Below are 71,524 nucleotides of genomic sequence, written 5' to 3' on the forward strand. Positions count from 1 at the left end.
AAGACATAATTTTGCTAAGGTGACCAAAACCGGCGAGTTCAACATAAGGTTGAATCATCGGGTCCATTGGGACAAATTCGTGGACTCGAGTGCGAAACCTTGAGACATCCTATAATAGAAATAATGTAACACTTGACTAAGTCGGTATTTCAAAATAAAATGGGGTTGGTGGAGATGAAACATAAAAAAGAAGTATAAGAAAAAACTTACGTATGTCGCGATGTTTGCAACTGTTCCTCTGTGTGCTTCGCCCATTGTGAGTAAAGACATATTGTTGGGGAGTTGGTGTAGATGAAAATGGAAGATTTTGTTGAAGATGAAATTGTAAAAGAAGTAATATAGATGAAGTAGTGAGAAATGTAGATGAGGTAGCGAGAATGTTGGTGTGGAAGAATTGTTGAAGGAGTGGATCAATTTATAGGCAAATGGAGGAGTGCATGGAAAATTGTGTTTGCATGGTGTCTCCACCTCATTTGGCGACCATGTACAACATTAAGGAGGGGGCGCCATTCAAATTGGCGACACCATAGGGTACATGCATGCAAGGCTAGTTCTGAATGCTTGGTTTCGAGGACTGACTACATGGGGGCGCCATTCAAATTGGCGACCATGTACAACCCTTAAAGGTAGGCGCCAAACCAATTGGCGCCACCTTCTGCATGTCTGACACGTGGCATTGTTGTCTCCTGCATGCTGAACAAAACACTTATGGATGGCTTGCATGATTGACACATCATCTCTGACCATCTTAGGTGTCCGACACGTGTCTGTCTTGTCTCCTGTATGCTGATGACTACCTTCTTGATAGCTTGCCTGACTGACACATCAACTCACACTGTCTTGCAGGATTGACACATCATCTCAGAGACGTGGCTCTCTAGTATCCTGCATGCTGAATACTCACTTCTGTCTTGCATGACAGACACATCAAGTCTTGACTAGCTAGCATGCTTAGGTGTCCGACACGTGTCTGTCTTGTCTCCTGTATGCTGATGACTACCTTTTTGATAGCTTGCCTGGCTGACACATCAACTCACACTGTCTTGCAGGATTGACACATCATCTCAGAGACGTGGCTCTCTAGTATCCTGCATGCTGAATACTCACTTCTATCTTGCATGACAGACACATCAAGTCTTGACTAGCTAGCATGCTTAGGTGTCCGACACGTGTCTGTCTTGTCTCCTGTATGCTGGTGACTACCTTCTTGATAGCTTGCCTGGCTGACACATCAACTCACACTGTCTTGCAGGATTGACACATCATCTCAGAGACGTGGCTCTCTAGTATCCTGCATGCTGAATACTCACTTCTGTCTTGCATGACAGACACATCAAGTCTTGACTAGCTAGCATGCTTAGGTGTCCGACACGTGTCTGTCTTGTCTCCTGTATGCTGATGACTACCTTCTTGATAGCTTGCCTGGCTGACACATCAACTCACACTGTCTTGCAGGATTGACATATCATCTCAGAGACGTGGCTCTCTAGTATCCTGCATGCTGAATACTCACTTCTGTCTTGCATGATAGACACATCAAGTCTTGACTAGCTAGCATGCTTGACACATCAACTCACACTGTCTTGCATGACAGACACATCAACTCTTGACTAGCTAGCATGCTTGACACATCAGGTCACACTGTCTTGCATGACAGACACCTCATCTCTGAAATTACTTGCATGCTTGACACGGTATCTCAGACTAGCTTCAATGTGAGACACTGATACCATCTATTTAAGTGTCTTACTATCACATTCATCTGCACTTGCAAAATCCTTTTCATCTTCACTCACATTCATCTTCACTCACATTAATACTTATCATCTGCAAAATACTTAGCATCTTCACTCACATTCATCTGCACTTGCAAAATAGTTTTCATCTCCAAAATGTCATCTTCAGCATTATACAATATCAACGTTCACTGCAACGGTGAAACTTTTGAGTCTGAGATTCATGGTTTTTGTTTTAAAAACACTGATACCATTAGAGTCACGATGAAGAGAAATGCAACCCTTTTGCATTTCAAAAAAAGAATACAATCCTTCATAGCATCAGGTAATGTGTCAAAGATGACATATCAGAATCCTATATTTTTTGAGAATGGTCAATGCAAGTTTTTCCCCCTAAAGATACGAGACGATGAAGATGTTGAAAGCATGTTTCTTAGTCATGAACATTCAGGCATGGATTGTATCGAGTTGTACATTACTCTACAGCCATGTATACCATCTCAACAGTCTCAACTAACAGATCAGGATCCAGCTGGTGGAGATGCTGCAGATGATGCACAATGGTCAGATGAACTCAACCCAGAAGCAGAAGTAGAGGTCGACGTTATTGATGAAGAAGAAGAGGAGACTGAGATACAGGTTGATCACATCCTGAATAACGACGATGAAGATGAGGCTCAACCACCACCAATACCTCCTACTCATGCCTATATTCCTCCTCAACATATGACAAATATGGCTCTTAACGACGATGAAATGTCCGACAGTGTCTTCTATAATCCGTATCCGAGACCAGTAGGCGAATTAAAGGTGGGAGACATGTTTCGTACCAAAGAGGAATGTGTCTTGGCAATCAAAAAATACCACATGAACAACTTTGCTGACTTTACGGTGAAACGCACTGATTCTAGAAGGTATGTTATCGAATGTCGTAACATGCTTTGTAAATTTCGTTTGGCTGCATCTTACAAGAAGAAAAATGACTCTTGGGAGATCGCTTCAATAGACCCACCACACAGTTGCGTCGCAACAACCGTTGAACAAGATCACCGTAAACTGAGCACAACTTTGATATGTCGAGACATTCTGCCATTGGTAAATAAAGACCCATCAGTGAAGGTGAGTATAATTATATCCCATATCCGAACAACATATAATTATACTCCATCTTACAAGAAAGCATGGATTGCGAGGACAAAGGTTGTTGAGCAGGTTTTCGGAAACTGGGAGGACTCATTCAAGGAATTACCACGGTTTTTATGGGCACTAAAAACTTATGTCCCAGGAACTGTGGCAATTCTGGAGACAGTGCCAGCAATGATGCCAGACGGAACCTGTGCTATAGGTAATAGAATATTTCACCGTCTCTTTTGGGCATTTGACCCGTGCATCAGAGGTTTCGCTTTCTGCAAACCTCTCCTACAAATTGATGGCACTTGGTTATACGGAAAATACAAGGGTACGTTGCTCATGGCAGTTGCACAAGACGGTAACAACAATGTATTTCCCATTGCCTTTGCTCTTGTTGAAGGTGAAACGGCTGGTGGATGGGGTTTCTTTCTTCGACATCTCAGAACGCATGTCGCTCCACAAGCCAATCTATGTTTGATTTCTGATAGACATGCTGCAATCGAAAGTGCCTACAACAACCATGACAACGGATGGCATGATCCTCCTTCTACACATGTCTACTGTATCAGACACATTGCACAAAACTTCATGCGTGCTATAAAAGATAAGAATCTTCGCAAGAAGGTGGTGAATGCTGGGTATGCTTTAACTCAACCGTCTTTTCAATATTATCGTGATGAGATTCGTCTGTCTAATGAAGACGCGGGGAGATGGATAAATAACATCCCAGTAGAGCAGTGGACAAGAGCATTTGACGGTGGTCGTCGATGGGGCCACATGACAACAAACATTGTGGAATGCATGAACGGGGTTTTCAAAGGAATTCGAAACCTGCCGATAACCGCCTTGGTAAGATCAACCTATTATAGGTTGGCTTCTATGTTCGCAACCAGAGGTAAAATATGGAGTGCAGTGTTAATGTCTGGACAAGTATTCAGTGAGTGTTGCATGAAGGTCATGAAAGAGGAGAGCATCAAAGCTACGACACACGCTGTAACAGTGTTTGACCGTCAAAGACAAAATTTCAGCGTCCAGGAAACAATGGGCAACAGCGACGGGAGACCAAACTTAGCCTACGCGGTTAAACTACACAGAAGTTGGTGCGATTGTGGAAAATTTCAGGCCTTCCGCATACCTTGCTCCCATGTCATTGCAGCATGCGCTTATACTCGTCAAGACGCTTACACCCATTTATCTGATGTGTACAAGGCAAACACCATCATGAATGTATATAGTCAAAGCTTTTCAGTACTACCAATGGAGGATTACTGGCCTCCATATGAAGGAGATATTGTTTGGCACAATGAAGAGATGCGTAGAAAGAAGAAAGGAAGGCCAAACAGCACACGTATCAGAACAGAGATGGATTCCACAGATAAAATGATAAGATTATGTAGTATCTGTCGTCAACCAGGACACAACAAAAACAACTGTCCCAATCAAGGAGCATCATTTAGATCTTAAGATTTTTGTAACATTTTATCTAGACCTTAAGCTTTTTGTAACATTTTATCTTGATCTTATGCTTTTTGTAACATTGTATTTCTGTAACAATCAATCAATATATATCATTAAGTTCTTGTTACAACGAGTTTCATAACCAACATCAGTACAAAACATCTGAAAACATAAATAATTCTAACTGATTACAACAATCAAATTAATGTCGTCTCGACCAAACATCATTTCCCTAGCATCCTTATCAGTCTTCATTCGCACCCAACCAAAGATACTGTCAAGTCTCTCAATACTTCTGATTTTTCCCCTTCTGGTATTTTCCCGTCTAACCATCGAACCAGCTCCCTCTTCAGTTGATCTAACGTGGTGATGTTCCAAAACAGCATCAGCAATTGAGGTTTGTCTCTCGCATAAATCACCTTACCGTATCGGCGACGAACACCAAACATGATAGCCAAATGATTATATGAGTTGTGGAACAATAGGTCACACAACGCATCTATTTATAAGACAAAAAAGGCATTTTATGAGGGACTCGCCAATTGAGTTGGCGCCTCCTTTTAAAACATACACATAGGCGCCAATTGGATTGGCTAGGGCACCTACCCTAGCCTAGGGCACCTGCCCTAGTCTAGGGCACCTGCCCTAGCCAATCCAATTGGCGCCTCCATTCAAGTTTTAACAACAGTCGCCATATGAACAACTTTCATGTTCATCAAAAATCCATTTGAAACTTGGAAGCTCATCATTCATTTCAAAACATTATAGATCATTTTGACAGAAACCCTAATTTTAGGTCAACTTCGCAGGGACCTAACTCACTCATTTTTAATTATTTTGAGGTGGGACCAAGTGCATTAGAAAATTTAAGATGTCTACTTCAAATGTTATGTTGGACAAAATTTCATAACTCTAAAAGAAACACATGAAATAATGCAAGACATTATAGGTCAGATTACAGTTGAAACCCTAATTTTAGGTCAACTTCGCAGGAACCTAACTCACTCATTTTTAATTATTTTGAGGTGGGACCAAGTGCATTGGAAAATTTAATATGTCTACTTCAAATGTTATGTTGGACAAAATTTCATAACTCTAAAAGAAACACATGAAATAATGCAAGACATTATAGGTCAGATTATAGTTGAAAAACTCAGAAGTCCAACTTCAACTGCCCATAACTTTCTCATAAAAAATCCAAATGATGCAAAATTTATATCCAAATTTATTGTCTTGAAAAAATCTACAACTTTCATGTTGAAGGTTTTTTTATTTGAGGCTTTTTTAAGGGAGTCGCCAATTGGATTGGCGACCCCTCTTAAAAAATACACATAGGCGCCAATTGGATTGGCTAGGGCAGGTGCCCTAGCCAATCCAATTGGCGCCTCCTTATAATTTTTAAGAGGGGTCGCCAATCCAATTGACGCCTCCTCCTAAAAGTGGGGTAGATTGAGAAATTTTTTGAAAACTGGGTTATTTTGGGAATTTCTTCGAAAAAGTGGGTTATCTCGGTAAATTTGCCACAATCTTTAACTAAAAATCCACCGTTTTTTCAAAAATTATTTTAAAGTTGGTTTGTTGATAGTTGCACCTCCACCGCATACACCCTTGTTTTGTTTCTATTTGTATGGTCACGCCTATTTAACACGGGCGAAAATGGATTATCTTCGAAAACTACAATAATACCCTTGATCATTTGGTTACATGACCAACGCATCCCTTACGGTGAAACGTGCCATCCTCTAATTGGATCCCTGTCGGTGCAGTGAAAAGGGACAAACCACCCAAAAATAGAGCACATCGTCATCTCCTCTCGCACTCCTTCTCCTTCTTCAAAGCTCAAGGCTAACTCCGTCTTTTCTCTCCCTCGACGCACTGGATCTGTAACTCCGAATAAACCGACGCAACCCGATTCAGCTCCACAGAGCAACGAATTGCAACAAGGGAATTCAAATCAAGGTTCTTAGTTCTGCCATTTTCTTATTACTATCATTGCTTTCTTTTAACTTCCATTCGTGGCACATTTTTTTCGCTTCAATTTTCATTGTTAATTTGAATGGATCATTAAAATTCGGGATTGCGATTAGGTATTTATGTAGTTTTAACATGCAGAAATAGCTGATATGGCCGTATAAATGGTATGGAATTTGAATATGCATATATAAATTGGATTATTGGATGTTTATTTGGGATAATTGGAGATCTTGATGATTTATGATTCTAAATAATGTCTATTTTGATGTTGTAATTCAAGTGGAATGAACCGTGTAAAATATGTTAATCTTATACTCAATGCCTTTAAATTTGTGTTGAGTTTTGTTGTTAAAATCTTTTGGTGGTCCTTGTTTATACATGCTGTTGCTCCGGGCTCTCTCAGAAACCAGGACTCCTTGTTATGATTTTGTCAATTGAATAAATGTGAGTGAAATGTAAGCTTGTGTGTAAAAGATGAGGGACAAATATTATTGATAATCACTATTGACTTGATACAAAAAGACTCGCTCAATCTTAAATTTGAGAACAAATAATGATAATATACTAATAACTAGTATCAAATCTGATACTAGGAGATATTCTAAGATACTCTAAATTAATATAAAAGATATTATAAAATATTTTATAATATTCTAACCAATGCATTCCGCATCACAATAGAATTTTGTTCTAATGGGAATTTTGGACCCAGCTCAATAAGCAACTGTTTGTTTGCTGCTTAAGATTAAGATTAATTTGCACGACAGAGGTGTGTGTCTGTGATTGTTATTTTTAAGATGAATGTGTTTGTGGAAGATTATATGTGATTTTAAGCTTTAAAATAAAATATTATATATAAGGGGTTTTGGCACACATTGGCCTCGAGTTAGTACATCAATTTAACATGGCTGTGCATATTAATGTTGGCATGAATGGCCAGGCGTGTAGATTTCTTTTCCAGGAGACTCGAGTCCTGCTCGATAAGTTTCAGTGTCTTATTTTTATTTTGCATTTATTTATTTGTGTTTGATCGCTTCATTCTTACAGCTGCACAGATAAAGCCTCAACAATAAGAAGAATTGCCGATGATGTTTTTTGATGGATTTGTCTTGAATGTATAGACAAGTGAAGGATCTGTATTTGCTGTAATGTGTAAGCACAGATGAAAGGAGGAAATATTTATAGCTTCAAAGGCAGGCCTGTTTCTGCAGCATTAGCCCTAGTTGTTCTTGTTCTTTTTAGCACATTACTGTGGACTTGGGAAACAAATCCAATTGCCACCACTTTTAGATCAGCTCAAGAATGGTACCACTTACCTTCAGGTTTGTACTCCAGTCAAAAATATGTTAATGACATTAATCACTTACCACCACCCCTTCTCTACACCTCAGTGCAAATGGCTTGTAGGTTTAGAAACAATGTAGGCTCTATTTTAACTATTTCTCCTAAACCTTTAATTAAAGCTGCTTCCATAGTAGATAATTTTTTTTATAGAAAAGGAAGATCTCATTTGGAATATGGGGAACATAGGACATGGGTGAGTAATCTTTAATAAAAGAAATATCTTGCTTCAACACTCAAATATCTCTTTTGATATCAGTTTTTGGAATTCCTTTAGTCAATGTGGATTTTGATAATTTGGTATGCAGACTTTGGGATATATTGATATTAATACCTTAAACTATTATGGAATTTGATATGGCCATCTTGTCATATGTGCTTTTTTTTTTTTTAATTTGGACTACTGCGATAGGCATCTAGATATCCACATAATAAAACTTGAATTTTCAAAATAATAATTGCTTTTGGCCTTGTATCACTCAACAATGCTTATAGAATTTCTGTTGTGTACAATAAACACCAACTACATTTTTTATCTCAATAAATGCCCCTATGCAACCTCTTGTGTAGGATTTGATTTTTGCAAATCAATTGGCTTAATTTTGATTGATTCTTACTTCTGGTTGGTTTTGAAACCTTTTTATGCTTGTATTTATCTGACTACTTTTTCACTAACCTGACATTTTTATTGTCACCGAAACTATGCCATGGATTTTTAATTTTTCTGTAAATGCATCTGCTTAGACTTTCATTTGGAACTCCCAATTGATTCAGTGGGAACTGCAAAGCCGAAAAAAGTCGTGGAAAAATCCTTAACCCCCTCCCGACAAAATAAAACAAAATTGCAACTTGGTATCAAGGGTGCAGCAGCTGTAGATTCTATACGTCCCCAATCTTCGGATTTTTTACACAAAAAAGATTTGAAGTCTTCTTCCAGAAATGAAGGTAGAATTTTTTCTCCTTAATTTCATCACAACTATTTTTTGTTAATCTATAAATGCACCTCTATCAAATCAACTTTTCTGCAACTAGTTTTTTGGGCATACACATCCATCTTAGACTTAATAAGCACGCTGATTGATTTCAGTTCACATTTGTCTAGCTATTTCTGGTTAAATAGTGTTTTCTTTAGCACTTTCATTATTATTGTCTGTTACATAGATACGGATACGATACCAACAATTGGGTACAATAGAAAAAGTATCAACTATATGTTATTGGGCCGCGGGCACATACTCAAAAAGTACACAAATGTAGCCCAATGGATTACCCCTTTTTTTAATTATAAATATTAGCTTTGTAACGTACTCGATACCTATGTGCGAGTAACGGATACGACTTTGATTTTGGAGTACACATGGGGCCAAGCTTCAAGGCTATTATTACTTGCTTACATATCATTCAATTTGCAGATATTAATGCTCAGAGCTAAAGAAGAAGAAAAATGAATTAACCAAAGAATCTTAATATTTTATGATTGAATGGAACAAGGTTGTAAAACAACTTTCAATGGTTGTCCCATACAGCCAGTTTTCTGAGTCACACTCACGCAGATATAACCATACTTGCCCTTTAACCTCCCATCAGCCCTTTAAAAAACTGATAACCAACCTTTAGCTCTCTACTACTTGTTTCTCCTGGTATAACCCTCCGATCCGGGCTCTGGCTCTGGCTCTGGCTCTGGCTCTGGCTCGTGCCTAGCAACTAAAAACGTAAGATGATTTCTCTTCAATCATTCTGACGTCTTGACGATGTATTCTCTTTGAGTATACTCTTTTGAGTTTAATTGTTTCCTCGTGAATCAAAAGTCAGCTTACTAAAGCAAATTGTTTCTCTTCTTTCCCTTGCTCAAACTATGTAAGAATCAAGAGGTACTATTTCCACTATCATGTGCACTCCTTGCAACTACACAGTTGACCTTCATGAGTTCATGCAACCTTAGCCTAGAAGTAAAAGTTTGCTCTCTAATGTTCAACTTATTGATAGAAATTTATGTAAATTCAGTATTTGGAGGTGTTAATCAGCATGTCCATCAGTGCAATCTAGAATCTAGACTATCTAACAAGTGACCCCTGTGCATGGAAAATGGCCACATGGCTCTAACTACTACTGTACCAGAAAATTAGCAAATGCTCTGCACGTTATATGTTTTTTCCCTGCTTGCATTTGCTTAAGGCTCGTTTCTTCATTTTTCAATTAAGTTTGCTGGGCAGGTTTAACATTGATTGGATTTATGCTTTGCAGCTTGTAATTATGCCAATGGTAAGTGGGTTGCAGATAGCAGGAGACCACTCTATTCTGGTTTCAACTGTAAGCAATGGTTATCATCAATGTGGTCTTGTAGAATGACACAACGGCCAGATTTCTCATTTGAGGGATTTCGCTGGCAGCCAAAAAATTGTGATATGCAAGAGTTTGACCGGTCTATGTTCTTGAGAAAGTAGGTATAATTCTTTCTTTTTCTTTGATCTGGTTTTTATTAACATATCTCAACAAGATTATTTTCTGGCTGTATATTTATTCGATTTTTGTCTGGTACCATGCCATGAAGTCTTCTGATTTGAAGTTGTTGATTATTGGAAAATAAAAACCACAGTTCCAATCTGCTTTGGAACCTTTATTTCTTGTAAATAAGAAGAATGTACTTATTTCTCAAAGTGTATATACTCTTATCTAATCATGCTAGTCCTTTCCTTTTTTTTCTTTTCGAAAAGCATGCTAGTCCTTACCTGACTCGAGCAATTCATCCAAAATTTTGTTTTCTACAATTCATAAGTGTTGACATAAATAAATTATGCCACATCGCTTTAATTTTTAAATCTATTTTTTTACATGTGTAATTCTAATTACTAAACCTGGAATTTTATAATTGGTACATTTGTATTTATCTTCATATTCTTCTGCTTTACTTTTAATTAAAAAAAGATTATAATTACATATGTAAGCAGTATTTAATGCCTAATGTGGAATGTAGGATGAAGGACAAAACAATTGCATTTATAGGTGATTCATTGGGCCGTCAACAATTTCAATCTCTGATGTGTATGGCCACTGGTGGAGAAGAGAGTCCAGAAGTTGAAAACGTGGGGTGGGAGTATGGTCTTGTAAAACACCGTGGAGCAATTCGTCCTGATGGATGGGCTTACAGATTTCCAAGGACAAATACGACCATCCTATATTATTGGTCAGCTAGCTTATGTGATCTTGTGCCCCTAAACATCAGCGACAAACATACAAACATTGCCATGCATTTAGACCGTCCACCCGCATTTATGAGACAGTTCCTCCATCGCTTTAATGTTTTGGTTCTCAATACAGGACACCATTGGAACCGTGGGAAGCTCAACGGAAACAGGTGGATAATGCATGTTAATGGAATGCCAAATGAAAACAAAAAGATTGAAGAAATTGCAAATGCCAAAAAGTTAGCAATCAAGAGCGTAGTCAGATGGCTTGATTTGCAACTTGTTTTGCATCCCCAGCTCAAAGTTTTCTTCAGGACTTTATCACCTAGGCATTTCATCAACGGAGATTGGAATACCGGTGGGAGCTGTGATAACACTATCCCATTATCAAATGGCAATGAGGCCTCACAGGTAGGATCCAGTGATCCAGTTATTGAGGGTGCACTAAAGGGTACAAAGATTAAGATATTGGATATAACCCCTCTTTCGCAATTGAGGGACGAGGCTCACATGTCCCGCTACACTCTTAGAGGAATTGTTAATGCTAGTGATTGTTTGCATTGGTGCTTGCCTGGAATTCCAGATACATGGAATGAACTCCTAGTTACTCAGCTATAGTGTGTGTCACAGTTTAGTCAACCCCTTCCTTTTTCTGATAGTGTTTTTTGGGGAATCGGAATCTGTCTATTCTTTTAGGTCTAGGAATACCTGACCAAGTATTCTTGAGGCAAATGTATTTCACAAAATTTACTCTCACTGAGTAGTGAATATGATTATAGGGAGATAATATTGTTTCACTCATTTTCAGTCCGAACATAGGTCAAGTTTGATGTCGTAGGACATAATTTGGAGGCACGAGCTAAATACCTTATGTGTTTGCCGGAGAGATGGCATGGCCTATATTATATCGATCAATTTGAAATAGTTTTTTTTTTTTTGTAATAAGTTGTATCAGTGTATATGTGTGATAATTGGTTTCAATAAGAAATGGTCTACACAAATTCTGTTTGCTAGTGATCCAATTTGAGTATCAGAATTGTCTCCCCAGGAGTTCATACACTGCATCTGTTTAACAAATTTCCATTCTAACTATGAGTGACGACGTAGTCCGTTGATTTTGAATAAGTTCACACACTTCAAATGCCACATACTACCATTTAAAATGACATGAATTTAGGAAAAAGCATAAGGGAGAGGAGATCATGAAAACAATCGAACTTGGATTATCTCCTTTTCTTTTTCTCTCCTTCCTCTCTATTACTCCCTTAATCTTTCTCTCTCTCTTCTATATAAAATCTTCGTTATAAAACCATTTTTGTTTAAGAGAGTGAATGACATTAAGAGATTGAGAGAAAATAGAGGAATGGAGAGAAAAAGAAGAGAAGAGGATAAAAAAAACTATCAATTATTTATCAATTAATTGATTAATTATAGCTTGGAGTGAGTTAGACTAAAAATGTTAAGTTTGATCTATTCTAAAAAATAATGTTCAAGTATAAGTATAGCCTATTATATGTCTTATGATACTAACTAGTGGAGTTACTCCAATAAGTTAGAGTCTCTATTTGATAAAACACTCTCCTTTAAAAATACTCTAAATAATTATTTATTTTATGAACACATCTTCATGTAGGGATAGCAAACAGATATCCATTTCATTTAGCTTTGTTATGCAAAAGTTCATATATAAAATAAAGTTCAAGTTTGATCTATTATATGTTTTATGATACTAACAAGTTGAGTTGCTCTAATAAGTTAAACTCTCACATAAAATACTATCTTTTAAAAATACTCTAAATAATTATTTTAGCTTTGTCTAGCAAAAGTCCATATAAAAGTTAAAGTGTGACCAGTGGAGTTACTCTAATAAGTTAGAGTCTCAGGTAAAACACTATCTTTTAAAAATACTCTAAATAATTATTTATTTTATGATCATATATTTATATAGGGGTAACAAACATATCCATTACATTTAGTCTCCTCTCACAAAAATTCATATATAAATTTTACAAAGTATTTGTTTTTTAAGTGCGACATATTATATGTTTTATTATGATATCAACGAGAGTGTTCCACCTTAAAAAATCGTTGCATGTTTTATTCAGTTGTCAAATAATAAATTAAATAATTTATTGTTACTTTTTTTTAACAATTCATTTGCCAAATAAATGAATGTGTTATTATTACTTCAATTTTAATAACTTTTTTTTTGTTTCTTAATTATTATTATAAAAAATTAAGTTTAATTTTATTTTATATTAATTTTAATTCAAATTATTTAAATTAATATTTTAAATTAAAATAAAGTTTTATGTGAGCAAAAGTTATGAGATCCAATCATATTTTTTTAAAGTTGCATCGTTAGAATAAAAATTAGATGAGTTATTTTAAAATGACATATATATATATATATATATATATATATATATATATATATATATATATATATATATATATATATATATATATATATATATATATATATATATATATATATATATATATATATATATATATATAAAATAGATTTTGCAAAATAATCAAAAATAAGTTGCACTATTGGACATGCTTTTAGTTACTTGAAAGAAAACAAAATGAATGTATATTAATTATTAACATTTACAATTACTCTCTCAATTGATAAATGAAACATATAACTAAATTGACTAATATCACACATATGGAGTCTAATAAAGGAAGAATGCCCAACACTTGGGAAGAGAGAGTCCAAGAAGCCTCTATGGATGCAAGACTATGAATGTGACATAAGGAGGAATTCTAAGAATAATAATTAGATGATTACGAAATTTTATTTCTCATTATTATGTTATTCCACTTTCACTTTTTAGACAAGTTTGTTATGATTTGCATTTTATATGATGTACTTGAGAATAATTTGTGGTTATGTTGAATGATAAATAAGGTTCTATTTTCCCTTAAAACCTCTCTAGGAGTTTATACTCACCCGAAAAATGCTTTCTACTTGTATACAATTTGAAGTTGTGCAGATTGAATTATTGGTGTTTTTGTTGTACTCATGGATACTGCAGAAATCATGAACGTCCTTCAATCCAAATTGGAAGTTCAATGCGTAATCTTACGCAACATGCTACAATCGTCCCTTGAATCCTATTTAGATTTAATTCATTCCATTCTTCACCAACATCTTTTCGGAGTGGATTTTAAAGTGGCGTCTCCGTGTCGAAGTTCTGGCATCACGGAAGAGTTCTTCTCATCATATGTCGTGAACCCTTAAAGATAAGTGTTTCTCGCTTTTGTAGTTGCATGTCCCTAATTCATTTAGGATGAACATCTGCATTCAGTTATTTTATTGTTTGTATTATTGTTTTCATCTTAATTTAATTTTGATTTGATGAGTCCTTTATGATGGTATTTCTTGGAATCAAGTTTGAAAAAAATTCATTTTTAACATGTATAAAGCTTTGGTTAGGTTTGCTTTTGTTCATTGTTTTTTGATCAATTGTAGGAGTAATTGGAATGAATACCTTTTATGTTTTTTATTTGAGTCTGATTCAAAGTAAAATTTCAAAGAGCTTTTAAAACTATTAAAATTTGAGATTTCATGTGTTTGATTCGAATCACGAAAATCAAACACACTTTATGATTCAAATCAAATTGGACAAAAGCAAAACTGAAGCATTTGATTCAAATCATTTTTTGTACATGATTCAAATCAATTTTCGGATGTCCACTTCTGTTGGATTTAATTCAAATCAAATTTAAAACATAATTCGAATCACACACTTTTTAAACATTTTTTAGTCAGGACTGTTGCCATATTTTCAAAATTTTGTTTTCTTTTATTCCATTTCACTTGTCCATTTGATTCAAATTATAAATTGCTCTTGATTCAAATCTAACTGATTTTTTCAACCACTTTTTGTGCTTAATCTCAAGCACATATAAAACTTTTTTTGTCATTATTTCTCAAATATCATCTACCATTCTGATCATAATTTTCATTGATTTTAGTGAAAAATCAATTTCCTCTATTTTTAGTATTCAAAGTCTTGCAACAAAATTCAGGTATCTTCAACTTCAATTTGGTTCAGATCTTGATAACGAGAGATTTGTAATTGATTGAAGGAGGCACGTCCTTGAAACTAATTATTTTTAGAGATCTTGTTAAGTTTTTCAGGTAACTTGCAAGATTGAGGTGATTGTTAGAGGCGGTGACAAATTCCATTGAAAAGAAGTAGGTTCTTCTCTCCCGGATTGCCTTAGTAGTGACTACAAATAAGGCGGAGTTCTTCTCAGATATTCTGGAATCAATAAATTCAAGGGGACACACAAAGACTTAAGCAGATTGATGATATTGGAAGATTCAAGAAACCTAATTCGAGTAAAAATACGTAGAAGAGTTTGACAATTGTGATGTATACAAGTCAAGATCTAAATATGGGATTTTATTTTTTCGGTTGTATTATGGATTCATGATTGCATGAACTCTTGAAAATATTTGTTAAATAATAATGAACTATACAGGTTCCAATAGCAAATCATTGAAGAATGTACGTAGGTAAACCGAAAATGAATGTTGAAACATTATAATTCTCAATGTCATCTCTTTCTCTTTCTCTTTCTCTTACTCTTACATTTAATTTCATAGTATTTGTATACTTATTTTTCAATTCCATTGTAGTTATCGTATATTCATTGATAACGATTTATCACTATAAATAAATATATGTTGATCACGTACTTATTATAAAAAATCATTATGACGTTCTTATAATACTAAGAGTTAAATATGTCTGAGATCTCAATAAATAACTCACATTTCAATTTTAATCTCTATAAAAAAATTCATTTGAAAAAAAAATAATTTCTCTACGATTCAGTTATCTATTTTTTCTAACAGAAGCAAATGTGACGCATCACATGAAAAATTAGTTCAAAAAGTAATCTTCATAAACAATTTTGTCCATAATTAGTGAATACACGGAAGATTTGGTCAACATCACTAAAAAAAACATATTACAAAACTCTTTAAAATTGTTATTCAAAATAATTTATTATAAAAGTCAAAATTGAATTATTAGTTATTTATAACAACTCGATACTAATCACAAAATTAGTGAATACACATATTTTGCGTAAAATAAATAATAAATAACTAAAAGTTAAATTTTAGTTGGTAATGTTAGGTTAATAAGAAAATTATGTCTTTCAATAACATTACTTTTTCTTTAATCCCCTCCATTAGATGTGCATTGCTTTTTAAGCCCTGTTAATATCCAGAGATTAATTCATAGGGGTTTAGGATCTCTCACTCCAATGTTCTCCGTTTGATAAACGCTACTACCATACACATCTCCTTCTCAAAACTCCCAACTCTCCGCCGCCTCCATCTTTTCAACACCCGCCGTCTCTCCCTTCCGCCCTAACCAACCTAGGGTTCTCTCTCCGTTCTATTCCACCACGCTTTAGCAATGAGTTTTGGAGCTTCCACTGAAATTTCCCACTATCTTGCACTAGCATCGGTTAAACCTAATTCTCGCAGCTGTCAATGCGCCGCCGGAATCAGCTACAGTTTGCACAATGCAATTGGCGCTTACAACGGCGTATTATCGAAGCTGAAGTCGAGGAGGAACGATAACAGAGTTGTTTCTGTTAGGGCTGACGGTAGTGGTAAAGGACTTACGTATAAAGATGCCGGTGTTGACATTGATGCCGGTTCTGAACTTGTTCGGAGAATAGCTAAGATGGCGCCTGGTATTGGAGGCTTCGGTGGTTTATTCCCCCTCGGTAACCTTTTTTCGTGTTCACTTTTTTAGATTCGTTTTTGGTTGAGACAAAAGTGATTGAATAGACACAAGTATAGAATTGATTTTTTATTTTTTAAATTGTTTAGTTTGTTGAGTAAGTAAAAATTGATTTTGTCTCTAGAGATAATTATTGCCTCAAAGCTAAAATTTGGAAGTTTTTCCTATATAATTGATTAAGCTTCAACGTGAATGCATTTAGGATCTGTTTGGATTGATTTTATTCGAGTTTATTCGGTGACATAGATCCTTGCAAGACTTTTTGGAGTTTATAGAAACAAATTATGACAACATATTCATAAGTATTTTTCAGTTTATTTACATAAACCTTGGCTAGTTTATGAAAACAACTTACAACTTATGCAAATATATTTTGACTTTTTAGTATAGAAATGGCTTATAAATAAACATTAATATGATAAGCACTCAATCATTTTTATTTGTTTACTTTCGCCACCTTGGGAAGTAACCAAACTCTCAATCACTTTTATTTGTTTAGTTTCTTTTTATTGGATATTGATTTGGCTTGTTTTGATTTTGAGTAGGTGATTCATATCTCGTTGCTGGTACTGATGGTGTGGGGACGAAGTTGATGCTTGCTTTTGAAACCGGCATTCATGACACTATTGGGATTGATCTGGTAAACTTTCTGGAATACTGATTTATTTATAAACTAGAACTACCATTGTATTTCTGTTGCTTAGGGCACAAGTTTAACTGTTGTTTTCTGTTTAGGTTGCAATGAGCGTCAATGACATTGTTACTTCAGGGGCAAAGCCTTTGTTTTTCCTTGATTACTTTGCTACCGGCCACCTTGATGTAGATGTTGCTGAGCAGGTAATTGGTGTGCTTCTAGCTGGTTTGGTTTGGTTTGGTTCGAAGTTTCATTGTGCCATAAAAATGCTTATTCTTTATTTAATTTCCACATTTTCAGGTTATAAAAGGAATTGTCAATGGTTGTAAGCAATCTGATTGTGCTCTTCTAGGTGGAGAGGTATTGAAATATTTGTGCTTTTTTTATTATCAGTATATAATTGGATGTCCTGTAGTGTAGTTTTGCCGATCCACAGTCTCTAACCATTCAAGGTTCTTTTTTTTTGTAAGCAAACTAGTTAGGTGCTTCTTGATTGCACATTACTTATAAGACCTGTTCAATTGCTTCTTGTTGTTTTATATGCTGCTTCTGGAATCTAGATTTATTCTACTTGACATTTTATTCAATCCACTTTAGATTATTGCAATCTTACATTGTCATAAAATATATAAGCTCACAAACATATTAGATACACAATCTCTTATCTCACATCCTCAGCTGCGTGTCAGTATTAATACGGACGAAGATAGAATGTGCTTTTTACATATCTCCTCTCGACTTTCATTAATTCCGTACACTTCCCAGACTGCAGAGATGCCTGGTCTATATAAAGAAGGTGAGTATGATCTCAGTGGTTGTGCTGTTGGCATTGTAAAAAAGGAGGATGTAATCAATGGGAAGAACATTGCTGTTGGTGACATTATTATTGGTTTACCATCCAGTGGAGTTCATTCCAATGGCTTCTCACTTGTAAGAAGGTTGGTTTTCTAGTATGGAATCTATCAAATTTTATAAAATTATTAGATTTTGAATTGTACTAATATTAATATCTTTTACAGAGTGCTTGCTCAAAGCGGGCTTCAATTGAAAGATAAACTTCCCGGCGGTGACATTACAATTGCTGAAGCTTTGATGTCTCCAACTACTATCTATGTCAAACAGGTCATTTATCGTTCTCTTGGCATTCTTTACTTTTTTTTTAAACTCCCTTCCCTTTTGATCTGTGTAAGACAACTTTTATTCTTGAAATAGGTGCTTGACATAATCAGCAAGGGAGGGGTAAAGGGAATTGCCCACATCACTGGTGGTGGTTTTACCGATAATATACCTCGAGTTTTTCCTGAAGGCCTCGGGGCTCTTATATATGAAAACTCATGGGATATGCCTGCAGTGTTCAAATGGCTTCAGGAGGTAATTCATATTTCTGACTTTGCCCAAAAATAACAAGTTAGGAGCAAAGACTTTGTTTTTAATTTTTTTAGCAACAGTAACATATTTTAAATTGATCTTCAAATATGCTGGAGAAAATAATGCACATTACTAATAACCTCTCACATTAGGCTGGGAAGATTGAAGGTTCTGAGATGATGCGAACTTTTAATATGGGCATCGGGATGGTCCTTGTAGTTAGTCCAGAGGCGGCGAATGAAATTCTTGAAAATAGAGTTGAAACCGGTAAAGCCTACCGCATCGGTGAAGTTATAAGTGGAAATGGTGTAACCTACAGTTAATTCAGTATAAGATTTAGTTATGTTGTACTTTCTAATACTTTTGAGGAAAATTTCTGGTTGAGATATGAGAATTTTATAATTCGTGTTGGTTTATCCGGACCTTAATAGCTTTCCGTACATAAATGTTAGTTATGGAACTAGCAGCAATTTTGTGGAATCGCATGTAGTCGAGTTGTTAGTAAAACATTTTTGTTTTGCTTAAGTGAAATTCATTCAGGTTTAATGATCATATTATGTGTATGTAAACCTTAATTGTTGGTTTTTTCCTTCTTTTTTTTTGGGGGTTACAGTCCTCTTCCATTTCTAGTTAGTATTCTTATTAATAATTAGAAAACTGCCACTATGTTTTCACACTGTTTTCTGTTTTTAATAATATGTAATTTTCTTGATTCCAATTTGTCCCAATGAGAACAATGATAATAACCTCACATTTTGTATTATATATACTATCTCCTACTCCCTCGTCTCCTTTTCAGAAGAGATGTTTGTTGTCTATAAAATTTTATGTGTTTGGTTCAATTTGTGGATTTAATCCATAAACTTTTGTTAATTTAAATGTCTCTTCTAAAAAAAGGACTTGGAGGAGCACTTAATTTCAATTTATAAACACGGTGTCTCTCTCTATAATGACTAGTCCTATTTTGTATAAATGATCCATCCCAAAGCTCCTGGTTCACTCATACATCACTAAGATGACTAGCTCATTTTTAATAACATCTCAGATGAGGCTGTTATTTATCATTTTGTAATAAGATAAATGTGTATTTTATTTCTCTTTCTATTGAAGGAATTTGATGCCGCAATTGGGTTTCATTGAATTATTGAAATTTTAATTAAATGAAGTACACAATTAATCAATTCCCTATCAATATATAAAAAGAAGAATGATAATTTATAACAAAGAAAAGGTCGAAATATTGAATCCAGATTGAAAAAAATAGAAAAATACACAAGAAAATATTGAAAACAAATGGATAAAATATGTTAAATACTCTTACCAGAATGAATCGAGTATTTTTTATGTTCTCTAATGCGAAAATACAAGTTACTCTTTTAAGTAAGTATGGTCTGAAGGTTGTTTTGAGAGTTGTTTCATAAACTAAAAATGATTATCAAAGTAAAGGGAAGTTTAGCCGTATTAGAGAGATGTTAGAGTTAAATAGCAACTATTAAAACCACATGTGTATAAATCATGAGTTATACATATTTAAATAATCAATTCATATTATCATTTATCCGTATCACTCGAAAACATTATCTATAATTGAAACAATATTGGGATATTATTTTATTTTTTATTCGAAGATCTCTCAATTTAATAAATATTACGATCACAATAAAATTTATTTGAGCGTAGATGTGAATATCAAATTTAAATCTATCATTAAAGTTTACTTTAACTTCTAATAGATTATTGTTTATATATGAACTTAAAAAGTGATTCTTATAAACAGTTTTAAGCTCACAGATCATCACGTTATAAATGATATTTTTTCAATGATACATTTTCTTTTAAAAATTAAATACTAAAATTATATGATTTTTTAATATTTATGTAAAACAAATATGTTAATTGAGTTGGTATTTTTTTTAGAATTTAAAAATTATATTTAATTGATGATCACATATTCAACTCAATCCAAGAAAATGTATTTTATTTTAATGCTTGATGTTGTCTTTAGGGGTGGAAATAGGTTATACCGAGTTAGGATTTGTGAAGTCTAAATTTGACCGGTAAAAAAATACGAAGTCTAAGTCTGACCTATAGCCTATCATAGATTATTTTTTAGGCTTGAATCTGACCTTTTCGAATGCTTGATTAACTTGTTAGCCTACATAAAAGTCTATTTATTTTTGGAAAATATAAATAAGCAATTCAAATAATGTTTAAATAGACTAACAAATTAAAAGACCAATGAGACTAAAAATTTGTTTCCATTGACTTATTTTAACTTACTTATTAGCATAAGTTTTGTTACACTATTATTTATTTAAGAGAACTATGAAAACAACTTATGACATTGTTCATAAGTTGTTTTCATCTTATTTTCATGTAATTCAAAGTACAAAACATAACATAATGTTAGTAAAGAAATTCATATTTATTTAATAAGGTCGGTTTGATAGGTTTAAAGGGTTTTTTTTATGGTCTGAGCATAACATTTTTAACTAAATAAGCTTATAAAAAGCCTAGGTCTTTTCTACTTAAAAAAAGTCTAACCTGTCCTAAGCCTGTGTAGGCTAGACCGTAGGCCTCTGTTAGTCAGTCTGACATATTTCCATCCCTAGTTGTCTTCAAGAAAATGTGTGTTAGAACAAGATTTTGATTATGCAATTTATCCTTAAGTTTTGATGATAACAAAGGATGAAATATTTTGGTACCCTGACAAAATTCTCTAAGTGTGCAGTGTTCTAACGATTAATGCATCTGAAGAAACAAAGTCTAAGCGTTAAGCAAATCCAGAACAGCTGAACTAACAGCTGAATACGTCGCTCCGATGACTCAAGGCTCTGATCTTCTAAATCTGAAAGATCTCTCATCTGAAGTCTCTAAGGTTCACTACATCTGAGGAACGTAAAGTCAAAGATTAATCAAGAGCTTCTAATGAAAACATCAGGCAACCATCTGAAGAATACGAGATCTGAGTAAAGTATCTGAACTTCGCGCACTCTGACTCTCACCTATCAAATCCGATCAAGACTTAACAACGAAGTATTCCAAAATGGTATAAGTCTATATATGGAGAAAAATAAGTACTCTCCTGAACTGCTATGGAAAGGACAACAAACTTAATGACAATTAAGTTCTATTATTGGCAAAGATATCAGCATCAATGCATCATCCAATGGTATCATCTTCAAGCACTATATAAAGGTCTAACCTTCATCATATCAAGACACGAAATTATTCAACAAGAATTCTGCTCATCACAAATTCAAATACTCACTAATTTTTGCTTCACTTTTTCACATGAGTTTTTGCTCATCAGTGTGAGATTCAATTGTTCTTACTGTGTTCATTCTGCTTACCTAAAAGCATTAAACACCTCTTCTAATTCTATAATATTTGTTGTAATATTTCCTCAAGTGACTTGTGAAGTCTGTAAACTTGAGAGGGCTAAGAGATCTTTGGACTCTTAGGCGTTGTTGTAATCTTTCAAGATTAGTGGATTAAGTCCTTTTTGAAGGCGAAATCACCTTGGTAGGGCGAACATGAGTAGTTTTGAATTTCAAGCGAACCAGGATAACTTCTGTGTTAATTGTCTTTAAAGTGTGTGTGCAGAAACTCCAAAAAAATTTATTGTCTGTGAAAACAATTCAACCCCCTTCCCCTTTCTTGTTTTTATCTACCTTCAATGTGTTTCTTTCTCCATTTATCTACCTTTAGAAAAGAAGTCCTTTGTTATCGAGTGGTCGCCCCCTCGCAATTGCACCATATTTGTTGGACTTTTATTAGATATTTTCAATTAATTTGTTAATATCAGGGACAAAAAGCCTCCCCGAGAGTTTTCTTCAGTATTTTGTTTGTTTATTGGGAAGGTTCAACATCCTCATATATCCCAATATGCTTCAAGCAATAACGTAAGATATTTGAATTCTTTACTAAGTGTTTGTAGTTTTTTAAGTTTTGCCATGTTGTTGTGAAGCCTCTTACTGTCGAGAATCAATTGATTATGTGTGACTTCAAGAAAGAGTTTGTCCGCATCGTTTGTGAATCCTAGTTTCTTAGATGCTAGAATCAAAGTATTTTGGGTAATGTGAAATGAACTTTTCTTTTAAGATGTCATACCTCTCTAAGGTGGACAAGGAATGTCTCCTCGACATCCGAGGTTTTATTGGAGGCTTCAGCCAAATATCTTTCTTTGATTTCAAGTATAAAATGGGCAAATGAAATATGGCATATGGACACACAATCTCGAGTTTTAGCCAACAATTGAGATGACGTGAAGGGTTTGTTGGGTGTCTTTGGCGATCTTGTTTGCTTTGTGATTTGACTTTTCTCTGTGGATTATTAACTTATTTATTTTTCTGTAGATAACATGATTATTAAGGAAAAACTTAAAGCCTATAAGAAGTCTCGACTCCAAGCTCTCAAAAGGTTGCCTTTATAAAAACTTCCTAGGGTGCCCCAGTGGTTGAGAAAACGGTTAATATTGTTAGATTTGAGAATTCACATACAAAAGGGGAGGTGAATTATGTGGTTTGAAAAAAAAATGATTTTAAAAAACTTTTGGGAAATAAAATCAGAGTTAAAATGTATTTTGAAAACTTAGCAGCGGAAAAAATAAAATGCGAAAAATAAATTGCGAAAATAAAATGAGTTAAGGGGAAAGAGAAACACTAAGAGTTATAGAGGTTCGATCAAAACAAAATGACCTACTCTTCTTCCCAATAATTGATCTTGAGAGATTCCATTAAACATTTAGAGCTTTTAGTAGGAAAGACACATGAGATCCCTTATATAAGGAAATGGTGATTGATCTTCAATCACAATATATAAGATAATGAATGTGTGCGCTTGCGTCTTTTCTTCATAGTCAGCTTGAGAGTGAAGAGGCCAACCTTCCTTCCCAAACGGTGTATTAAAGCAGTTAGGCTTCTTTCCACAAACACAGACCTTGGAGAGGTTAGTCTTCAAGTTTCACAACCTTTGAGATTAATGCTTTAGTTTTAACCAAACTAACCAAAAACCTATGATATTTTAACATCAGGCTGATCTCGAACTTGTGAAACTTTTAAGTATCAGGCCAAGATTCAACCTATCTTGGTTTTAACATCGGACTGACCAAGAACCTAGGAGATTTTAACACATGCCAATATCCAACTTAAGCTAGGAATGAAATACTCAATCCCAAACAAAAGGTTTTTACGGGTTTAGCTTTAACCCAAACAAATCCCTAATTAGGCATTATTCAACCAAGGTATACACAAAAGGTTCCCTTGGTGAATTTTAAAGTTCTACCCATTCCATAATTACAAAATGATCTCACTAACAAGTGGACTTTTCTTACAAAAGCACTTAGGCTAAAAACATAATGAGAGAAAGTTTAAAGAAATGTTTAGAGAGAGAGAGAGATGAGAGTGTCAAAACACGATTCTGGATGCTTTGAAAAGAAAAATGAAACCTATATTTATAGGCCCATGGTTGGCTCAAAAATGAATTAAAAATAAATGCATTTTACTGTTATATAATCGATTAGATAATATTGTTAATCAATTAGATCTTTAAAATAGAATTGATTGTAAGTTTCAGAATGGAAATAAAATATATCTAGTCATTGCACATCATTAAGACACTGTCTGAATTGCTTGAGGCGTAAGCTCGAACTAATCTAATAAATTAGACAAAGCACCTAATTGATTAGATAAGCTAAAATTTCCCATATGGCTATTTTAACAACTCCTAAGTCATTTGGTACAACTTCAAGACATTTTTGAAGATGTTTTCTTTTGATAAAATAGTTTGAAAGATGTTTTAGTGTGTGTGTGCTTTTAGTCATATACTTTTACGATAAAGTCCTTTTTCCTTACAATAGTTCATTCATTATTAAATTAGGAGATCACCAAATATTACTTCAAGTATTTGTCGAATATTACTCTTTATGTTGTCACATTCTTGAGTGACTTGAGTTTAGTCTTTAGTTGTATTTTTTGTTTGGCATCATCGTACCATCAAGTTTATCAAACCCTACAGATAGGTTTGCATATTTATGTGTTTCATCGTTCATGCTTGACTTATCACAATACTTTAGTTGTCGTCATCAAAAGTTAATGTACTTGTCAAAAGCATATCACCTGTAAAACAAGGTTCCACAAATATGACGTCGTCTCTTCCACCGATTGTTTCCCCTAATGTTTCCATTACCTGAGTCGCAAAAAAAATCAGCCTCATAAGGATACGAAGAATGTAAGTTTATGTCGATTTTGACTAGCCTACTCCCCATATATCCAAAAAAAGGTGTTGAGTTGATCCTTGATGTGTATCTTCACTTGTTGGCCGTCATGGAACCCTTAGTTCGTCAAAAACCCTTTGCCAAGTATGTTCCTTATTTGTCCAGGGAAATGACCCTGACTAGCTCCATGGTCATCGTAGTCGAAGAGTTTTGGATCACATAAGAGAATCTTCGGCCTATAGTTTAAGCTTTAGAAATAAAGCTAGAGGCGACCAATTAGTTCAATAATGCATATTGAATACGACCTAATTATCTTTGGAGAGAGAAAAGAAAAAAAGATTTCTTGTTCAAGGAGAGCCAATAGTTTATGAAGAATAAGTTGGATGAAGTCAAGAAGGAGGTAGAGACTTTCACATACCAAAAAACAACTTTAAAGGGAACCTTTGTTGAGGAGAATGTTCCTCTTATTGATGATGTGATGATCAATATCTAAGAATCTTTTGAAAAAAATTATTTAGGAAGTTGTTTTTCTTAACCTTAAGGTTCTTTTGAACATTGAAGAAGCTAACCTTGAGTAGTCTATCATTATTTAGAAACTGGTCGTTACTCTTGTTGATCCTCTCCAATTTACTTAGATTTCTTTATGAGCTGTGAATTATATCTGAACCTTTAGTTGTAACTTAAGTACTGGTCGTTACTCTTGTTTTATATATAATCATAATGTTTGTATCAATTTACAAGTGTATTCTCAATGGTGTTTATGCTCTATCCTTTCTTGATTTTATAACTCACGAAAATGTGGATCATTGAGAGAGGTTATTTGTCTTGATGATGGCTAACTGATTCGAGTGAGACTCTCATGCTTTCCATCTTAGTGGTTTTCTTTATGGCCTTCGTACTTGTTTCTTTGGGAAACAAGTTTATTCGTTTTGTTCCTTGTGACGATAAGGTAAAATAAAGAAAAAAAGATATATTTGAATAATGAAATTCAATTAATCGAATTCATCTCTTACAAGTTTTAAGTTGTAAACTAGATGTAAAACATCTTAAGCTTCGTTGTGTTCTATGTTGGTGGAATTGCTTTTCCAGGGAGGATTCAGGATATAATCCCTTTTTCTTGAAGTAATGATGACTTTACATGGTATGCCCTAATTAGGTGCAAGCTTTCCACTTGACACGCTCTTGCAGTTGAAATTCATTATTCTTAGAACAAGTTATCTTGAGACAAAGGCCATAAGGATAACATTTTTGTTACATTTTGCCTCTATCTTTTGTTTCATGATGGTCTCGCCTATGATTGTCTATTTCCTATATTATTCTAAGAGATCCATCTCTTATATGCATTCTTAGTTATTAACTTATCATAGTATTTGGTCTAAGGTCCTCTAGCTTAGTTCTCATATTTCTATTGGATTCACCACTTTTGTTTCATGTGTGAGTCGAAAAAAGGTTTCTTTGTGGACAAGTATGGTGTGATGTAATATGCTCAAATCATGTGTGGAAGTTCTTCTTCCTAATTCCACTTAGCATCATATAACCTCTGTTGTAGAACTCACATTAGAACAATGTTTTTTGACTCTGCTTTGCTATAGGTTTGAGGATGCTCCACAAAGGTAAAATGATGGGTTACTTGTAAGTCATTCATCGATTCCTAAAATCTCATGTCTATCAAAGGGGTACAAGCAAGATTTTATTTTAATGTTTTTGCTTCCTTTTTGACCTTTAGTAGAGATCCTGTTGTGATGTTGGATGACCTATCCACGAATACCGTCCACATAGTTGATTCGCCTAGTTCTTTACTGGAAGTTTACACGATGAAATCTTTTAGTACCTGAGCTTTAAGGGCTTTCATTTGTTCAAATGAAACACGGAATTATGAAAATTTCACGACACATTTTGGAATTATTCCTTCTAAATTTGATTTGAATAATATCTTTTTGGTGGGATAGTCCGTCCTTATTACCGCAGGATGTGCCCGAAAATATGTCTCAATTTTCTTGCTGATGTTATAAGGGTTAGAGATTTTTTGTATACCTTATGATAATGTATCTTTGACCTTTGTAGTACCTTCATGATAAAGTAAAATGTGTTTTGAGAGGTGGCACTTTCATGCACTAAGATGGATCATACTACTTTAGAATAGACAAACAAGGCTCACTATCATTAGGTTGAATTAGCACGAGTGGGTGTGATAATACCTCTTCGAGCTTTGTAAATATGGTTTCATATTCTGGTTCCCGTTCAAATGTTTCCTATTTCCTGAATAGCTTATAAAATGGTAATTCATGATGGGTTGATCTTGAGAAAAATTGAGACAGAGTTATTACGATGTCATTTAATTTCTTATCTTGCTTTATAACTTCCCCAAATATGGCCACCAAAATGTGCCGTATGTTTTTCTTGTTCCTTGGGCTTAAAGATCGTGTCGTCCATATAAATTTCCAGCACATGTTCAATTTGATCCTTGAATACTTTATTCATCATCCTTTGGTACGCGACACCCATGTTCTTAAGGTCGAATGACATGCCTTTGTAACATTCTCACGTTAGTCATGAACTTGGTCTTGTTGTTATCGGGGAGGTTCATTATTATATTGTTATACCTAGAGTAAGCATCCATAAAAGGCACGAGCTTAAACCTCGATGAGCTCTCATTAAGTTTTGTCGATGTTTCGAACCAGATATGCATCCTTAAGGAACACCTTATTTAAGTCTAAATATTTGACACACATGCACCACTTATTGTTTCCTTTCTTCACCAAAAACATGTTGGAAAGCCATGTCGTGTGTGTTTGCCTTAGTTATGAATTCAATTTTAAGGAGTTCCTTAAAGACTTTCTTAGTTGCTTTATCCTTTTGTGGTGACTATTTCCTTTTTTATTGTGCCACATATGGGACACTATCTGGAAGATCTAGAGTGTGATAGTCCACCTCAGGGTCAAGGCATGACATCTTATTAGCTGACCATGTGAATAAATCATGTTTTTGTTACAAAAATTCCGTCAACGTCTCCTCTAAAGATTTGGGTAAACTTGCTCAAATTTTAATGAATTTCAAAGGGTATTCTCTTACAAATATAATGACGAAGTTTCCTAGTGGCTCTATCTTTTCTACTTCCATTCTTACTTCTAAATGTATGTCTTCATCATTCTTCGAGGAGTGGTTTTTCAATTCAGGGTTCTTCTTCTTTGGATGTTGTTCACCTAAAAGGTTCAAGAAACACAAACAAGATGATCTCAAACCTGATCTCAGTACCATAACTTGGTCTACCATGGTATGCAATTTAATGTTTAGGTGAATAGTTGATGAGACAGATCTTAGGCTTGCTAACGTCGGTCTTCTTAGGATATAATTGTAGACCGAGCCACATTCCATAGCCATGAACTTTACATTGATGGCTCTTATTTCTTTACCGCCCTCAAAGGCTATTGGGATTTTAACTTATCCTAAAGGTTTTGTGTTAGTTCCATCAAAACCTTGGAGTTTCCTCAAACTGTATGGTTGTAGTGATGGTTGTAAATCGAACTTGTTGTACACCTCAATGTACTAAATATGACATGAACTCCCCTGGTCCACCAACACGCAATGAATTCCACGACCCGTTATTGCTACCCTGGTGAGAACGGGTTTGTGTTGATTTGGCACGTTGCTGATTAATTCGTCATCATAAAATGGCAACAAGGGTTTTTCCCTGACCTATGCATTTTTAGGAACTAAATTCTTGCGAGGGTCTCCACTCGAAAATAAATAAAAACTCTCATTGGGAGGAGGTGGATTTTTGTTGTTGACGAAAGACATAACCATTTTTTCCATTACTATAGTGTAGGTTTATGGGTAAAATTTCTCAACTGGTTCACAATATCTCGTTAACATATGCCACAATGAAAATGTGGCACCACCAATTGAACGCTCTTTTTAATGGTTGACGAAGGATCTTAGTGGAGGTTAGGCTTGGGCCTCATTCCACCGTCGTCAAAGTTTGGTTCCGATGTGCATAATGGTTGGAGTTGTTGTTGGGATGGGCCATATCGTTGCAAAGTAAAGTGAAAGTAATGTTGTTTACAACATTTCTCACAAGCGATGCTAATAATATTGCATGGACTAGAAGTAAAAAGTGTTGGATTTGGTTATTTTGGTGAGATAGCAAGGTCCAACAACTAGTTGTTTGTTAATGCTTTAGCCGACGTTGGAGAGATGTACCTACAAATACTCAGACGTCCAAGTCAGTAACTGAATGAGGCAAAAAGGGATATTTTAGATTTTAAAGAGTGTGTACCTTTTATTTGAATTTTTACCACTCATTTTATAAGAGGTTTATAAGGTTTATGAGGGTCTAAAGCCATTCAAAGGAGGATCATAATCCAAATTGACAAGTGCTAGAGCATAATTCATTATGTCATCTGACGATCCTTCTTTAAAATTTTTCTCAGAGTATGTATTTTTCTAGGGAAAATCCATGTGTGCTCATGAGACTCTAGAACCTCTATTAGGTTTATAGATGATGGTGGGGAATTTTAATCCCCCGTCATTATTCTGATATCATAATAATGAGTCAATTCGAACGACCTTTAAACTTTATTGGTTCGTTAGTGGGCCATACATGATTGGGTGACAAATGTTATTGAGCCATAAGTTTTATCCCAATCGAAGAGGGAACATCAAAAAAGATTCAAAAATAATGATATGAATCACATGAAGACGAAGGAAGTTGTTATCGCTCATCAACAACGCAAGTCGAAGAAGTGAAACTCAACCTCAAGTTTTCAATTTATATGCACCAAAGAACGACAAGATCAATGACCAAGATTCGACATAAGATCACGTCCAACAGTCAAGATGGACCATTGGTTCTACAATAGCACTCAAGTGTGTCTAGACACGTCAAATTTGGTGTGTGGGTGGACATGAAAACCTTCCCCGATACAATGTTTTGGCTATTGATGGACATTAAATGTGCATGTTCTCAATGCCACCTAGTCTTACTCAGTGCCACAAAAGCTCATTTTCTTTATGAAAATATCTCCTCAACGTGCCTACTTCCTCAACAAAACTCGTGTTTATATCGATTTAAAAATTATACTTTAACATTTCTCACTTCATTACTGATAGTGAGGACTCGGGGTAACTATTTCAGGTTGGCTAGAGTCCCAACAAGACCTGTTTAATTCATCAAAAGTTCTCCATTAACTAACATCTGAATGAACATTTGCTTTGGAGCATCACACATGAGCATACATCTCGTGGTCATCTCCACCGTTGATATGCATCCAACGGTACTTCACATCAAAATTAGATCAATTGTGAACGATTTCATCCGTCTCCCACACCCAAATATTCTTCTCATTCACACTTTCATTATACATTATAGTGTTTATCCAAAAATATCATTTTTGTCCAAAAATATCATTATTGTGAGGTATGACGTAGGAAATATTTAAATGTATATTTATTTATCTAAAATATAATTTTGACTAAGGCACTCGTCTTCCGGCTTCTTCCCTCCTCGTACTGTACATCATTACCTTCCCCAATCTTGCGTTTTCTCACCTGAACACTAAACTTTTAACACCAGTAAGCCATTTATAAATAACTATTATGAGCGTTAAAACCCTAGATTTTTATTTTTTCGATTCATATGTTACCAACTTTAACACGAGGGTTTTCAATAATGGTTATTCAATTTTCTTGTTTTTCTTACAGTGGAACAAGCTCTCTAGTAGCTACCTAATGAAGCTTCACTGCATCAATTTATCTGGCTATGGCGTTTCAACACTTTGAACCAATCTTTTCCGAACCCAAACTGGAGTGGAAAACTCACACTTCTTCACCTTTGCGTCCTTTTTTGTTCCATGCTTACGCTCCTGATTCTTCTCACTTTGTAATTCATGTCACTGATTTCCACTCTGATACTTGGGAAGCTCATCTTTCAGTTTCATTGCTTGAGGACATTGTGAGTATACTCAATCACCTTCTCTCCATTCTCTTTGGTTATGCTGTGCCAAAAATTGATTTTGATTCCATGCATTTTGTAAAATTGATTTTAGGGTTAAATTGATTGAACGTGAGTTGAATCATAAATTTGAGTCTTGAAATGACTTTTGGAGGCAAAAGCTTCAAAATTTAATTCAAGTTAGAATTCATTCTACAGGCAAAATCAGCTCTAATTGAAAACTCCCAAACATACCAAAATCAATTTCAAGTTTTCAGAATCACTTTTGGTTCTCTAGAAAGTAAATCCATACATTATTCCTCGCGTTGATTCAAACAAGAAGGATGAATAAGGATGAAAAGTCGTTGCAATTGCCAACATGTTGCCCCTTGTGATATTATTTGATTAAGGGGTTAAAAGTTAAATTAAAAAGTTGCTATTTGTTGTGAACTTTCGATTTGAGGCATTTTATTGCAAAAAGTGAAACATTCATGTCATGAGTTTAAGATCCGGGATTTCAAATTATGATTTTTTTATCCTTGTAAAACTGTGCTATTATGTAAATTAGCTTAAAATTTGTGAAAGATCTTGATTTTTATTCATAGTAATAGTCATCTTTTGACCTTTTGTGCAGAGGGATATTATTGGAATAGGGGGGTCTTGGTCAGAGTTTATTGATTATTTTGTAACTTCCCTCAAGTCAGAAGATCTGAAGCTGGTTCTTGAGGCAGATTCTAATTCAGATGGTAAGCAGTCTTCTTATCACTTCTACTTCTTGCTTCTATCTGATGAAAGTTTTAAAGTAAAAATGACATGCTTTGTAAGTGTGACTGAATTGACTTTCTTCTGTGAAGCCTGAATAAGAATTATGAATTTATGAATACAACGAGTTGAAATTTGAATTGATTAAAAGTTGCTGTATAACATCTTGTGGAATGCATGGAGTTGATTCTACTCGTTGACTTGCCTATGGCAGTTGCGTCTTTGTGACTCTTATGGAGATGGTTTTGATGACATTAGTTTGAGACCAGTTTCACTGAACAGCTTAACTAACGGTTATAGTAAAAACAGTTATTGTACAAGTGTTTATGTACAAGCTATTTCTATAACAAAAGATAAAATAAAGTCAAGTTGTTTTCATAAGCCGTCCTAGAGAGTTTATGCACATGTCACAAATTGTTACTATAAGTTCTCTCAAACAGTCTCAAAAGTGTTTATTTTAGTAGATAAGCTTAAATAAGTCAATCCAAATAGACTCGTTCTTGGTAATTGCTTATTGAATCTATAGTGTTGGGTTAGAAATACTATAATGTCCTATGAAGCATAGACTCCGACATCGATAATGTCAAAAACATAGGACACCGACACCGTTGCATATATGATAGTATTTAAACTTCATTTATCCATCTATTATTAAAAGAATTAAAATTATCATAATCAAAATTGTTTAATTTTTCATTGATAACATTGCTTCAATACATGTTTAACCCTTTTAGATGTATGTGAGATTTGTTTAAAAAAAAGTACTAAGGTGTGTTGAAGCAAAATAAAAAACAAATTCTTTTTGAGTTTAATGGAGATGCACTGATAGTGTAAAATAGTTTTACACTATCATTCAATGGAAATATATCATTTTGTCATGTCATACAAATAATTTAAAAATTCCAGTATGACTTGGCGGGATATATAATGGTCATTGATTGACATTGTAAAATTAATTTACACTATCAGTGCATATCCTATTTTCTCATTCTTTTTTAAACACTTGTCTAAATTGTTTGACACATGTTGTAGAAGTCTCATACCGGTGTTGGACACCGATTTAAAGAGTGTCGAAGCAAAGAAAAAAAATCATTTATTTGTGGGTAGTTGTTTTACTTTTCCGACACATGTCTAACTTTTCTAACACGTGTTGTACGTGTGTCATACAAGTGTCGGTCACCAACGCGTGTCGGACACCACGACACGCCTACTCATAGAGGTTTCCGTGCTTCATAGATAATGTCCTCATTATATAATCTTGGTACAAATATCTTATGTGGACGAACCTCTTTGATATGTTGCAATTTATGCATGCCATGAATAATGCAATACTGTTTGTTTTGAGGAATCATTTTAGGGAAGCGGACTGATTGGTCACTTCACTCCCATCTATTTTGTGTTACTTATTTCAGGCGTCAGTTCTGCCAAATTAATTGCTCAAAAATCAAAAGGAATGCCTCTTATCACCATTCCTCTCATCAAACTTGTGGACTCCAGTGCTAGTGAAGCTGTATCAAATTTATCCTTGGGCCTCTTTAAGGCATTCAAAAGTATAAAATGTTCTCTTGTAGATGGTTAGATCCTCCTCCTTATATTATGTCAGTCTTTTGAATCTTACAAAATATCTTGATTTCTGTTTGGTTCTTTCTAACCATGTTCAAAAATGAAATTTTATTAAGTTGAATTACTAGGCATTATCTTTAGATGAGCCTCCCAAAGATGTGTGCAACTAATATATAACTTCAATTGGATCTATATGGCCCTGTGCCGGTTTTAACTGTTGCATCTTTTTCTGCCGCCAGTGCAGGAACGCTCTGTCCAGTTGACAAACATGATGGCAGCTGAGAAGGTACAATATCCAAATTGAGTAGAACTATTATGTTTGGGGTATTTATTTATAACTTATTTGGTTGATTTCTCAAATCATATTTTTTTGGTAGGGATTCCTGGGAATTTATCTGCCATTCCTAACTACTCTATAACAGTAACAAAATTAATAATGACAGAAAGTAATAGGGACCTCATTCTTTTAGTGTGTGATTTGTTGACCAATTCTGAAAGCTTTACGAATCATGCAGTATGCAATTATTTCTCTCTTCTTCCCACAGGCTAATCGTGGGTTTTTATTTGCTCAAAAATCAAAATCCAATTATGCCTGAATAATTGTTACATTTGTGAAAAATTTAGGCTACTTTACTTCTTTTTAGTTACTCCTTCGGTTATCTTATTATGAGCACTCTTTTTCTCCCTACCAGGAAAGAAATGAAACCGTACAATTGGATCGACGGCAAAAGTTTCAAAAAATTAGCGACTCAGAGAAAGCAGGTGTTTCTAATAATGGAACGCAAAACTCTCCAGGTGTGTTATGTATTCTGTCATTCAGAAGATACAGTCTTTTATTAATGAAGTAATTAAAAAGTTGTTAGGAGGGTTTAAGATTTTACTGACTTTCTGTGGTATATGTGGTGAATCTATATTGTGAATTTTATTCTCAAAACCAAGAGTGTGTGAGACACCATATTTTACAATCTCTTCAAAATAGGGAAGAAATGCTATTTGGTTACTAAGTTTTCATTTATGCCCCTTGTTTGCTTTTAATTTAGTGCTATGTTAAGGGGGCATTCTTGTACTCTAAAAACTAATCAACATTTCTGGCTTCACTATTTCTTTTCTTTTTCTCCTATACCAAACAATGCCTCAATTTTTCTTTATTTCTCACATCTATCTCTCTTATCACACTCTCCCTTACTTAGTTCTCTCTTGTCACTTTCTCTTTACAACCAATCACACAATAATTAAAATATTTAAAACTATCGAATTTGTCCACCATTTTCTAGATTTGCATCTATTTCCCCGTTTAAGAAAATGATGACTGCAATAGGTCTATTTTAGGGATGTTCATGGTTCATAAAGTGTACTGAACCAAACCACATTAATGATTCAATTCGGATTTCAATAACCACTTCAATAAAAATATAGGTAACTCCTAAAATGGTATCAGTCCAGTTTAAAATAAATTTAGAACCAGTTTGCATTTATAAACCTCTTTATAATAAATTTGCATCTATAAATCAGTTTTATATTTTGAACTCGAACCAATTTTTTTCATTTTAGAAATAAAATAAATTTTTAATAAATTTTTTTATTTTCTGATTTTTTTTTATTATCAGGAATTTTTTATTTTAAAAAAATATTATTTCATTTTCGGAAAAAAAAATATTTTAAAAAATAATTTTAAAGGATGTTTTTTAAAACAATTAGTTAAATGGTTTGAACTGGTTTTTAATTGAACTTTGATTAACAATTGCTTATAATATGCGGTTCAGTATATTAACCATTTAAATGATTCAAGTTATTTTTAGTAATTCAGTTTGGATATATGGTTATGTTAATCATTTTGCTTCACCACTTTATATTTTCAAGGGTTAATGAATTTTTTTTTTCATGTTTCTGTTGACTTGCAGGTAAGCAAACAGCTCAGGATACAGGTGCTGCAAAAGTTAAGAATCGTGCAATGCCAGCATATCGTAGGCAAGTGTTCTTACTATCTTGCAAATCATAATTCTGGTAATACATTGCGGCTATTATGATAGTATACTCACTCACATTTTTTCCTTGGCAGGGCCAAAGTAAGAGGGGCGGTCTTGCGCGATAGTGATCCTGAGTCTTAGTCGATAATTCAAACCAGCTGTTCTATAGGAAGTTAAAAGTTTGTCAAGACTCTGTTTATTTCCTTTTCAATATATTTGTACTATTTATTGTATAGCATGGAAATCATATATTACTAGTTTGTCCGGTCACATAAATTTCAGTTTTTCTTTCACTTGTCAACTATGAAAATGAAAATTGCTCATTTGATATTTGTTCCTCTCCCTGCCTGTTTCGGTTTTGGGTAATCCTACGTGTCTCCAACTACCGAAGACAATTTTGTTTATGGAGTCGTTGGACACTAAATATATGCACCGAAGATTTGAATCATAGTTCATCGCGTTTGGAAAGATTGGTCGCTTCTGCCCGACGGAAGCTCCTTTGGTAAATCTAAACTAATCTTACATTATAATGATGAGTTCGATTAAACTGAAAATATTGACACAAATATTTTCAATTAAAAATTAATGCTTTGTTCAGTTTGTTTATATGATAAATCTTGTTTATTAAAACATGAGAGAAGGCAGAAATCTGTAATAAGCAGTCCCCCACCTTATAAAAAATCAGAATTAAAAAAATATTTCTGATTATCTTGAGAAGTTATCTAATGGCAAAATCACATTTTCATTATACTTTTTTGAGAAAAAATCTGATGAATTGCGAACAAGCCTGAAATGAAAAAGAAAATTAGGAGGGATGAAATGAAGGAATCTTGATTTAGAAGAGAAAAACAATATTGTGAATTAAAGAAGTCATATAAAAACAAAAATCCAACATAATAATAATAATATCATGTTAGTACAATTTGTTGACACTGGCAGAATCTACAATTCTTTACACTTTTTTTGGTTGATATTATCTTCTATGGTTGCCATCATAAGTAAAATCCAAGACATGTGAACTCCATAGAGAGAGAAAGTGATTGAGAGAGAGAGAGACTCACCATAGGCTCTAGACCCTCCTCTCTGAGCATTTGTATCTCAGAATAACATAGGAAATGAATCTGTAAACCATGATGAAGCCAACAGTGACACCAACATTCTTCCATCTGCTACCTTCTCCTCCATACCCTTCTTCTTTAAGCACATCCTCTCCCTTCATCACACATGCACCAAACATGTACTCCAAACACTTTTTTGAGTTTGAGAACTCATTGATCAGAAACCCTTCAAAGGGATACTTAAAAAGTGATATATAATGCATGAAAATCCAGTAATTAGGAATCTCATGGTTTGATATGAAATAACCAGAGAACAAGAAGAAAGAACCTATAACACCATTAATCACTGAATTACCAACAATGAAATTAGGCACAAGAGCACTGAAACACACCACAACTGAATTAGCCGTGTAAAGAACAAGCCATATCAGTAACAGAAAGTGCAGAAAAGCAGTGAAGTCTGTGTTGAGACCAACAAGCCAGTATAAAGGAACTGTGAACAAAATGGCTAGGATTAGAAGAAATGGCAAGTAAACTAGTCCATTTGCAATAGCATAAGACGACACACGGTAGCTTCCGCAAGATGTTTCTTTCATGAGAATTTCCCTTTCTTGTAGAAAAATTGGTAGAGCTTCGATGCTGCTTGATAACAGAAAGGTTAATATAAAAGCAAATAGACCAACCTTTTCTTCTGTTCCTTTTAGATCATCTTTGAGGTTACAAAAGATTGATCCTAAAACTAGTCCTGAAATCAGCATCTGAATTGTCCTACATGCAAATAGCTCTCTTGTACGGAATATATTTTTGGAGAATCTATGAGTTAGAATCATGGTTTCTCTCAATCTAGAATTAGCAAAATCATAAGAGAAATCCATTCCAGTTCCTTTATTATTGATGATATCTTCATCAATTACTTTAGATTGTTGAAATAGCTGCTGCAAAGTGAACTTACCAATTTTACTCTCACCTGGTTGTTGTTCATTATCAGCACCTTTCTTCTGTTGCATTGTCCCTTGCAATAGCCTCGGCGTTTCGGTTTCCACCTGACATTGTTGTTGTCGCTGGATGGTATCAATGGAATCAATAGCAAATTCAACTACATTAACATGAAGAGGAAGCTCTAGACCCATTAATCTCAAATTCAAACTCATTAAATCAGCACTTCCATGATGTAACACAGAACCATTAGCCAACAACAACAATGAATTGAACAGCTTCACAATTCTGAAACCAGGTTGATGAATACTTAGTATTATAGTTCTTCCCCTAGTTTCAGCCATAACCTTGAGCATATCAATAATTTGCAAAGCTGAAGTACTGTCAAGCCCAGAAGTTGGTTCATCAAGAATCAAAACTTTTGGATCATGTACGATTTCAACACCAATAGAAACTCTGCGCCTTTCCCCGCCTGATATACCTCGGACTCGATCGTCGCCGATTCTAGTCCCGGCAACATGATCAAGTCCAAGCTCTTGAATCAGTGACTTGACCCTTGAACATAGTTGTTGTTGAGGAAGTTTTAGCCTTAGCCTTGCACTGAACATCATGGTTTCTTCAACTGTAAGTAAAGGAAACAAAGTATCCTTTTGAGTAACATAACCTGATAGCTTTCTGAACTGAGATTTGTCAACAGGTTTTTGGTTCAACAACACTGACCCTTTTTGTGGAGTGTGTTTACCTGCTAAGATCTCAAGTAGTGATGATTTTCCAGCTCCACTTGGTCCAACAATTGCTAGAATTTCCCATGGTTTTGCTTGAAAACTCACATTCTTGAGTACATGCCTCACTTCAGTGCAACTTTTTTCATCTCCTCTTCCTTCTTCCTCATCCTCTGTTTCTTGACCATTAGTATTATCTAGTTGTGGTGATTTGCTGAAGATTTTAAAAGGGTGTTCTGTTCTGTTTGTGTGGATCTTGTAGTTTATGCCAATGGCTTCAACCTCACAACCTTGCATCTTCATTTGTTTCATAGGTTGTTTTTTGTTTTAACTTTTTTCTTCTTCTTCTTTCTCTCTGATTATTCTACTCTCTTTTAGTTACCAAACCCATTATTTGGTTCTCTTCCTCTCTGTTGTGTGCTGTTTTTTAAATCAAAGATTTTGGCCTCAGCTACTGACAGTGAAACAATGGGTGGTTTGCAATGACAATGAGGTCCTCGAAGTTTGTATATAAAGGTTCACGTGCATTTCTCTACCAATTTTATATATTTAGATGTTTGTGTAAATTTAATATCAATAATAACTATTACTACATACTAACAAAAATAAATAAATAATAGTAATTGATATAGGTTGCAACTAATGTTACTCAATACTATGAGTGATAATTTTTTGTTCAAGTGATTGCTCTGTCTTATTGATTTTTGTTGTTTAATAGACTACTTTACATTAATCAGAACAGTTTGAGGATACTAAATCAGCACTGTAAATGGTTTTGGTCTCATGAGAGAACAGTAACAGTGGATACTGATGTGAAGTTAGGATTCACTCATAGCACTATTTCACCTATGTCTTGGTGTCTGAATATTTTTATAATCAATTTTCATCCCATGTCGGCATGTCCAAGTACAACTTTTTGTTATATTTTACTACAAATTTTTGGTTTACTACATGAAAAATGATTACAATGTAGAGAATCTAGAGATTAGAAAACTATGAAAGGCTAATCATGTACTCCAATTCTTCTTAGAGTCACAAGTATGGAGAGTGAGTAGGCTTTAGGAACTTGCATAGTGGTGGTCCCTTGGTTTTTCTAGTTTGTGGCTGAGATTACATAATGTTCCAGAGTGGAATCAAAACCCTTTAAAACTATGAAATTTGACAAGCTCATCAAGTTTCATCTTTGTCTTCAAGTTCAAGGATCAACTACATGCAATTATATCTTCTGCAAGAGCCATGTTTCTCCAGTTTTATTTGGACTTTTTGATAAAATCATTTTCACAATAATACCCGACTATGATCGCGCAAGCAAATACAAATGTCTATCATATCAGAGATTCTGAGTTCAAATTGTAAAAACTAACTTGATTCCTTGAATTATTCAGAACAAAACATGATAAATATAATTAGCCAGTAGATTAGTTAAAGAATTAGTAAGATAATAATTGTGATAAGGATGAAAATCCACACAAAAAGTTAAAAGAACCCGTGAACTATTTCTGTGGTCAATAATATTATAGACCCCAAAGTTCTCATTTTCCATTTGCCAACAACTTATTATCACATATAGTATAGTATTACTAAAATTGATAACAAACAAAATCTAGTTTGATAAATAAAAGTGATTGAAGAAAAAAACACACTAAGCTACCCCGTGAACTCTCACATCTTTCACAATTCAATTATTCAACACACTCCAAAAATAAAGTCTTCACAATAAATGTCTCATCCATTGTAAATTACTTTATAGTATTGTATTGGAATTTTGTTTCTTTATTCATTAAGGAAGTTTGTTTAGTTGTGCATTGATGGTCCAAATGAATCTTTCTGTCTTTATTAATATTTTTATATTTTCTCCTTTTTACTTTCCCTTCCATTGATGAGAAAATGCTTTGGTCTCTTCTCTTGTCTTTTTATGAGAAAAATGTGTCATGCTTTTACCAATGTGATATGTGATCCTTAATATGATTAATCTACTATGATCTCTCTTATTCATCTGATCTGATTTAAATCAAGAGTGCAAACAAATGCTTCTAAATTAATTAATGCATTATGTCTGTCTTTTTTTCTTTCTTTTTCTTACAAGGGAGGGCCTAAGCCCAACAAAGAAAACTAAAGAAATACATCACGGGAAAACGAGGTCCAAATATCATTAATACTAACCAACATAACTATGACATCCGGGCAAGAATCATAAACAAGAATACCCGGTTCATGTCCTAAGCTCAACTTAGCCAAAGAATCTGCACACGAGTTAGCTTCTCTATAACTGTGATTAAAACAGACCATTTTGTTGTCGGTAATCAAGTTGCGAATCTTCCATAACACACCTCTTCCATTGCTTACTGATATTTCTTCCCCTTTAGGGTTTTCATAACATTTTTGTTGTCCGACTGAACCTCCACACAAGTAAGACCCTTATCGAACGCTATCCTCAAGCCTTCCAACACTCCTCATAACTCAATAACATCCGCACTGCATTTACTAATTCTTCTAGAACCCCCCGAGCCAATCACCATTATGATCCTGAAGCAAACCCCCGCAACTTGCGTCCTCCTTATTACTAACTGCGCCATTCACATTTACCGCAGTCCATCCTTCTCTAGGAGGATTCCAATGGACTTGAGTAGAAATTCTAAGAAGTTATTCATTTATAAGATAATTTTAGTAGAAAAGTTAAAAAAGTTATTTAAGGGGCAATTTTGAAAGAAAAATAGGTCAGTTCAAACTCTCATATCCCCTTTATATATAGTTATAGATATAAATTCAAATTTAAAAGAAAAACTTAAAAAATTATTTAAGGGGCAATTTTGGTTATTCAACCGTTGCCTATGGTTCTGTTGCCTGAAGTGAAAAATATTATAGTGTGAACATACATTCACACATCAATTATCTCACACGACACTACCATGAGGTTTATCTGCAACACTTCAAACGTTATCTCATTTGAACTTACGGAACTAACGTTATTGCAAAAATAGTCGGGTAATAAAACATGATTCAATTTTGTTTTTTTTCAAAAATTAGCCAACATCAATCGATTGACATATGATGTCAATTGATTGACATCAAAACCTTTTACACACCGCATTCTCAATTTTTTTTTTATGTTTTGGCTGCATGCAACCGATTGATTCCTTGTATTAATCTTGGCATGGTTAAAATTTCCATATTTTTCTAAAATAACATGCATGCAATCGATTGACATATCTTTAGAGGCTCTTTTATCAGAGTCACAGCCAGAAGCTTTAACACAAATGTTCATCAGAACTGTTTTCTAAGAGTGTTCTAGAACTTGACATAATCTTGTAAAACACTTTCGTATCTTTTCAGAGTCAAAGTGTGTTGAATCCAGAATCTGGTGACGTCACACACCAAATCTTCAAAATCACAATCCGTTAACAAAAGCTATACAATTGACAAAATCATTAGGGTACAAAATTGTTCTCTAAGAAACAATGTATTGTTATCATCAAAACTAAAGGTCAGATGCATAACAAAATCTTGTTCTTATAATCTGCCCCTTTTTTATGATGACAAAATCATGTATTTTGATGAACAATTTTTACTTGGTTTAATCACAGAAAAACATCAGAGTGAGATTTGTAAGCTCCCCCTAAATTTTATACTATTAAAACTATTTTTCAGCTTAGAATTTTAGAGTTATATTTGCAAGCTCCCCCTGAACTTAAGACTTGAGATAATCTTAACACATATAAAATATCTCAATTAGCATGAAAGAAATAACTCCCTAGAATGCAAAAGCCTGGTTACAGAAGTATTTCAATTCAGAATTTACTTTGCATTGAGTATCAGAAAGTCTGGTTATTAGCCTTGTATTAGAGCTTGATTTGTCAGAACTTATATATGCCTGGTTATTATCAAAACTTGTATACGTATGGTTCAGAACTTGTATACGTCTTGTTAACTTTGAACTCAACTTAAATCAGCTTGGTTAATGTCTTCTGATAAATGTATTAACTCCTGAAAAGTCTGGTTAACTAGAAGCATGATGAACTTATTCAAAGTTCCCAGAATAGTTAATAAGAGTCAAAAATAAGAAATTAAAGACACATGTTTGGGTGTCAGAATCAGAATTAGGTATATCAACATCAATTACTCTTCTCCCCCTTTGTCATCAATAAAAAAGAAAGAAATTAGACAAAATAATAATCAAACTTAATTCTCATTTCATAAAAAAACAGAGGTACAAAATCAGAAAGGTAAATGCTTAAACTAAGAAAGCAATAAGTTTTAAACATACTAAGGTTTAAGAAGGGGGTGACCGTCTCGATAAGATAGCTTGAAGCATCCCTTCGATCTTGTTATTTGTTCCAGCTTGAGCCTCGAATATCTCATCCTGCTTGTCCAACCTTTCTCTGACCATATCATTATCAACCTTAAGCTCTTCCAAGGTCTTCAAAGTGACTTCTTCAGAAACCAGAGTCTTTGTCACTCTAGATACACTTAAAACCTCAAAGGTCTTCTCATAAGTAATAAGAGTCAGTTGTTCAGATAAAGTTTCTTGAGGAGGAGGAATCACTTTTGGTGTAGGGGGGAAGATGTTATAGGAACCTTCTGAAGCAAAGTATTAGAGATATTTTAATTATAAAACAACTTGAGATGAATGATGAATTGTAGAATGCTATAAAATCATTAATCAATGTGAGATAAGTTTCAGATACAACATAATTTTGCATATGATTATTTCCACAATCAATTTACTAGGTTATATGTTCAAATAGGGGTTAGTGAAACAAACAATCGACATTAGATATAATAAACCCAATTCGACGGAACAAGATGAGAGCTGCATAAAGAATCACAAAAAAAATATAATCTGAATATCAATATCAACAACAAAAAGAACAAGAAAACAACAACAACAATATCAACAATAATACCAAGAACAACAATAATATCAATAACAACAACGTCAATAAACAACCTCTAGGGTTTAGGGTCTCAACAACATCGACAAAAAATATCAATAACAACAACAAAAACAACAAGAAAAATTCTAGAATTTCAGATCTCAACAAAACCAAAATAACACCACCACCAACAACAATAACAACAACAACAATATGACAATAATTGTAGTAGTGATGTTTGACGTACCAGATCTTTGAAAAAGAAGTAAAAGAAAATGTTTTGGATCTCTGAAAAAGAAATAAGAACATTAAACACATAACATTTTTGTATTGAACATGATATGTGTTTATGACTCTCATTGTTTAAGGCTTTTCGTTAGGGTTCTGTTTGTATTGTTTAGACAAATAATGACACATGGTACCAAGAACAATCACATGATGAAAAATCAGATCCCGGATTTCAAACTATATATGTTATGCAACCCGGTTGTCAACTTGTGGACTAACCAACCTACTCTTTCCAGCGCTCGCAGATGTGAATCATAAAAAAGTTTGGCTTTCAGTTTAACATGGTAGGCTTCTAATGCTCCAAAAGCTTCCTGGCTTGCTAGTGGAAAAATTCTCACAGTCGAAAGCCACATTTCTACAAAAACGTGGAAAGACAGGGTGAGGACACAACAAGTTAACATCAATGTTATCAAATAACGCTATTTAGTAAACTTTTATTTTCTGTAATCCATGATTCACAACACTAGCCAACAATAACACTAGCTAACCAACTTCACCCAAAATTAATAACTAATGTCACATATCCACTCCCTATTACCCTGTCAATTTCCATTAGTTGAAACATAGGAGCAAGGAGAAGCTTCTTTAGCAACACCATTTCATGGTCAATTAATTGTCAACTAAAAATATACAAAATAATATAAGCCTTAAAACAAAAGTTGTTATTGTCAACTTTAATCACTTAAGCTAAACCGGATGAAAATCACTAGAGAATGTTATTCATATGCCAAATAACTACTTCAGTACTCTGAGATCACAACAGCCATAACTTCATAGCAGAATAAAATTTACCTGCATTATATTATACCTACAAAAAAATAAAAAATTTATGCCTATCTGATACTTCTCCAATATCCACAACATCCAAACTAGTTCTGATGGATACCTGGACCAACAAGCCACTCTGATATTAAATAGAATCAGAATAGCAATAGTAAAAGTACAGATACACGCACACATAGATACTGCATAGTTCTGAAAAAACACTTCTCACAACCATTCCATCAAACACATGGCGTACATCCTATTCTCATAACTTTCTCATACATACCCACCAATTCATTCACCACAATGATATCTCATTTCAATATTAGACAATTTCAATATTTCCATAAGGAAATGTTCATCTGTAGGATTCTTCCATAAGAGATTCAAACAGAGCACAACTAATAGGAAGCGAAAGAAGTCCAAAAAGTTCCAACTTGAAAGAAGGTTGTTTTATAGAAAGAATCGTCATCCAACCAAAAATAATACATAAATAACTAACAACCGTTACTCGACGAAATATTTAACCTTTGAATCTTTGAATCGAATACCTCCGCGAAAACCACCGTCCCGACAACCCATAGCCTCTCTCCGAACAATCCCTCTCAGATCTCCAAAAACTCCTAAAAACCTTCCCAACTCTTTCGAAAACAACAAAGCTTCTAACAACTCTCAGTAGCGCCCCAAACAGAGTTTATCTTGGAGGTTATTAGTGTTATATAGAGGTGAATTTCATGGAGGAAGAAAAAGAAGAGAAAAAGGCGTTGGGAATGTTGTGAGTGTGAGAGGAAATTCGTCACTCAGAAAATATAAATGATTTTTTTTTTAAAGAAATGAAAAAAAAATTCAACGTGAATTAAAATAAATAAATAAATTAAATGACACATAGATAAACCACGACAGCAAATAGTGCACAAAAGGGTCATAGAGAATGAATCTTTACATTTCAAGGGGGAATAAAAAAATTATTTTACAGGAGTATAAACCAAATATCGCTTATATTGGAGATGTTGTATATTTAACCCAAAATAAAATATTCAAAAAGACACGATTTTTAATGATATAAAAATATAAACTAAGACTAATGAGATTTGAAACATGTACACTGAATATGTTTACTCATCAATTTTCAAAATAACCAATGATATATATTATATATATTTTTATTTAAAAAATAAGATGTGCTTAAGAATTATACTTTCATTTTTTAATACATTAGATATAATCATCGTCATGAAATGTATTTTTATAGTAGTGTTTACAACTCTACATCATTCAATGTAGCAACCCGCGTAATAAAAAAAAAAAGTATTATAAAAAGGATAAAATTGAAAAAATCAAGAATAAAAGAGGGAGAAAAAACACAGAATGTGGATATCTCTCACAGTGTATTCTTATTAATAAAGTAGAAAAAGAGGGAATTAGAATAAAGAAGAAGAGAGAGGAAGAAAGAAAGAAGAGGTGGATATGAAAAAAATGAGGAAACCTAATGAGAGGGAGAAAAGAAAGAAGAAAATAGATGAATAATGAAAAATAAGAGGGAGAGAGAAATAGCGAGAAAGAGATAGAAATAATGGAAATAGATGAGGGAGAAGAAGAAGAAAAAGAAGAAAAGAGGGGAGATAGATTATTTTAGAGTTTTTTTTTTTCAAAATTAATGTTATTTTAACTTTTTAATGTAAAAATAATTATTATTTTTTTAATTATTTTATTTAATTATTATGATATACATACATTCAACATATTAATAAGATTAATTTAATAAAATTGTAATGTCTTATAATATTATTATTGAATTTTTTAATCCATGTGTAAAAATTATAAACAACATTCCTTTTTCTTAAAAACAAAACTGATATCCAAAAAGTTTTTTTTTTTAATTTTAATAGTGTTTTCTTTGAGATTAATTACTATGTATTGTCGGTGTAAAAAGTTTTACACTGTCGATTCATCACCATCACCCTTTTGTATTACTTTATAGATTTTTAAAATAAAAGTTAAATTTGTTTCAATATTCAACGATCATGATTAACTGATGATTAACTGACAGTGTAAAATTCTTTTACTGTATACTTCAATTAAATTCGTTTTCTTTTCATTTTCCTAAAAGTAAACTTGTTAAATTGGTTCATAATACTAAATAAGTGAAAAAAATCTCATATATATATATATATATAATCAATTAAAGATTTATATCAATTTAATTTGTAATAATATTTAAGAATTAATATAATAAAATTTGACATAATAAAGTTTTTAATAAATATTTATACTCATAAATCTATTCAAAAGCTTTCTAAAAAAATTAATTTGACATTTACTCTTTCCATTCATTCGCATTTTGGATAATCCACATAATTTCTGCGCGCCTTAAAAAAAGAAAGAACATTTTAGCACTGCGTTGAAGTTGTGGTTGACTGAACCCACTCATCTCTTCTCCTCCGCCATGCACCTCCACAATCTTCCCCGCTCTCCTCCTTCTTCTTCCGGTACTCTCTCTCTCTCTCCGACGAGGGTTTTTACTTTTTCTAACGCCGATTTCGCATTCCGCATACTACATCAGAATTAAAATCATGCTATTATGCTAGCCGGATTTAGCATTAGAAAAATCTGAAATTATTCTTCCGGTGTGATTTATCAGGGAACGCATTCTTTCTCGTTGGTCATCATGTAAGCAGGTGGAAGCGCAACTATAATGGATGTGAATTGGAAACAAGACGCTTCCGCAATAATCATAGAGACAGAGGTGTGAAGAAATGTTTAGGAGCGTCTATATGCTGTTCTAGCCATGTTCCGAATGGTTCTTCTCTACCTTCTATTGAGCAATTGAGTAATGCTCGAGTTATATATTCCGTTGCTCCATCCATGGGCCACAACCAGGTTATATGCAATTTTTAAACCTCTATTTGTGTTTCAATTGTTAATTCTTTTGAATTCGAAATCACTAAGTTGGTTTCCCCAAATTCTTTTAGATTACTTGAATGTTTATGTTTATAATACTCATATTTGCTACTGTTGTGTTAGTAACTGTGCACTGTTATGAAGAAATTTAAAAGGAAATAAAATTTGAAGGGCTGATGCTGATTTGATAACTTAATCTGGCCAAGATAATACACTTAAAAGTATCATGAATACAAAGCTACATAGAAGCCAGGACTCAGGAGCATCTTTAACCATTTTATCAATTGTTATTGCCGAATATATAACTTATAAGGCGGCATTATCCATTGCAAATAATTTGTGCAAAATCCCTATTTTCAATACTTAATTTCATCCACATTTTGTACCCTTTACTTTTATGAATCACAGCTCTCTAAATATAATGGCAGTTGATTATTTATGCTGTGAAAGTAGCTTATTGTTTTTGCTTCTTTTGGATAGAAATACTATTTTTTTGAGAGTATAGATGTTGTCACTTGTTTCTATGTCTTAAATCATATTATTGTGATTGGTAACATTAATATAGCTATTCTACTTATGGCAGGAGTCTCATCCAGAGTCACATTTTAGAGTTCCTGCAATAGCGAAAGCTCTGGAAGAAATGAAACTCACTCCCAAGGTTCTAAAACTCAACGGATACTGCTCTGTAGAATCTCTACCTTTATATGTTTACGGCATTATTAGTTATGTTTTAAAATTATATATAGGCATTGGCATTTGGCAACTTATTTATGTCAAAATTCACTAAAAAATGAGAACTGTTGCATTCAAATCTTGGTTTCAAATTTGAATACACTTAAAGAAAGAAATCACTAAATAGATTACATATTTTCCCAATTCAAACATAATCTATTTTATTATCCATTATATATCACAATAGATATATATATATTTTTTAATTTGAAATATTTCCTATTTGTTTGAAAGATAGATCAACCTTAATGGGCAATTTGTGGCTATACGTTTATGCACATGATTCAGTAAGAAAAAATCTGCCAGTTTTAGAAAAAGACCAACTTAACTGGATAATATGTGTAGCTAGCTGTATTATGATTAACCATACTCTAGGGACACTAAATAGTAATTAGTATATATTTTCACTTCCACAATTTTTTTTAATGATTCAGTTCCGTGGCTCCGAGGTCATTGAACTTCAACATTTTGAGCCTGCTTCGACCGATGACATTACAAGTGTGCATGCAAGAGCCTATGTTTATGGGCTTGAAAAGGTAACATTTTTTGTTAAGCAAATTTCTCTGCTTCATCCATTTCATATGCGAGAGGCTGTGTTTTGTAAATTATGGTATTTTTTAATTATATATTATTCTTTATAAATTGTGTTTAGAAAATTTGTTATTTTAGGCAAAATTACTTTGGGGTCCCTTAATCTCGTGCTTTCTTTTATGCCCCGCATTTCTTTCCAATTCTCGCTGTTGTACTTCCAGCAATACACAATACTTCAGAAGAATTAGTTAGTTAAAGGAAAGAAATAATGGTAACAGAGAAAGAAAGAGCCACACAAAACAAAAGTGCGGCAGCTTGGAAAAGTTGGCGAGAAGTGAAGAGGCCGTCTACGGCATCTTTCTCTCTGGTTTTTGATATTGGTTACCAACACCATTAACCATTTTCCCCTTTGTGTATTGGTAATCTGGTACCGGTACACACCTTATAGTTAAAGGAAACAGAATAGAAAATGGAAGCTAGAATGTTTGATGCTTTATTCAAAAGATTAAGCTGGCTTTTATAAAGCCTTACAATTTGAATGCAACTGCAATAGAGAAAAATAAGGAAAATAAATTATAACAAACTGGAATATATCAACTCCTAGAAACTAGCTTATTTAGACCTATTCTTTAGCTAACCGTAAACCCAACAAATTCCTCCCCTTAAACTGACACATGCTTAACTAGCATCAGTTTACTCCTCAGGTCGTCGAACACCAAGCAAACCTCTAAGTTTCACAAACTGATCCAACTTAATAGGTTTAGTCATTATGTCTGCCACTTGATCATCAGTTCCACAAAATGCTAACTTCACAGTTCCTTCACTTGATAAATTGCGTAGATAATGATATCTAACATCAATGTGTTATCTAACATCAATGTGTTTTGTCCTTCGATGCATAACGGGATTCTTGGATAGTTTAATTGCTGAACTGTAATCACACATTATGTGAATGCAATTACAGTCTTTGACGCTTAACTCTTTCAAAATTCCTTTCAGCCAGACGCAATGACATGCACAGGTAGTGGCAGCTACATACTCAGCCTCTGTAGATGAGAGAGTCACAATCCCTTGTTTTCTTGAACTCCAACAAATTGCTGCACCACTTAGTAGAAAGACGTAGCCCGAAGTACTTTTTCTATCGTCCACATCTCGTGCATAGTCGCTGTCTGTGTATCCCAACAGATTCGCATCCGTGCTTCTCTTGTAAAAAATTCCCAGCTCCAGTGTTCCTTTCAAGTACCTTAGTACCCTTTTAGCAATCATCATGTGTTCTTCTTTAGGTTCAGCCATATAACGAGAGATTAAGCATACCACAAACATCAAATCCGGACGCGTTACCGTTAGATACATTAAGCACCCTACCAGTTGTTTGTACAGCATTGCATCAACATCTTTGCTGCTGCCTTCCCTTGACAAAACAGTACCAGGAACTATTGGATTCTTGACAGCATTACAACTCCACATATGGAACCTTTGCAAGACTTCCTTAGCATACTTCTTTTGGCACAAATGAATCCCGTCCTTACGCTGATTGATTTCAACTCCAAGAAAAAACTTCATTTTTCCCAAGTCGGTCATCTCGAACTCCTTCTGCATTGACAATTGACAACTTGAACTCTATGCACATATGCTCATCATTTCCTGTATATATTAAATCGTCAACGTAAAGACTTACCACCGATAGTTTGTTTCTATTTTTCTTCAAGAACAAGGTGTGATCATAGTTGCTTTTTTGAAACCCTTCCTTCTTAAAGTGACTCTCAATTCTGCTAAACCAAGCTCTCGGGGCTTGCTTTAAGCCATAGAGAGCCTTCTTCAGCCGATACACCTTATCTTCCTCACCCCTTTTGATGAACCCTTCCGGTTGATCGATGTATACCTCCTCCTTTAATTCTCCGTACAGAAAAGCACTTTTAACGTCAAGCTGGTAAACGCACCAACCATGCTGAGCTGCTACTGCCAAGAGAATTCTGATGGTATCCCAACGAGCCACTGGCACATACACTTCATTATAGTCTACTCCCGCTGTTTGCGAATACCCTTTGGCGACGAGTCTAGCTTTGCATTTATCCACCTTGCCTTCTTCATTTAATTTTGTTTTGTATACCCACTTAACCCCAATTTTCTTTGCTTGATGTGGCAGTGACACAAGCTCCCAAGTCTGATTTCTCTCAATAGCTTGAATTTCCAGCTTCATGGCCTCCTGCCATTTTTCTTCCTTCACAGCTTCATCAAAGCTTACTGGATCATCATGAGAGATATAAAAGGCTAAGTTTTGTTCTAGTTCCTCTTCTTCAGACAAGCCTTCGCCGCTTTCATAGTTATTCATCCAACTAGGCTTTCTTCTCTCCCTTCTTGTTTGTTCTTCTGGTGATGACTGTCCAGCTTCTGGGAGCTCCTTTGTCCTGTCGTATTCACTTTCTTCAACATCACTATCAGTATATTCCGCTTCAAATTCTTCTGTTACAGCTTCGTCATCTCCCCATGCAAGAGCATTTTGCTTTAACTCTGTTCCGCTCAAGTTCCAATCCCATTTACCACCTTCTTCGAATATGACATCCCTGCTAATAATTTTTTTTTTGTTATCGGATCATACAACCGATAAGCTTTAGATTCGTCACTGACTCCAAGCAAGATGCACTTGTGACTTCGATCGTCAAGTTTAACTCTTTTCTGTTCAGGGACATGTACATGTGCAATGGAGCCGAATACTCTGAAGTAGTCAACCTTCGGCTTTTTTCCTGTCCACCTTTCTTCAGGTACCATGTCTTTTACCGCCTTTGTAAGACTTCGATTCAAGACGTGGGCTGTCCATCTCGCTGCATCTGGCCATAGTGATCTCGGCATCTCCTTCTCAGTCAACAAACAGCGCACCATGTTCATGATGGTTCGATTCCTTCTTTCTGCCACTCCGTTTTGCTGTGGAGTGTATGCTGCTGTCAACTGCCGCCTTATGCCATAATCCTTGCAGAACTGGTTGAATTTATTTGATGTAAATTCTCCTCCCCTGTCAGTTCTTAGTCAGCAAATGGATGTTTTTGCTTCCTTTTCAACAAAACTTTTGAAGGTTTTAAATGCCTCAAAGGATTCTGCTTTATCGGAGAGAAAATAGATCCATGTTTTTCGAGAGAAATCGTCTACAAACACTAACAATTACCTCTTACCACTGTGAGAGGTTGGAGTGATTGGTCCACATAGATCTCCATGAATTAAATCCAATTTCTCCGATGCCCTCCAACCACTTTTCTTTGGAAATTTCCCCCGCTGCTGTTTTCCCACATTGCATACCTTGCAAACTTTGGCTGCTTCTTTCAACTTTGGTAACCCTTTTACCATTTGTTTTTGCTGCATTATTTGGATGGACTTGTTATTTAAATGTCCATATCTCTTGTGCCAGAGATTCTCCAAGTCTTTTCCTCCATCTTCAAACAACTACCAGGCAGTGGTTTCATCTTTGCATAGACCATGAACATATGATTCATAGTCATTGGAGTGTCTACTATCAAACCTCTTTGATGATGATAGATTCTGCAAGTACCCTCTTTAATTATAATCACTAAACGCTTTTCCTGTAGCTGTCCTATGCTCAACAAGTTGTTGCTGAGGTTTGGGACATAATAGACGTCAGATACCGTTTGTGTGATTCCTTGTACTTCAAACCTGATGCTGCCTTTTCCTTGAACCGCCATCCTTGTGCTGTTACCCAATCTGACAGAATGCTTGAAGCTTTCGTCAAACTCAACAAACCAAGTTTTGTCTCCTGTCATATGGTTTGAACACCCGGAGTCGAGAAACCAAATACCTTTTCCTTCAGCTTTACTGACTTCTGTGTGCGCCATTAGGAGGAGTTCTTCTTCCTCGTCGAACTTGGTATAGTTGACTCCTTTTTCTAGACTTGAACATTCAAATTGATAATGCCCTTGCTTTCCACATCGAAAGCAATTGATGGCTGACCTGTTGACGAAAGATCTACCTCTTCCCCGACCTCTGAAGTTGCCGCCTCGGAAGTTGCCGCCTCTGAAGTTGTTGTTTCCTCTCTGATATATGCCTCTACCTCTTCCTTGTACATTTCTTTGCTCGTTCTCCACCTGTAGAACTTGCTCTTCACTTCTTTTCTCAATCACCTTTTGTTCATGTACAAGCAAAGATGCTTGCAATTCATCTGCTGTGAGATCATCAATGTCCTTGGACTCTTCGATGGAACATACCACAAAGTTGAAGTTGTCTGTGAGACTCCGAAGTATTTTTTTCGACAATTTTGACATCGTTCATGTCTTCTCCACAGTTCCTCATGTCGTTGGCAGTAGACATGACTCTTGCGAAGTACTCAGACACACCTTCTCCCAATTTCATTTCAAGGGTTTCGAATGTTCTCCGAAGCCGTTGCAGTTGTGCGCGCTTCACTCTAGCACTTCCCTGATACTTGACTTTCATTGAATCCCACAACTGTTTGGCTGTTTCCTTCTGGGTGATGGTTTTCAAGATGCTCTTGTCTATGGACTGGAAAAGATAGTTCTTTGCTTTGAGATCTTTCAGTTTTGCTTCGTCGAGTGCCTGCTTCGTCGAGTGCCTTCGCGCTTATGGCTTCGGTCTTCTTCAACTCTTCGAGCCCAGGTTCGATGACGCTCCAGTACTCCTTAGAACGGAGGAGATTTTCCATAAGTAACCTCCAGTGATCGTAGTCACCGTCGAACTTCGGAACGCATGGTGTTGAGAGAGTTTCTGCTGCCATAATTCCTTTCTTCTGTGTTTTTCCTCTCAAACACTATTGCAGACTTTCGTTACTTCCTCTCAGTGTTTTTCCTCCCAAACACTCAATTTGTAAATTACTCTTATCAGGCCCTTTCGAGCTCTGATACCAGATAAAGGAAACAGAATAGAAAATGGAAGCTAGAATGTTTGATGCTTTATTCAAAAGACTACGCTGGCTTTTATAAAGCCTTACAATTTGAATGCAACTGCAATAGAGAAAAATAAGGAAAATAAATTATAACAAACTGGAATATATCAACTCCTAGAAACTAGCTTATTTAGACCTATTCTTTAGCTAACCGTAAACCCAACAATAGTGTACTGTAACATCCACCTATCCAATGGGGATGGGATGATTACTCTTTGCAGAAATAAGGATGGACCCAAGGAGTTAAGTGAGTCTGACCTTATTAGTTTGTCTTTGCTACCTTTAGGAGAAATAAGGATGAGCCCCCAATTATATAGTGGGTTAGGCCTTATATTTAGTTTTGGTTAGGGTATATAATTACAGAAAAAATATAATGAGTGGGGGAATTTCAGTTATCATGTTAAAGAAGAGGCAGGACTCTTAAATACCTGGTGATTCCTTGTTTTTTCCTCTGCTTTAGCAGTAAATTTTCCTATATTCTTTCTACAAATTCTAGGATCTGAACCATTGGCTATCAACTCTGTTTTTCCTTTAACATGTGCTTCTGAATCAGTTTCTAACAATTCTTTTACTTAATGCATGCTTTAATTATGATTTAGTGCACAGTGATGATAAAACATCAAAGCTCAGTGTAGTTATGCTTAAACACTACTAATGTCTACTAAGTTCTGGAAAGTTTATTCATATATCCTTGTTTAGTTCAAAAGTTCACATCACTAGCCGTTCCGTTGATACTTAATCATTTCATAATTTGTATATTAATCTGATTTTAGCATTAAACTGAATTCTTGTTTTGAAGTTGGACACTTTTTCTCTCCTGAATCTTCACAGGTTATGGATCAAGCTTTGGAGAAGGGCCTTATTCTCATTGAAGGTTCTGGACCAACATATGCTACTTCAACTGTTAGTACTACAAGCTTTTTCTTGCTTTCCCAAGCTCAGTGTCAGCAAAAAGTTATTCTATTCTAGTAACTTTCTATTAGTTCGTTGAAGATACAATTATTAAGTGGAGTAATCATAATGGTTCCCATGTTTTTGCATGCTTATTGTGGTATTCATGGTGCAGACCTTCCAGGAGTCAATAATAGCAGCTGGTGCTGGATTAGCCTTAGTTGACTCAGTGGTGATCTCTCAACCTGGCATGTCCATCTCTTCATGATAATCTATGTGTTTGTTTTAGGTTGGGGTAAGTAAGTGGAGATAGATATGTACAACATATCTGCTTCTAGTAACTCTGTGCATATTAGAAACAATTTTGTTCTCGGTTGGAAATTTGGGTCTTTGGTTTCGCAGAACCAAATTTTGACTGAAAATGCTTGGTGGCAGTGGGGAGTCGGCAATATAACAAATTTTTGAAAAACAATTGTGTTCCTATTTGGCTTTTTAAGTGTGAATGCATTCTAAGTTGTTGGAGATTTAAAAATAATTATTGAGCTACTTTTTAGCTTAAGTTTTGGAAACATGGTATCAATGCCTCTATAACCAAGTGTTCAAGAGATTGCTCCTTGCTTCCCTAATCTTTGTAATTAAATTGTATTTTAGCACTAGGTGAAGGTCATGTATATTGGCCAGACTTCAGTCCCAAACAGCTTTTTCTGTGACACAAATGTCTTAAGAGATATAAAAAATATTCCAGGGCCTCCACCTAATAGCTTAAGCTTTTAGGATAATCTGTCTTTGACATTAATGTTTCGAGAATTGTACAAAACTAAAGATTGTACTTATTACTTTGATATAAATTTCTCTTATTCAATTTCAATTTCACGTTTAGGTTGCGGCTTCAAAGATAACGAAAGATTCACCTACTGGTTTTGCTTTGATAAGACCACCAGGACATCACGCTGTTCCAGAAGGACCTATGGGATTTTGCATTTTTGGAAATGTGGCCATTGCAGCCCGCCATGCTCAGCGTGTTCATGGACTTAAACGTGTGTTTATAATTGACTTTGATGTTCATCATGGGAATGGAACAAATGATGCTTTCTATGATGATCCAGACGTATTTTTCCTTTCCTTCCATCAAGTAAGCTACAAGTTTTGTTCATAGGTCTGATTATATTTTCATGTGTTTCTTCTTTTGTGTTCTTAAAAACCATTCACAAAAGGGAAATAACAGAAAAAAGGTAATTCAATATCCTGGATTCTTTGAGAGGTCTGTCTGTACTTCACAAAGCTCTCTGCTCAAAGCATTTCTCTCCTCATTCTACCCTTCTTCCCCTTTATATTTTCACTCTTCTCTGTAGAACTCACTTCTTTCCCACTTCCTTTTGCAAGCTCAGCATTTAGTAAAAGCTCATTTTCTTCAATTTTCAATATATAGATAATTTTCTTCATTTTCCCTTATTATATCCATGCAATTGTAACATCTCCCTCATATTTGATTTAACTTTAAGCATATATCATATTGAAATATACTCAGTGTACTTAGAAAATAGTAACCCTCCCTACAGGAAAACAGGAAAACATTCACACAGTCAGACAAAATAAACTAGCATTCATAAATGACATTACTTAGAGAAGACTTAATCAAGTATCTTAGTGTCACTATTCCTTGCACCAATTTCTTGCCTATTAGTATAGAATAAAAATCAGACACATTACCCCCTCCACACTATTTGCACTAGCACATACCCCTACCAGGCTTACGACATTTGAAAGTTCTGTTTTTCCAATATGGTCCGGGTAGGAGATTATGTGAATAAATACATCAGTTATTAGTGTGCTACATATAAAATGATAATGTAAGCAGGCACATAACATTTGGAAGTTCTGTTTTTTCATAATAGTCCCGTGTGGAAAAGGGGTTGGGTAATTGGGCAGGGGAGTAGATTATGTAAAGGAATACATGAGTTATTTGTGTGCAAAATACATTTGAGCCTTGATATATTTAATAACTTCAATTTAATTACTCAGGACGGAAGCTATCCAGGTACAGGCAAATTTGATGAGGTGGGATCTGGGGATGGCGAAGGAACCACACTTAACCTGCCTCTTCCTGGAGGTTCAGGTGATACTGCTATTAGAACCGTGTTCGATGAAGTTATTGTACCTTGTGCTCAAAGATTTAAGCCAGACATCATTCTTGTGTCTGCAGGGTGAGTTTTTCTTATCATTATCATCAAAGCAAAGAGGGAACAAACAATTTCCCAAGCACAGTTACAAACTTAATTCTACATTAAATTTTGTTAATTTTTCATTCTTGCACTATTTCACATAAATTCTTGCTAATAATGCTTTTACATTTGGAATTTCTTGCAATTTCGTTTGTCAGATATGATGGCCACGTGTTAGATCCACTAGCTAGTCTTCAACTTACAACAGGAACGTATTACATGCTTGCGTCCAGTATCAAACAACTCGCAAAAGACTTATGTGGTGGTCGATGTGTTTTTTTCTTGGAAGGAGGATATAATCTCAAGTCTCTTTCATATTCAGTGGCCGACACATTTCGTGCTCTTCTTGGGGACAAAAGCTTAGCAGCTGAATTTGATAACCCAAATATTTTGTATGAAGAGCCAACAGAAAGGGTTAAGCAGGCAATTCAGAGGATAAAACACCTCCATTCCCTGTGATGTTGAAATTCAAAACCTGCCATTATCAAAATTTTCATTTTATGTGGGTTCCATCCCAAGTTGATGTCTATATATTTTGTGTGTGCATTGTCCCACTTGTCACATAGTGACATAGATGAAGCAAATCCATCATTCAAGATTGATGTGGTCATTGAATAAGACCTTCACTCTTGCCATAACACTTTTCAATATAAATTTATTTTGTTTATAGATTATGACAAATTCTTTATCTGTAAACTAATTTTCTTATATTTCATTGCTACTAAGTCAAAGTATATTCTCATTCCAAAAACACTTCAGAATTTTAAACTTGAAATGTATCATTTTTTTGTCTTAAAGCCTCATACATCCAAAAATTATTTAGACGTTTATTTAAAGTATTTAAAAATTACTCCTTGATACGTTTTATGATAAATATTGTTTACACTTGGTTTCCTTTATTCCTTGATCATTTTAATTTACACATTTTTAATTTTTGTATCTGATTAAGACCCCACCATTTTGCATCAAAAGCCAACAATAAATTGGTGAGCAAGCATTGAAGATAAAACACATTCTATGTGAATTGTGATGTTGAAAATAAAAATCCGTCATACCAACTTTGTCTACCATTAAAATTTTCATTTTATGTGGGTCATTGCAAAGTATATGAATTATTGTTGTTAGCGTCATAAATGATTCAAATCGATTTCGTTTAATCTCTATCTGAATTTGACTTATTTTAAGTTTACTTTTTAATTTAAATTTTACTAATTTTAAGTTTGCGAATTGTGGTTTAGTGGTTAGATTCAATTTCTTTGTTTAATTAAATCACATATAAATTAAAAGTCAAGTTATTTTTAGATATTTGACTTTTAAATTGTTATTTTTTAAAAGATAAAGATTAAATTGAAGTTATTCCAAATATCAAGTGTTTAAAGACAGAAATACATTTTAAAGTGTAATGAATATAAAATAATTTTATATTGATAGTGTATATTCTTTTTTTCTTTACATTTTATACTGTACCTGCAGGAATATCTTATTAACTTTGCATGAAAGCCAAACAATAAAGGGTGAACCAGCAATGCAGATAAGACACGTTATTCGTTGTGAAATGTCGAAAATCAAAACCTGTCATGACAAGCAACTTTGTCTACCATTAAAACTTCATCCAGAGCAGCATTGCACAAGAGATCTTGTGGTCCTTGAAAAAGATTTTTGAATACGCATGTTTTATGTTTTTTTTCTTCACATTGAAAAGGTGCTCCCCATCTAGCAGAACAGTCACTGTTGGTTTTATTATGTGTTCCAAAATTTGAATGATGAAGCTAAAACACCTGTCTATGTTGTATTAACAAAAACAAAACACTTGTCTATGTGCCAATAAGAAATAATATTAATAAAGTGTAATCCACTAACAACTGCATGAGCATGACGCTAAAATAGTAAATTTTTCTTAGAAATATGCATGAAATGGTTAATTTTTATAGAGAATATATTTTTTATAAAAATATGCAGGAGCATGACGCTAAAATGAGCATTTTTATAAAAGGTTTTGCTAACGAGTGAACGAGTAATAAATATATGTAATTCTCACTCTCGTATTTTCAAAATACATTGCTTAAATTTTAGGATCTAGGGAGTGTTTTCAATATTTTGTTATTTCACATATGTGTGCCATTTTCTTTACATTTTAGAAGTGTGCACTGTATTGTTCTCATATGTGCTAGTTTTATATGTTTTTTTGTTGTTGTTATCAATATTTAAGAAATGGACAAACCTGATCTTGTTAGAGAAACAACATCACACATAACGGTGGTAAAATGGGTCAGCCCCGTTGGACCGATCCGTTGGACCCACCACTTTTGGTAAGCCGAGTTGAGGTTTTCGGTTTGGTGTCTTAAATTGGTCCACTCCCCTAACCTACACTAAAAATGGAGTAGGAACGGCGCAGCGGGTTTTGCCCTGCGTGTTTTTTGTTAAAACCATTTTTTATTTAAAATGAAAATTGAATAGTGCGTTGAGGAGACCAATCTATTTTGTTTTTGTCTTTATTGATAAAAAAACATGAATTTGAATACTTATGTCTAACGTCGCCATAAATTTAAAAGTTTGTTTTCTTTTTGTTTCGCTTATAGTGATGGTGGATGCAAATTGCAAGCATGAAAACCAATAGAATAGTTTATGAGATATGAATTAGAAAATCGAGAAGTAATAAAATAATAATCTTTGTTTATTATTTTTTAGTAAAATACTATAATTCTTATATATTTTATTATTTAGTAACTCTTAAAGATGTGTGTATTGTCCAAAAAATACAGGGTGTGCGTGTTCTCCATGCGAGTGCAAGGAGATTCAGGGGAGGTTGTTGACAACCTATCTTCTCAGAGTCAGCGAGGATTCTCTCTTACTTAACTCCCACGTTGGGTGGACCGCCTCTTGGGCGACTCCTTTAGATTCCGTTCGGGCGACCCAATTGTTCGGCGAGGGCGCCATAATCTAGGGCTTTATCAAATATAACACTACACAGTACCTCAAGCACGATGGCTTTCTTCTAAAGGGAAAAGTATTTAAAACCACTCACCTTTTTGGAATGCCCCCTCGCCCTATCGACAATTCCCTTAACTGAGAGTGGATTTTCTCGGCGGTGCCCCTTCCGCATAGACGAGTCCCTCGGTCGAGGGTGTGTGAGGCAGCAAGCGGGATTTTTGGTTATAATTCCCTCCTGATGAGTCAGTGTCCAAGTGTCCTTTGTTTAACTAAGGTATATTAACCTGATACGTCAATCAATCATCCTACAAACGTGTTTTTCTTTATTTAACATAATCAATGATGATTTGCTCTTGAAATTGCAAACGTTAACGACACATGTACATAACATGAAAAGTTTTATAAAACCCTGGGGGAACTCAGAGGGTTGCACTATAAGAATGGTGTTTCTCTTTGTATTCTGTTTTATTTTCTACAATCTTACTCAGGATATATCTTCTCATTATCCCATCGAAGCTTTCAACTTCTTCCCAGGTACGAATGAGGATCAAGTCATCTTGGATATTTGTCTACCATCTGAGAGGGTGACTTCGCCCATTTCCTTTTGTCCCTCCTCATTGTATTTATACTTTTATCCTCCCTTTATTAGGGATATGAGAGTCATTTTTCCCTTTTCTTCTTTTTCCACGGAGATCCTCAAGGTCCTCAATGTTGCTCTTTCTCAACTATTTACGAACAACTAGGGCTACATTAGGTCCTTTGAGATGGTTTGCAAGAAGTTGGACATCAACACGAATACAAGGGTATTTTTCTCCTTCTTCGTTACCAAACCAACGAAAGGTAGTTGGGTGACCCTGATCCACCAACATGAAAATGGTACTTTTACCCCTCAATCCATTAACTAAAAATATTGGAAAGATAAGTTTGTCTGAGTGAGGAGTCAATATGATTCTCTTAGGATGTGGGATACAAACAAAACTTCCATCTTTCCGTTATCCTGGATGGAGGACTTGAAGACAATTATAGACTCTGACTGGGTGTTTATATCCCTCAGGAGAGAACGACCATTCGTTTTCTATGGTAGTTCGAGATTATGGACTACTGGGAAGTAATTAAGCTTTGGCGAGAGGGTGGCAGGCACCTTGATGCCTATATAGGTAGGTGGTTTTCTCTTATCGCTTATGGGACCTTATACCCTTTTATGAACCATGTTTTGTTTGTGCAGACCAAAAGGCAAAGACCACCTCCCAAGAGCGCATGGAGAGATGCAAAAAGATCAAGTACGCCAGTTCAAGTGTTAATAATCCAAAGAGTCACCCTAGGGGCTTGACCGTTCGTGGGCATAAAAGATTGGCCAAGACGTTGTCCTCAGAGTTATAGAGGACAAATCTCAATAATTAGGGCAAATAAAGGCTAGCGACTTAGAGGCAGGGCTCTAGGAGCAAATAACGGCTTACAATGAGATCCAACGACTGTTAAAGTCCCTCCGGCAAGATGAGGAGAAATGGGGAAAGAGGTTAGAGGATGCCCAAGCTAAGGCTAGAGAGATCTCTACTGAGAAGAAATCTCTGCATAACTTTTTAGATGCAATTCATTTCTGCTAAAAATGTTTGGAGAAAGAGGTATCATACTTGAACGACAAAGGGGTGTCGGTTGCCAATGTTTAATTTAAGCTGGCTAAGGATCAAGTCCTCTTTTTGTACCCTACTATAAACTTGAGCCCCCTAGATCCTTTCAAGGTCGTGAATAGTGGGGCGATGGTGGATGATGAGGCAACGATTTATCCCGAACCTGAGTCATTTCCTATTCACGATGAAGGTGTGACCTAGAAGGGAGGTGAACCTGGGAGTCCCCAGCTGGAGCATGCCTTTGAGGAGGAACCTCAAGGAGAATGATGTCCCCCTTATGTACCTTTTGTCTTTTGTTGTATTTCTTTTGGCCCCTTCGCGGGCTTTTGTAATCGTTTGGAACAACATCGCCCATATGTGGGTGTCTTTTTACGTTAATCATATTTATAGTTTTTGTGTTCTACTATTAAGAATCTATCGTTGTAACATATTTTGAGACGACGAGTATTTTCTCTGGGGACAATTTTTGGTTGCCCCTATGAGTGGTAAGGATTTTGGTGCATATGATCGCCCCATGTGCGGCAAGGATTCCTTCTTGAGGGAAGCGTGATAATTGCCTCTTATGGGCGACAAAAATCCCATCTTGGGGGATCCAACATAATAATTGCCTATAAGGGCGATAAGGATCCCATCTCGGGAGATCCAACATGATAATTTACTCTATGGGCGGCAAGGAGCCCATCTTGGGGGATCCAACATAATAATTTCCTCTATGGGCGACAAGGATCTCATCTTAGGACATCCAACATAATGATTGCCTCTATGGGCAGCAAGAATCCCATCTTGAGGGATCCAGCTTAATGATTTCCTCTATGGGCGGCAAGAATCACATCTTGAGGATCCAACATAATAATTGCCTCTATGGGCGGAAAGGACCCCATCTTGAGGGATCCAACATAATAACTACCTATATGGGCGACAAGGATCCCATCTTGGGGGATCAAACATAATAATTACCTCAATGGGCAGTAGGGATCACATCTTGAGGGATCCATGATAATGATTGCCTTTATGGGCGGCAAGTGTAACACCCTAAATCCCAAATGCTTATTTAATAAAAATGCGAAATAATTTTCTAAAAAACGGTGTTACATTTTCTCAACATAAAACATCTTACTCAAAAATTATCAAATAGCAGAGGAATTCAAAAACATCAATTAACTTCAACTTTAATTGTCTCAATATATAAATCACTTCATTTAAATAAAAAAGGTTAAATTAAACAACTAGAAGAACACAAATAGTAAGGTAACCCATCCCAACGTTATACTATTAGAGCGACAAGCAGAACTAAAATAAACTCGAAAGTGATAAACCACGAAGAAGGCCATTACACCATCCTCCAACTCAACCGCATCTAAGGCTCCTATACCCGAGTATCTGTACCACAGAGGTAAAAAAACAACACATAAATAAATAGGGGATAGAATACGTTCATAAATGTTAATGGTGCATAGGAAAACAAGGATATATCAACAATCTCATTCATCAATCATATAATGATCTACTACAATCATCATTGACTAGTGCAATTATGTATGCAATGCAATCATCATCTATACCCCAATGCATGTGGTACCGAGTTTTAGATATCAGAGTTATGTTATTGATTTATCTGACCACCGATGGTTCCTCTCTGAACCTGGTTCCTCTATGAACCAAAAGTCATCTCTGGTCCCCACTTCTGAACCTGAAACTCGTCATTGGACTGAAGTCATAGACTTGTCATTGGTCCCCATTTCTGAACCAAAAACTCGTCTCTAGACTGAAGTCCGAACACCTATCTCCGACATACATGATATATGAAATGAAACAAATAATACCAATGCAAAAATCATCATTGATTCCTCTCTGAACCCACACCATCGCCAATATAAGGCACCACAGTAGTTCCTCTTTGAACAACACACTTCAACATAAATATCGCCAATATAAGGCCACCATAGTAGTTCCTCTCTGAACTATGTATCTCAACATAATTCATCATGAATTTATAATTACAACTCAATAATATTTATAATTAAATAATTACTCAACAATACTCACCGGTAGGGTAAAAATAGCACTATACAACCCTAAGCGTTCGATAACGTCAACTCATAACTCAACAGAGTTCACAATTAACTCTTCCACTTTTTATTCAAGGATTACAAGTCACAAGATATATTCTAACCATAACTAAACTACACATCAACTCGACTCTGAACATGTCATATAACTCAAAAACTCAACCCTTTTGACACACACACAACACTCCAAGACATAACTCAATAACTTACTCATAACTCTAAACATATCAAATGACTTAGAACTCAACCCCTTTTATTCAACTCGACTCTAGAAATATCAAATACCTCAAATTCAACTCTAAGAATGTCAAAGTGCTCAAAACTCAACTCTAAAAATTTCAAGCTCAACTCTAAAAATATCAAATACACAAACTCAACTCTAAGAATATCAAATAGTCCAAACTCAACTCTAAACATTTCAGGCTCAATTCTAAAAATATCAAATACCTCAAACTCAACTCTAAGAATTTTAAATAATCCAAACTCAACTCTAAACATATCAAATAACTCAAAGTCAATTTATTTATAAATATATTCAAATTTTGTACGTTGCTCAAAGGGTTTCCCCAAACCCTTACCTTAACTCTAAAACTGTCTCACTTTACAATAACCCCAAATATTATAGGCTTATGATAAAATTATGAAACTCTTCAATTTAAAAGTTCTTTAAACCCTCTTTCAAACTCAATTGATTCCATCTTGATCAGAGTTAAGAAACTTCAGTTCTATTCCTTTCAGTTCAGCCACATCACAATATTTCTTGCATAAACTCTAAAACAGAATGTGTAACTTCACAATAATACCAAAAAATATAGACTTATGATAAAGTTATGGAACTCTCCAGTTTGAATGTTTGTTAAACCCTCTTTCTAATGCAACTGGTCACACATCACTAACTTACGAAACTCAAGTTACGCATGAAATAAGATGAATGACGCATGACTGAAATTTAACTACGCCTCTGGTATAAAAACCAGAGAACTAATACTGTTGTAGTGCTTCTAGACTCAATTTCCCCAATTCAACATAAAGATTATCACATTAGATTTCTAATTCAACCGACGTCACCTCAAACGGACTTACGAAACTCAAGTTACGCATGAAACAAGACGGTCAGTCCACTTCTATGCCTATCTGCGATTTTTATGATTTTTCTCCCTATTGAACAGATCCAAAACTCGCATGTTTATCATATTTGAGTCCTAGACTCACCAACACACACCGATTAACATAATCCTGAAAACACCACAAATTGAATCATTTTAAGATCAAACTTTCTAACTCTCACCTTATCATAAGGCATCCACCTATATCAATTCAATATTCACCTTATCACAAGGCGTCAACATAATATCTCATTAATTCAAAGGTACAATCAACATGATATAAAATAAAATCAGTTTATATTAATCGCCTTAGAGATGTTTTCCTCAAACTTTCACTGGCCTCAAACATCATCAAAGAGGAAGAGAAAAGGGAAAATGAGTGAGGGTAAGAAACCCCCGATATCCATCTGCTTAAGCACTCATACATGAATATTTTCCCCCTTATCTCGAATTTGAAGAAACTTTAACCTTTTCCTATGAAACTCCCTTCTCCTACTCTTACTCTCCTAGGGTTTGCTCTTCTCTCCCTCGCCTCTTTCACAACATTTTCACGTACTGACAAACTCTCCCTATTTTTCTTTCTTAAATAATTAAAACCTAATTCTCCTTTATTTTAATTAATTTCTAAAAACTATCCTTAACTCTCTATAACTCCACCCACCTCCCTAATTTCTTTAAAAGTCTATTTTATTTCCCCAAAGCTAATATTCTCATATTTTCTCTATTAATTAAATAATTAAAAATCTTATTAAATCACAATTGCTCGCCTCCACACCAATTTTAATACCATAAAACTCTATCCAAAAATCACCAACTTAAATAATTAAACTAAAACCGCTCTAAAACTCGATTAAAAAATTAAAAAAATCGGTGTGTTACAACAAGGATCCCATCTTGGAGGATCCAACATAATAATTGTTCGTCTCTTATGGATCTGGATTTCTTTCATAGGTATGGTATAACCAATAAACTTAGATAAATAAGGATGAGATGCATCATTAAAAACCCTCACTCATCTAAAGGCGTGAAGGGAAAATAATGCATCCTAACTAATAACTTGTCCTTACAATCGACAGAGTTTCAATACTCACCTAAAAATGTCAACTAGGTAAACAAGTAACAGAAGATAAACAATTACATAAATGGATAACATAAACGGAATAGATGGCTCTATAGGAGAATAAGGTGTTTACCCTTGTTTTTAGGCCCCTTCGTCTTGTGTGGGAAGATGGGAAGTCTCCTGGATCTCGCTTGTCTCTCAGGGCGGCATGATTCCAAGCTGGCCATTTTTACCTTTGCACCCTGAAAATGCATCCTCTTTAACTTGACGCTCTCTGCGTATCATTTCCTGGTATCCTCAAAAAACTCCCACTCATCTATTAGGGAGCTGGTATTTCATGCACAAATGCAGGGTAGATAAATTCGCTCACAGTCGGTTAAAGGCTAGTCACCATATAATCATATTATAAGAGGGAGGAGCGTCAATGACTAAATACTAAACTGTTATTTCCTTGTAATGGTATTTCTCTCAGAACGTGATCCTCAAGGTGAGGTAACCTTTCATCTGTACCTATTCTCCTAAGAATCCAACCAACGATCCCTTAAAGGGCTTCGGGTCTTTGAGGTCGAGACCTCATCTCTCGAAGGCATCCTAATACAACATGTCGACAAATCTTCTTTGATCCACTAGAACCCTTTTGATATCCCATTCTTCGTATTTGACGGTGATGACCATACGCTCGTCGTTATGAGGATAGACGCCAAGTGCATCTTCCTCCAAGAAGATAATTGCGACTTTTGGTGATTTTGTATCCTTAGCCCATGGGAGGTCGTCCACTCTCAGGACTTAATGGGCGTATCTTCTACGGGCGAAGTTGTTCCCACCTCCTCCAGCGAATCCTCCTGTTATAGTATTAAGCGTGTGACATACCGTTGTATTGCCCTCACCATAGGATGTTTCTTTGGATTTGCTTGGCCGTGGACTTTGGCATATTCTCACCCATGCAAGAAATTAGGGCAAGACATTAGCGTGAGCGCTGGATTTTGGGCGAGGGATTCATTGAAGTGTCTCACCTTGATTTCATTTTAGAATTCCTCCATAAATATTTCTTGGTTCATAGGGACAACCTTGACAGTGGCCTCATTGAAGCAAGCAAGATAATCCATCAACATTTCTGACGGACCTTGACGAATGTTGAACAGGCTCGTGGTTGACATAATCTTGTGGCGACTGGTGGCGAACTGGAATACCAACTTTCTCACCAATTCCCGTTAGTTGTTAATAGAGGCATGGGGAAGGCTCATGTACCATATGAGGGTGGCCTTTCTGAAGGTTCTTGATAACAACTTACATTTTAGGAAGTCAAGTGCTTCTATGATGGTCATATGCATGTTGGTGGAGGCGACATGTTCATAGAGATCCCAGTGTCCATCGAACTTGACCAAGGATGAAGATTTTAAACGTTTGGGGACAGGGGCCCCTATATTTCTTCAGAGAGTGACTAGGGATCCAACAGTTCCACCTCTTCCGAGAAAATGACCTCTTGTTGGTGTTGCATGATGTTTTGGACATCATCTTCCAACGTCTGGTTGTGGCGTCGTAATTCATCCATGGCAGCTCGCATCTCTTCCATGACCTTAGCATCTCATGTACCTCTAGTACCCTCAAGAGTAGGGGATGGAGGTATTCCATTCATAATGGTCGATAATAGTTAGGTGTTGGAGTAGAGGGCACGACAGGGAATGTGATGGTTGTTAAAAAGGGGTGTGGCCCAGATTAGTTTTACCAGGCCCCATGGTGGGCGCCACTGTACTCTCCAAAAAGTACAATGTGTGCATGTCCCCCCATGCGAGGACAGGGAGACACAAAGGCCATAATAGGTATATTACACGTTTGGGAGGGAGATGGCTATCTAACGATGACGAGTAGCCTTATACGGGGTTTTTTGAGGCTGTTTGAGCGACCAACTCAAGTAAGGTGAGAGGCCTTGATGATGGTCAACACTACTGGGTTGCAGGAGGGAAGTTATATTGATAGTGTTAAGGTTACTAGGAGCGTAGTTCTCTCTGAGTAGTGGTAAATGTGTATGACTTGGGAATATGTCCTCATATCCTCTTGAGGGATACATATTTATATGAGTCCCTATTGCTTAGGATTTTTACCTCTTGGACGTGGTCTGAACTGCTCCTCTCTTACTAGGGGAGGTTGTTAACGGCTTATCTTCTCGGAGTCAGCGAGGACTCTCTCTTTCTTAACTCCCACGTTTGGTGGACCTTTTGGGCGACTCCTTTAGACTCTGTCAGGGCGACTCAATTTTTAAACGAGGGCGCCCTAGTCTAGGGTGTTGGTTCTATGTGTTGGCATCAATTTTGGTAAAACCTAGAGTTCTCACAAGTTGTCACAAGTGTTGTCGTGACATGAGATAACAGGTTCCTGCAGGGTGTTTAAAATGTGGTTGTGCAGGATTTAGCTAAGATGTCAGACCCGATGTCAAGACATGTGTAAACAGAACATTCAGTCTGAATGTTATGTATTTTGTGATTGCACTTTTCATGCTAATTTGTGTGTGATTGATGTGGAGATTGAACGCGCCATTCAAGCAGTAATTAAAACCAGATTGATTTATTTTCCAATAAGATATGATCAGCTGTTAAGAAGATACGAATGGAAAATAGTTTTAGGGTTTTGTGATGTCCAAGCCCATTCAAAAGCTTCTATATAAAGGGCATGGAAAACCTGGTTTTAACACAAAAGAAATAAAGAACGAAATAGTGAGAGAGAATAAGGGTTTTAGTCTTGTGTGAGCGTGTGTATTGTGAGCCATTCATTCATCCATTGTGATTTAATTGGACTGACTTTTGAGTTGTAATTTGTCCACTCTAAGCTTTAAAGCATGAGTGTGTGTTTACTTGATTGGAGCTTTAAAGCAAGATCAAGTATGTGTACTTGAAGAGTGTCTTATTTCTTTGTAATATTTGTTTTTACATCACTGCTGTGATTGAGGGGGAGTGAGTAGAGTCTCTTATCTAAGAGTTCATAGATAGAAGTCACACGGGTAGATATTAGGTGAAAAGACTGTAACTTGAAGTTGTTTACTGAGAGTCTTTGAACTAATTTTGTTTAGTGGATTTTCCTGGCTTGGTAGCCCCCAGACGTAGGTGAGTTTGCACCGAACTGGGTTAACAATTGCTTATGTCACTTGTACTATTGTTCTTTATCTTTTATCCTGTTTATATTGTTCAGATATTAGTGTCGTGACATTATCTTCGACATCTCATATCTGATACCAGAATTTCAATTGGTATCAGAGCAGGCATCCTGCTTTGGTTCTGGGTGAGATCTTGAGACGTTACTTTCTGGTACTATGGATAGAGACGGAGGATCTGTTCACAGCCCACCAATTCTGGATGGATCTAACTATGACTACTGGAAACCTCGAATGGTAGCCTTCCTGAAATCTTTGGATAATAAGGCTTGGAAGGCTGTTCTAACAGGCTGGGAACATCCTGTTATTACTAAGGAAGGAGAAGTTACAACTGATAAGAAGGCTAAGGAACAATGGACCAAGGAGGAGGATGAACTAGCCCTTGGAAACTCTAAAGCATTGAATGCCATATTCAATGGGGTTGATAAGAACATCTTCAGACTGGTGAACAACTGTGAGGTGGCTAAAGATGCTTGGAATATTCTCAAAACCACTCATGAAGGTACCTCTAGAGTAAAGATGTCTAGATTGCATCTGCTTACTACCAAGTTTGAAAATTTGAGGATGAAAGAAGATGAGAATATTCATGACTTTCATATGAATATCCTTGAAATTGCTAATGCCTCGGGAGCCCTGGGTGAGAAGATGTCAGATGAAAAACTAGTGAGGAAAATACTCGGGTCACTTCCCAAGAGATTTGCCATGAAAGTGACAGCCATAGAAGAATCTCAAGACATCTGCAGTATGAGAGTGGATGAGCTAGTTGGATCCCTCCAAACATTTGAGTTGGGAATGAGTGATGGATCTGAAAAGAAAGTCAAAAGCATAGCCTTCATGTCAAACACTGAAGAGGAAGAGGAAGAAAGTGGTCAAGATATTGATGAAGATCTGGAAAATGATGTAGCATTACTGGGGAGACAGTTCAACAAACTCCTGAAAAAGATGGATGTAAGGTCAAAGTCTAATGTCAAGAACAACTCATTTGACACCAGTAGGTCCAATGATGCTGGAAGAAGAACAAGATCTGTTGAAAAGTCCAAACAAGGAAAAGGAGTTCAGTGTCATGAATGTGATGGGTATGGACACATTGGAGCTGAATGTGGGACCTACCTCAAGAAACAGAAGAAGAGTCTTGCTGCTACTTGGTCTGATGAAAGTGAAATAGAAGGAGAGTCTGCCAATCTTGTGACTGCCTTGACTGAAAGATGGGGTTCTGATGGAGACTCAAGTGATGACGAAGTAACCTTTGATGAGTTAGCCACTACCTACAGAAAGTTGTGTTACAGAAGTGAAGAAGTATGTCAACAAGTGGAAAATCAGAAGAAATTGATAACACAACTAGAGGATGAGAAGACAAAACACTTGGAAACCATCTCTAAGTTGAAGATTGAAGCAGTGTTCTTGAACTCCAAACTGGATGAGATGAAAAAGTATGTCAGAATGCTAAATAGTGGATCTGACACCTTAGACAAAATCCTCCAGACTGGAAAAATGGCAGGAGACAAGTCTGACCTTAGGTTCAATGAATCCACTCCCGAGTGTAGTCACACTGGTAGCAAACCAAAGATGTCACATCATGTGTCATAACATCATAAGGAAAGACAACATAAAGGAAAACACCAAAGATGGAGATGTCATTACTGTGGAAAATTTGGCCACATAAAACCATTCTGCTTTAAATTGTATGGCTATCCTAGTCCTTCTCATCATCAACCTAGACCCAAACACCACATCCCTGTCAACAGAAAACAGTGGGTTCCTAGGATTGGTGCTACTAACCATATAGCTCACACTTCCTTCAGAGTTTCAGCCAAAGAAGACTGGTATTTTGACAGTGGATGCTCTAGACACATGACTGAAAGCAAAAACCTGCTAATTGACCTTTATCCTCATGCCACCAGCTATGTAACCTTTGGTGATGGAGCAAAGGGTGAAATCAAGGGAATTGGAAAGCTAAACTTCCCTGGAGTCCCTAATCTTGACAATGTGCTACTTGTTAAAGGACTGACTGTAAACCTAATCAACATCAGTCAATTGTGTGACCAAGGTCTAAATGTAAACTTCACAAAAACTGAATGTCTGATTACTAATAAAGAAAATGAAGTGATCATGAAAGGAGTCAGGTCTAAGGACAACTGCTATATGTGGAGTTCTCAAGAAAATGGTTATTCATCAATGTGTACTCTAGCCAAAGAAGAAGAAGTGAAGTTATGGCATCAAAAATTGGGCCATCTTCATCTTAAAGGAATGAAGAGGATTATATCTGTTGAAGCTGTCAGAGGAATCCCAAACTTAAAGATTGATGAAGGAAGAGTTTGTGGGGAGTGTCAGATTGGAAAACAGACAAAGATGTCACATCAAAAGATCAAACATGACACCACTTCCAGAGTGCTGGAACTTCTCCACATGGACTTGATGGGACCTATGCAGGTGGAAAGTCTTTGTGGGAAAAAAGTATGCTTATGTGGTGGTGGATGACTTCTCCAGATACACCTGGGTAAATTTTATAAGGGAAAAATATGATGTATTTGAGGTATTCAAAGATCTTTACCTAAGGCTTCAAAAAGAAAAAGAAAGTCAGGTTATCAGAATCAGAAGTGATCATGGGAAAGAATTTGAGAACAATAAATTTGCTGGATTTTGTTCATCTGAAGGAATTAGTCATGAGTTCTCATCTCCCATTACCCCTCAGCAAAATGGTGTGGTAGAAAGGAAAAATAGAACTCTCCAAGAATCTGTCAGAGCTATGATTCATGCTAAGAAATTTCCCTACCACTTCTGGGCTGAAGCTATGAACACAACCTGCTATGTTCACAACAGAGTAACCTTGAAGAAAAGGACTCCAACTACTTTATATGAAGTCTGGAAAGGAAGAAGACCTACTATCAAATACTTCCATGTGTTTGGTAGTAAATGTTATATCCTGGTTGATCGTGAACAAAGAAGGAAGATGGATCCCAAGAGTGATGAAGGAATATTTTTGGGTTACTCAACAAACAGCAGAGCATTTAGGGTCTTTAATTCCAGAACAAAAGTAATGATGGAATCCATCAATGTTGTTGTTGATGATCAACAGACTGATGTTGAGACATCTCTAAATGATGCCCCGGCTGATTTCCCAGACAAAAGTAATGAGAGTGAACCTACTCAAGCTGAACCTGAAGCTGACAAAATTAATAAGGGACCCTCTATCAGAATTCAGAAGGATCATCCTAAAGATCTCATTATAGGAGACTCAAATACAGGGGTCACAACTAGATCAAGGGAAGTGATCTCACATGGCTGTTTTGTGTCCAAGATTGAGCCCAGGAATGTCAAGGAAGCCTTAACTGATGAATTCTGGATCAATGCCATGCAGGAAGAGTTAGACCAATTCAAGAGAAATGAAGTATGGAAACTGGTCCCAAGACCTGAAGGAATAAATGTTATTGGAACAAAGTGGGTTTACAAGAATAAATCTGATGAATAATGGGTGGTTACTAAAAATAAAGCAAGATTGGTAGCACAAGGATACACTCAAGTTGAAAGAGTTGACTTTGATGAAACATTTGCCCATGTAGCTCGCTTGAAGTCCATTAGACTATTGCTTGGAGTGGCATATATTCTAAAGTTTAAACTGTTCCAAATTGATGTAAAAAGTGCCTTCTTGAATGGTTACTTAAATGAGGAAGTGTATGTTGAATAACCTAAAGGGTTTACAGACCCAAAATT

The 71,524-nt window shown here is 35.3% G+C and overlaps 6 protein-coding genes across 7 annotated transcripts; 4 read left to right on the forward strand and 2 right to left on the reverse strand.

Annotated features, from left to right (window-relative positions):
• Nucleotides 1-6,007: 6,007 nt before the first annotated feature.
• On the forward strand, nt 6,008-11,847 carry LOC127101484 (protein trichome birefringence-like 14). Of its 2 annotated transcripts, none has more exons than XM_051038912.1 (5): nt 6,008-6,284; nt 7,347-7,621; nt 8,415-8,585; nt 9,885-10,080; nt 10,615-11,847. In XM_051038912.1, exons 2-5 carry the CDS (start codon nt 7,462-7,464, stop codon nt 11,441-11,443), a joined length of 1,356 nt encoding a protein of 451 aa, XP_050894869.1. In that variant the 5' UTR covers nt 6,008-6,284; nt 7,347-7,461; the 3' UTR covers nt 11,444-11,847. The 2 variants fall into 2 exon arrangements, with proteins under 2 accessions (XP_050894869.1, XP_050894868.1); XM_051038911.1 differs by having other exon boundaries at nt 6,011-6,284; nt 8,385-8,585.
• A 4,185-nt stretch (nt 11,848-16,032) lies between these two features.
• LOC127101340 (phosphoribosylformylglycinamidine cyclo-ligase, chloroplastic/mitochondrial) lies at nt 16,033-19,165 on the forward strand. Its single transcript, XM_051038726.1, has 8 exons — nt 16,033-16,594; nt 17,157-17,251; nt 17,347-17,448; nt 17,546-17,605; nt 18,011-18,183; nt 18,265-18,367; nt 18,458-18,616; nt 18,766-19,165. Exons 1-8 carry the CDS (start codon nt 16,279-16,281, stop codon nt 18,934-18,936), a joined length of 1,179 nt encoding a protein of 392 aa, XP_050894683.1. The 5' UTR covers nt 16,033-16,278; the 3' UTR covers nt 18,937-19,165.
• An 11,091-nt stretch (nt 19,166-30,256) lies between these two features.
• Nucleotides 30,257-35,381, forward strand: LOC127100956 (uncharacterized). The gene is made up of 8 exons (XM_051038273.1): nt 30,257-30,401; nt 30,531-30,780; nt 31,394-31,505; nt 32,934-33,095; nt 33,324-33,370; nt 33,777-33,879; nt 34,986-35,052; nt 35,144-35,381. The coding sequence occupies exons 2-8, from the start codon at nt 30,589-30,591 to the stop codon at nt 35,190-35,192; spliced, it is 732 nt and encodes a 243-aa protein (XP_050894230.1). The 5' UTR covers nt 30,257-30,401; nt 30,531-30,588; the 3' UTR covers nt 35,193-35,381.
• Nucleotides 35,382-35,926: 545 nt separating this feature from the next.
• LOC127100955 (ABC transporter G family member 5) lies at nt 35,927-38,443 on the reverse strand. The gene is made up of 2 exons (XM_051038272.1): nt 37,788-38,443; nt 35,927-37,667 (listed from the first exon to the last, which is right to left on the reverse strand). The coding sequence occupies exons 1-2, from the start codon at nt 38,077-38,079 to the stop codon at nt 36,121-36,123; spliced, it is 1,839 nt and encodes a 612-aa protein (XP_050894229.1). The 5' UTR covers nt 38,080-38,443; the 3' UTR covers nt 35,927-36,120.
• Nucleotides 38,444-42,037: 3,594 nt separating this feature from the next.
• On the reverse strand, nt 42,038-43,282 carry LOC127102153 (uncharacterized). The gene is made up of 2 exons (XM_051039558.1): nt 43,153-43,282; nt 42,038-42,345 (listed from the first exon to the last, which is right to left on the reverse strand). Exons 1-2 carry the CDS (start codon nt 43,280-43,282, stop codon nt 42,038-42,040), a joined length of 438 nt encoding a protein of 145 aa, XP_050895515.1.
• A 2,733-nt stretch (nt 43,283-46,015) lies between these two features.
• On the forward strand, nt 46,016-56,605 carry LOC127105282 (histone deacetylase 14, chloroplastic). Its single transcript, XM_051042448.1, has 9 exons — nt 46,016-46,183; nt 46,336-46,574; nt 47,179-47,253; nt 47,762-47,863; nt 53,593-53,664; nt 53,828-53,884; nt 54,533-54,784; nt 55,675-55,856; nt 56,033-56,605. Exons 1-9 carry the CDS (start codon nt 46,141-46,143, stop codon nt 56,331-56,333), a joined length of 1,323 nt encoding a protein of 440 aa, XP_050898405.1. The 5' UTR covers nt 46,016-46,140; the 3' UTR covers nt 56,334-56,605.
• Nucleotides 56,606-71,524: the final 14,919 nt, after the last annotated feature.

Source organism: Lathyrus oleraceus, chromosome 7 (genome assembly GCF_024323335.1).
Source record: "Lathyrus oleraceus cultivar Zhongwan6 chromosome 7, CAAS_Psat_ZW6_1.0, whole genome shotgun sequence".
Taxonomy (NCBI): domain Eukaryota; kingdom Viridiplantae; phylum Streptophyta; class Magnoliopsida; order Fabales; family Fabaceae; genus Lathyrus; species Lathyrus oleraceus.

Excerpts from the sequence above, each read along its gene's own strand:
- LOC127100956 (XM_051038273.1), top strand. The coding sequence starts at position 30,589 with ATGGCGTTTCAACACTTTGAACCAATCTTTTCCGAACCCAAACTGGAG. Across the intron at positions 33,096-33,323 it reads AAAATGTTCTCTTGTAGATG|TGCAGGAACGCTCTGTCCAG; the intron begins GTTAGATCCTCC and ends TTCTGCCGCCAG. Across the intron at positions 33,880-34,985 it reads TGGAACGCAAAACTCTCCAG|GTAAGCAAACAGCTCAGGAT; the intron begins GTGTGTTATGTA and ends GTTGACTTGCAG.
- LOC127101340 (XM_051038726.1), top strand. The coding sequence starts at position 16,279 with ATGAGTTTTGGAGCTTCCACTGAAATTTCCCACTATCTTGCACTAGCA. Across the intron at positions 17,252-17,346 it reads ACACTATTGGGATTGATCTG|GTTGCAATGAGCGTCAATGA; the intron begins GTAAACTTTCTG and ends TTTTCTGTTTAG. Across the intron at positions 18,184-18,264 it reads GGCTTCTCACTTGTAAGAAG|AGTGCTTGCTCAAAGCGGGC; the intron begins GTTGGTTTTCTA and ends TATCTTTTACAG.
- LOC127105282 (XM_051042448.1), top strand. The coding sequence starts at position 46,141 with ATGCACCTCCACAATCTTCCCCGCTCTCCTCCTTCTTCTTCCG. Across the intron at positions 53,665-53,827 it reads CAACATATGCTACTTCAACT|ACCTTCCAGGAGTCAATAAT; the intron begins GTTAGTACTACA and ends TTCATGGTGCAG. Across the intron at positions 54,785-55,674 it reads TTTTCCTTTCCTTCCATCAA|GACGGAAGCTATCCAGGTAC; the intron begins GTAAGCTACAAG and ends TTAATTACTCAG.
- LOC127100955 (XM_051038272.1), bottom strand. The coding sequence starts at position 38,079 with ATGAAACAAATGAAGATGCAAGGTTGTGAGGTTGAAGCCATTGGCATA. Across the intron at positions 37,668-37,787 it reads ACTACTTGAGATCTTAGCAG|TTGAAGAAACCATGATGTTC; the intron begins GTAAACACACTC and ends CTTTACTTACAG.
- LOC127101484 (XM_051038911.1), top strand. The coding sequence starts at position 7,462 with ATGAAAGGAGGAAATATTTATAGCTTCAAAGGCAGGCCTGTTTCTGCA. Across the intron at positions 7,622-8,384 it reads ATGGTACCACTTACCTTCAG|ACTTTCATTTGGAACTCCCA; the intron begins GTTTGTACTCCA and ends GCATCTGCTTAG. Across the intron at positions 8,586-9,884 it reads GTCTTCTTCCAGAAATGAAG|CTTGTAATTATGCCAATGGT; the intron begins GTAGAATTTTTT and ends TATGCTTTGCAG.
- LOC127102153 (XM_051039558.1), bottom strand. The coding sequence starts at position 43,282 with ATGTGGCTTTCGACTGTGAGAATTTTTCCACTAGCAAGCCAGGAAGCT. Across the intron at positions 42,346-43,152 it reads GCGAGCGCTGGAAAGAGTAG|AAGGTTCCTATAACATCTTC; the intron begins GTTGGTTAGTCC and ends ACTTTGCTTCAG.